Here is a 60948-nt window from a genome sequence, read left to right on the forward strand (position 1 = left end):
TCACAACTTTCTTCATCTTCCCTATGCGGCTCATAGTCCGTTTTTTATTCTGATCAGATTTACCTCATTTTTCACATGGTTTTTCTCTAGCCATGACAACACCCACACAGCTTTGGTCATAGTGAGCTGCAGTGTGGGCAGGAGTCTAGACAGAACCGTCATACCCCCACCGCTAAACAATAACAACCCCACAGAAATCTGTAGAGCAAAAATGATAACTAAGATCACGGACTCTTATTAAGAGTCAACGTTTGTACACTTCTTACAAGTGATGATTGCCACAACTCTGATTTCGATCTTTATATAACAGGGTGGTCTAGGAAGCTTAGAAAAGCACAGCATATGCAGCAGCTTTGATTTTTCTAAAATGATTCAAGGACCCATACAAAAAAAAAAAAAAAAGTAGAGTAGAATGGTGTCAAACCTGTCATTTGTGTGGTGCTGTGTCTGTACACACACACACAAATATCCTACTCACATGACCTCTCTCTAACTATAAACATCCACACACATACCAAAAAATGTACACAAATGAAAACATGCAGCTAGCTGCATACCACTCACCCATGAACCACAGGCACACAGCGACAAAAATGCGCACACACACACACACACACACACACACACACACACACACACACACACACACACACACACACACACACACACACACACACACACACACCTTCATGAGCCAAAATTACATGTTTTTACAAAGCCTTCCTCCTAAAAAGTGCAACTTGAAGTTGAAGTTGAACTTGCTAGGCTGTGTATAAATGCCTGTTTTGACTTACATTGTAAAAAATAAGAAATAAGTTAAGCTTTTCATTAAGAAAAGTAAGCTAGAGTCATTGGCATATTCTTCAAAATCCCTCAGGAAAATAATAACATAGGACACAACAGCCCAAATCACAAAATACTACAACTTCTCATTAAATCCTTAACAAATGAAATAACTAATCTGGAGAAACAACAACCTAATTAATGTAAAATTCGAACAAGATCCAGTTTGTCATTGTGCTCCGTACTGATGTCATCACAAATGGAGGATACCCGTTTTAAGTGTTACGGGCATTCAAAAATAAAACAGAGCTTTAACTATGCTTGGTTGCTGCACACACTTGATAGCAGTCGATCAGCAGAAGACAGCAGATGCCGCACCGCGCCCCACCTTTATAAATGAACACCGGTTAATAAAGAGATCGATAAATAATGAAGCAGGGTGATCACACTTTGGCAACCTCCACCGAGCTGCCAGCTCCGGCAAGGCTGCTGTCGTTTTGTTTCGAATGTCTCCGGCTTTGTTTGACTGAATTGTGAAGTTTGTTTTTCCTTACATATGGGGACACTTGAACCCGATTATTAATTCAGTATTTATATTTAATTCAGCACCTATTGGCTTAGAAGCTGGGGTCCCTGTATGATGTGAAACATCTTGTATTGCAGAGATGGATGGATGGATGGACGGACTTTGGAAGGAAGTTTAAAAAATAAAAAAAACTTACTGCGTATCTGTCTCTTGATTTCCTTCGTGGGATCCAACCAACACTGGAGGGAGTGAGCGAGAGGCGGTGAGACACGGAGCAGGAAGAACATTAAACTCAATCATGAAACGCATGTCTGCAGTTTCTCTATGTGTACATTATGGACTTATTTGGCATGCAGTACATCCTGTGTATGAGTGTGTATGTGTGAGAATGCATACCTTCTGTTCGTGGCTGTCGGTGTACAAGAGTCCAAAGTAGTCCTTCTCCATCAGGTTAAGGTGCTCACACACCTTAAAGAACAGGTACTGGCCCTTGGCACGTTTCTGCAGCGAAAGGGAGAGATTCAAAACACAAGTGTGTGGGTGTGTGTATGTAATGAATGTGTTGTAAGATTAGTTTCACATATATTTTGTATGTTTTATAATGATGCACCTTGATGATGTTTACATATATACTGTATGTTTTATAATGATGTACCTTGATGAGTTTTACATAGATACTATGTTTTATAATGATGCTCCTTACTAGAGTGGCTCTACAATCTCATTGTACGTAAATGCAATGACAATAAAGGCATTCATTCATTCATTCAATATAGTTTGTACATTACTGTTCATTTTGATGGGGAAACAATAAGAAATCTACAAAATGTTTCCATGGGCACCTGGATAGCTCAGTTGGTAGAGGGGGCGCCCATGTATGTATGTATGTATGTATGTATGTATGTATGTATGTATGTATGTATGTATGTATGTATGTATGTATGTATGTATGTATGTATGTATGTAGGGTTCGACTCCGACCTGCGGCCCTTTGCATGATTGCAAGAATATGAGTACACTAGTAAAAAAAAAAAAAAAAAAAAAAACTAATTTTGTATGGTCTTGCGAGACACTTGTAAAGTTCCTGTTGAATCCTCTATCAATGCATCTCTGTTTCTTCTGTTTTATTATATCTGTCCCATTACTGTCTTTCTCCGTCTCTCCGTCTGTCTCTGGGCAACACATTCCTTCATGGGCCTGCTGGAGGCCTCAGTCATAAAATCCTCCACACTCAACTATGACAATGACATTTAGCACACATCCTTGCATGCAATGTGCGAGCGAGCACGCAAACACACAACGGCGCCCTTTAGACAGACAGAAGGTCAGACGGAGAGCGGGTGGAAAAGGGAAAAATAATTAAATAATGCTCATTTCTTTTCCATTTGTCAGCACAGCTTCAGTCTAACACTGTGCACACACACACACACACACACACACACACACACACACACACACACACACACACACACACACACACACACACACACACACACACACACACACACACACACACACACACACACACACACACACACACACACACACACACACACACACACACACACACACACACACACACGGCAGGGAGCGTGGTGAAAGTGGAAGGAAAGAGGATGAAAGAGTGCATTTTTATTCTTGTCCTGGGGACAGCTGAAAACATCTGTGGTATTTTCCTCTACTTGGTCAAAGACATGCGCCACATTCACGCACTCGCAGTGTAGTTGCATTCTGAACTCCCGAAGAATGTGAGAATGTGACCTTTCGGGGTTTCAGTGTCTGGTTTTCTGCCTCTAAGCAAGGCACTACCTAAGAACAATTGTCACAAATCAACGGATGTCCGTCACACAGAGACATTATGATGTGAGAGGTTTAACTAATTTACTATATCAGGAGGACTGCTGATCTACTATTGACTTTATACAAAAATGAATTTTAAACACTTTTACAGCCTGTATCCCCAGCAACAGAAATTGACTGTAAAAGTAAAATCCCTACAGTCACCAAGAACCAAACTGCTCGAAATGTGAGCTTCATTCGAATGGATTCATTTGGATATCATGAAGAAGTCTAAGACCATAAACCGATCACATAAGAGCTAGATGGATAAGATGCTTGTCTGCATCTTGTTTTTCTGTGGAAACATGCACTTCTCTATGCATCAAACCTAAAGCAACGGTGTCTAATATTTGCAAACACTACTTGACTCATGTCTGAAACCTAATGAATTCTATGTAACGGTACTTAAACCGTGTGACACCAAAATCCTGCTGAAACCAATACTAATGGAATTCTTAGAAACAGCATTAAGACCATGTGACGCTAAGACTCTCCTATGAAACCCACCGAGAGGCAGAAAACCTCTGGACAAGATTTTCATTCAGGGCTTTACAATTTATAAAAGATGCATTAAGTTATTACACTGGAATAGATTTGATGCCATTGGTTAATAAATAGGACAGATGGATGATAGAAGAATAGAAGTGAAGAGTTGGAGTAGAAACTGGTGTGTGTGTGTGTGTGTGTGTGTGTGTGTGTGTGTGTGTGTGTGTGTGTGTGTGTGTGTGTGTGTGTGTGTGTGTGTGTGTGTGTGTGTGTGTGTGTTGGAGGCCTGCTGGGCAAAACAGAAAATTTAATCTCTGGAATGCATTGTGCATCTCTCCCTCTCGCGACCTAACTATGTGGGTGCGTGGAGAATGGTGTGTGTGTGTGTGTGTGTGTGTGTGTGTGTGTGTGTGTGTGTGTGTGTGTGTGTGTGTGTGTGTGTGTGTGTGTGACAACAGCAGTTAGTCGCAGTATCAGCGTTTTTCGGTTGCGAGACAAAGCAGCCAGTGTTCAAACAACCGGAGACAATCACAGGCACGCCGTTGGGCGTTGGCATATTGTAGATTAGGGAAAAGGGGTTTTCGCTGTGGTAAAGTTGCCAGTTGCCATCCCCAAATCAAATGGAGAAATTGAGACATTTGACATTGAAATGCTCCCTATTCTGTTGAGGGGCCCTTGAACCAGGCACTTAACTATTAACAGTTCCAGGGGACCTGGACGGTGGCTATTCTGGGCAGCTTCCCACTGAATGTGAGTGAGTGTGGGAATGTGAGGAGGAGTGTTGCTAAAAAAAAAAAAATTAAATAAATAAAAGTGAATGCTGCTTGGGAAACAAGTTGTTTTTAACCAGAAGATGTGGTAATAATGAGAAAAACACTCATGTAAAAAAAAAAAAAGGACCATTGGATAATAAGCGATAGCGGAGAGACATTTCTGGTCCAATTATTTATTCTTATCTCACACTGGATTTTTAGTAAAGTAAATACCAAATTAAGACACGTATGGGGAGCTACTAGAGAAATAGTTTGAATCACTATTGATAATAAATGGTTACAACAGAACCTGTGACACCGGCATGTGATGATTTGTGTAGAGGGGTAGAGGACACGTGCTTGTTAGGGAGTAACAGATGCAGAAAACTAATCTGGAGGGACCCCCATAATCTGCCAGGTTTGTGTGTGTGTGTGTGTGTGTGTGTGTGTGTGTGTGTGTGTGTGTGTGTGTGTGTGTGTGGTGTGTGTGTGTGTGTGTGTGTGTGTGTGTGTGTGTGTGTGTGTTCTGGTCACCAGACAAGCCCCTGTAGCGTGCTCTGCTGTGCTCTGCATTTATCCCCTAAACCACGCCCCAAACAATGTGAGCGGGTGCTTCTGCCATAACTGCACTTTGAGTCTAAAAGTTAAATACCCCCATGCTCATACTCCCACACACACCCCAAATCTGATCCTATTAGCAATTGCATCATTGACACACTGCCACTCAAGTGTGGCCTACTCGACTAGCAAGAGGACATAAGACGGACAATGTGTAAATCTCCATCAGTAGCTACTTGAAACTTTCAAAAAGACAACAACTTGTTGACTTTCCCATTGATTCCCATTACAATATGTACAGTATGTCAGTGTCTAATCGGTCACTGAAGTGGGCACATCAAATAGAGAAACGCAGAATAGTTATAGAGAATCTTTTTTTCATCTTGCATCATGAAATATATATCAGGAAAATATTAAAGCGGAGAACTACAAACATTCTACACGTTCTAACAGATTCCGCAGTTTTGTACACATAACACGGTGATTCAATCCGATGTGATCAGAACACAACTAACCTCTATCCCCTTGTTATTCTTATCGAAACAGATGTGAAGGATAAATGTGCTTCAACATGTGGCAGCAGCATCACAGCAACCGGTCGCAGAGTCTGGTCCAAGTCTTACCTCCACCTCGCAGTTGAAGTCGGTCCCGTCCAGGAGGGCCACGTGACACGCCATCAGCTTCATCTTGGTCTTCCTCACCAGACGAAGAGGAGACTGGAAAATTGAGGTGTGGCCTTCTTCTCCTCCTCCTCCTCCTTCTTCTTCCTCCTCCTCCTCCTCTCCTTCTTGCTCCTTCTTCTGCTCCTCTGCCCCCTCTCCCTCTGTTGTCACCGTGGTCTCGTCTGGAACTTTCTCAGCGCTCTCTTCCAGCTTCTCCTCCTTGGCAGGCTATCGGAGGTTGCGAAGGAAAACAGGAGAACAATACAATTACATCAAACCACAGTTAAACACAGGGCTCCCCACTGTGGCTGTCATGTAAAAAACGTCTTTGAAAAAAAAGTCATTTGTTTAGTAGCAAAGGAAATCACATCAAATCTGACTGTCCAAAGTAAGTAAGAGGGAAGAATGTGTTTGTTATTCCCCTTCTAGTCTGAATTTGCTCTTAAAAACTGCAGGCGTTTCTTTTGGCCTGATTACTGAAACGTTGAGGTCACTGGGTGGGCCTGGGTGGCCTAATGTGATCACTGGATGGAGCAGTTCATGTGTGTGTATGAGAGAGAGAGAGAGAGAGAGAGAGAGAGAGAGAGAGAGAGAGAGAGAGAGAGAGAGAGAGAGAGAGAGAGAGAGAGAGAGAGAGAGAGAGAGAGAGAGAGAGAGAGAGAGACTCTCTTGGTTGAGCAGCAGTTGTGCTACCGTGCCTTTGAGTATTGTGAAAGATGTTATCTGACTATCTAACAACCTCTCATCCCTGGGTTTGTTGTTCATGATAAACATGAGTAACTGAAGTCTGTGTGTCCAAAACAATATGTGGCTGACTGACAAAGGAGGAAATTTGTTTATGCAAAAATAGTTTTCACCAGCTTATGGTGTGTGGTAGTTTCTCTTCTTTACGAACTAACTCGTAGCACTTTTGATATAAATCCAACATTGCCAATAAATAAGGTCAATTATAATGCCACAATCAAACTCTTTTCGCTCTATTCACAATTGAATCTGAATGGTCAAGCCATTCCTTATACATTTATGTAGTGTACACATTACCTTTGATTTAATCAGAGTAAACTAAATATATGCGTGTCTTCTGAAAAGCAGTATGGTTATAGGTGGGCCAAACTACTGCAGTATACTTTCACCGGCTGCGATTCTCCTCTTCATACGCAAATGATTATGCTAAATTGGTTCGACATTTTGGGAAATTCACTTATTCGCCTTTCATGCTGAGAGTTAAATGAAAACGTCGACGGAGGTTCCCAAACCCTGGTCCGCGGACCAGTACTGAGAACGTATGTAACTGGGCCGCAAGGAAACCATATGATTTGGCATGAAAGCTGATTAATAATTAAAGTGAATTTGTACTCAATTACAGGCTATTTTTTGCTATTGTTCACTTAAAAACTGTTTTTCCTCATCCCTCCCTGCCATGCCCCAAACTAATATGCTGATGCCACCAGGCCCCTGTCACCACCTTTTAGAATGCAGACAGTCGGCACAGAATTCATTGTTACCATCTGTATATTTTAAAATTTTAGTAAGTAGCCACAATGAAATGAATGAATGAATAAAAGTTTCGGTTTCTATTTAGTTTTTTATGCTTGCACACTTTCTTCTGCCCCCCCCTTTCTTGTCTGCTTCTCTCCCCCTCCTGGTCATTTAATAACTCACATCGAGGCTCGTTTGTGTAATGAGAGAATAAATAAAGACCGATCACGCCTCAAACACAACACCATTTGCGAACCTACATGCGAGTCTAACTAATGCCAGACCCCCGGTCTACTTTATCTTCCAGCATGTGTACCGTGTGACGGGGTCTGGGGAGAATTTACGCCACGTCCTACCAATACCTCAGTGTCTGCGCTGGCGGTGGAATGAGATTCTGCTTCTTTTTCCTTCACGTGCTCAGACTTTACTGCCTCTCTCTCTTCCTCCTCTTCCTCTGCGTGACCGTTGACTTCTGGGGCCGGCCCGTCCTCTCCCTGGGTCACCTTGCTAACCGCTTCCTCTGTGGGTGGGACCTCCTTGGTCGGAGAGGTCTACAGAAAGAACAGGCAAAAATCTGTTAAAAACAGTTATGACTGGAACATAAAAATGATTGCTGCTTAATATAATGTGATAAATAACTTAAGTTAATGTAAGCAAGGTTTTCTAATCTGCCATGACAACAGAGTAAGTCTATAATAAGAATTTGACCTGGCTCTGAGACTTCTGCTTCTTAAGCCATGTTGGCAGGTATCGAGCTATTCCTTTTCCCTCTTTCCCCTCTTTCTCCTTCTCTTTCTCCTTCTCCTCTCCTTCAGCGTTGGGTACTTCCTGGGTTTCTTCCTTTGCCTTCTCTGATTGGTCCGGCTGAGCGGCTGACTCCTCGGCTTTCTCCTTCACCTCTGTCTCAGAGCCCGCTTCTGTTGTCATGGTGACAGGTCAACCTGCAAAGTGAGGACGAAGAGGGATGGAAGAGCGTTAGATTTAAAGCATCACATAGTGACAAAATTAGTGTATTTTTTTATGAATAGGAGCCGTATCTTATATTTCGGTTTATTTGTTCTTATTGCAGGCCTATTGCAAATCCTTATAAAAGGATTTGTGGAGAAACCTTTTTTTTTTTTTTTTTTTTTTTATATATTCTGTGATATTCCTATCTTAACAATGATAGCATTTTGTTTTGGCTGCTGGTATATCACCAAGAGCTGGAGAAAAAAATAAATAAATAAAAAAATCAGACTGCCCCACTGAATTTGGCACAAATATAAATCTTTCATGGCAACTTGAATTGGAGTCTGGAATATTTTTTATAAATGAGCCACATGGTCCCATGGCTTTTTGAGAGCGATCAATGTTTAACAAAGAAAATCTCTCTGGAAATATAAAGTGTATAGGTCCTTCAGTCATATATTAAATTAGGGTTGTTGGTTATCTGATTCTGGCCCTTTGGCTCATAGCTGTTAGCACATGAGCTCATGGCTGTTTGAAACATTAGCTCTTGGATTGGAGTCATCCAAGTCCATTTTACACAAGTACACAAAAACAGAGTTGAGGATGTCATTATGTCACACAACGAGTTTCATCTGGGTCAACAGCTGGTTACGAACGCACGCGTGCACGCACACACACACACACACACACAATGAGGGGAAATTACTCAATTCTTAATATCTGAGTCATTGGTTTTACCCTGCAGCTGTGGTCAACACACAGACACACACACAGACACACAGACACACACACACACACCCCTTTGGCAGCGCTGTCCACACACACCCTATCAAGGCACAGCCATAGTTATTCAGCATGACACTAATTTGTTGATAACACTAGATGACCATGACGTTGGTCTTGCGGGGACATTGAGGTCATAATGTGCAAACCAACCCACTGAGAATGTCTACCTACAGTCTGCTTTGCTTTGGTACAGTGTGTGTGTGTGTGTGTGTGTGTGTGTGTGTGTGTGTGTGTTCCTGAGTGTTTTTAAACAAGCAGCTTCAGGCTCAGGGTTAAGCATGATTCATACACCTTGAAGTCAGTGTCATCCACTGTCTTTTCAATCTTTCTCAGCCCGTTTTTCTCACACCATGTCTCTCTGGCTCCCCTCCATCTAATTCAATTATTCATTATGTCGCATGCATTTTACTTTCTAACCATCTCACCAGTTCTCTGACTTTCTCTTTTCTGCCCTGCCACCTTCAATAAGAGAGGACATACATACACATCCACAGTGCAGCAGCGGTGTGTAGGGAGGGGGCAGGGGTAAAAATAGTACAAGTCTCCTTACGCATGATCGGCTAAATGAGGCAGTGGGGGGGAACCACAGAGGCAATGTAACACTATGTGTGCTTGTGCAGATAAGGAGAAAAAAAATATATGTTTGCTTATATGTTATCAAGAGGGAATCCCAGTGACATAACACAACAAACTGTACTCGGCCCTAAGTCCTTTGGTTCCTATTAAACCATAACAACATAAATATTTAAGTCAGGTTTGCAAATAATTTTTTTTAGCCAGTGTGGCTGTAGGGATGTAGGGCAATATCTGTCCATCTCAACAACCATTGGATGGATTACCCTGACATTTGCAACAGTCCTTTCTGATGGCCAGAGGATGAATCCTAGCGAATTTGGTGATCCCTTACTTCCCATCTAGCGCCACCAGCAGGTCAACGTTTTCACTTAATGAAGTATCTATATCTAGTATCTATATGAAGACATTCATGGCTCAAAGAGGATGAATCTTTGTGACTCTGCGGAGTTTTATCCACGTTGAACCACCTTGGCACTGACCAAAGTGTAGCTGTAACGCAGGGTTTTAAATATGCAATACTTTGCGAAAGTGTGCAGGCTGCCATCGGTGCAGGGCATCTAAATACATTTTAGATCAACTTGAGCATATTTTTGACCCGGTGTATGAGACGATAGATATGGATCATCCCCAATTTGTTCCTTCGTTTGTCCAGCCCTTAAGTCAAGTCATCAAAACAGGTCTGCTAGTACCTACTTACTGCAGTTCCCACTCCTCTAAGACACTGTGTTTCTCAATGAACTAGCTAGCAGAGCATCTGTGTGTGTGTGTGTGTGTGTGTGTGTGTGTGTGTGTGTCTGTGAGTTGGCATCAGAGTGCAGCTTTTTGCAAGATGTTCGTCACAGCCTCTTAGGCCTGCTTTAAACCAGCCCCCCCCCTCTCTCTCTACACCAGGAACCTTGTTCTACCTCTCTCACAACTTACTAGCACACTCTCCTCTCTCTCTCTCTTCTACTCTCCAGCCAGGGGTTCCTCATTCTCTTTTTCTCTAAATCTCTGCACTCATCTCTTTCCTCTCCCAATCCCTTTCTTCCGGGCCCCCTTTCAAAGCCCTCCAATCGTCCGCTCGCATTATCTCCCCCTAAAGCCCTCCTCTGCCTCTCTTCTTCCCACAGTCCATATAAACAATACCAGTGCCATTAGTACCTTCTGTCTCTTCATACATACACATATGCACACACAGAATGGTTTGTGGCAGTAAAATCATCCGCATCGCATCTAATGTAAGTCAGTGTTAGGGGGCTGACAGTCATCACAGTACAGTATGCTAGTATGCGACAGCAGTTTTTTTTAAAGTTTTTTTTCTTTTATGAATGGGTTAAACATGCTTTCAGCACAACTGCGTCATGAACTTCTCTCCTGTATGAAAGGGGTTGAACTATTTCCAGACATTATGCGTGTTTCATCCTGAAAGTATCTCTTCATTTGCCTAGAGGCGAGTACTAACCCTAACTGTCGTGTTGTTTTCTCCGACTATTTCACAGTCAATTAGCAGCGTTCAAGTAACCCAGTTGTCCAAATAGGCAGGAGAAAAGCCTGCAGATTCATGCTAAAAACTAAAGACACGCAGCTACTCCTGCCAGTTGATTCAGACGAGGCATTTCTGTGTTTGGGTACCTGCTTTTTTTCTCTCTCTCCATCTGTTTCTCTCACCTAGCATATCTACAACTCTTTTCCTCATCTTATCACTATCTATAAGCTTACATATATGCCGGCAACTTGTTCTTGAAAGCAGCTTATCAGTATTTATTTTAGTTTTAGTTAGTATTACTTTAATCTTATTATTTGCTTAACTCAATCAGATTAGAATATGATGTTTTCTCGACACAAATTCCACCTGCTGCAAGTATCCGATGAACAGCTGTTGCATACGATCGTCACAGCAAAGATGAAAAAGTAACTCATACAGGGATTTACAATGACTGGGCTGTTTAATCTTTACCTCAGCAAACCGCTCCTTCAGGCTTTACTGCTGTACGACACAAGACACTAAATCCAGCCTTCGAACACTCGTTACTTTTTTTCAAATGAATGGTTGAACGAACGGTTGAATGAACCGATGGACACAACTAATGACCTTACCTATCGTTGCTTCTGTTGCTCTCTTTCTCCCCCTGTAACTTTCCTTTTTGCCTCTTCTCTTTACTTCTTCTCACCTCCCGTTTTCCTTCTATTTGTCCTCACTTTCTTTTACTGTTTTTCTTTTGCCTATGTCTGTCTTTCCTTCACTTCCCACCTCTTAGCAAATGTCTGCCCTACAAACCGTCATTGCCATTTTCTCTCTTCCATCCTCTCTCGTCTCTCTCTCTCGGAGCTCAGCGTCTGCTTCCCTCGGGACTATCGTTCAGAGAAACAGGGCAGAGAACGAGAGGGGGGGGGTGAAAGAGAGGAGCAGAGCACAGGCAAACGAAGTGCTGGAGGAAGAGAGATGGAGAGAGGTGAAAGAGGGATGGAGGAAGGAGAAAGGACAGAGAGAGAGACCACACCCAGTGTGCATGCCTCCTGAGGCAGATTACTAATGGATACTAGCATGGACTAGCCAAAATCCCTCAGGGAATCTCCTCAACATTACCATTACCTCACGTTCTTGGCCTGCCATATTTTGCAAATTACATCTTCTGAGGAAAGGAAACATCACTAAATAAAATAATCAACTAAACAGAGACCTTTCAGACAATAACACCAGGGAAGAAACACGATATTGCACAAATACAAACACTTAAGCCCTACCACTTACAACTTTATTGCTGTCTGGGTTTTAGGGGTTGTCGTCATAGTAACAACAACTTCCTGCCCTGGCCTGTGGCCCAGGGATAAAAGTTTATGGAAGGACAGACGCAAGACTAAGTGCAATAAAAAGGAGAGAAAAGACAGAGTTAGCTCACCGGCTTTAAACGGTTTTCGCATTTGTGTTCGGTTACGATCCGATAAAGCAGATATGACAACTCACAGTCTAATAAAAAGAAAACTCACTCTAATGTAACTAAGGGGCAGAATGGGGGCAGAGAGGGGAGGAACTGGTTTCCATGGCAACGCCATTCATGGCCTACAACAATAAATCCCCATGGAGACAAGAGATTACCACAGCAAAAATACAGATTAGTGGACCAGCGTGGAAGTGACAATGGAGATTATTACCGTGCCTAAACCCATTTCAAACCACATCAGATTTACAGCAGATATTACATGACGCTGGACCTACAGGAACTGCAGCAGCTACTTTCCCCTCCGTCCCTCTCATCCTTGCTGATGCACCACACCCACTTGAACAGGGTGCTTGGCTTACAGCAGGCCAGTAAATGGTACTTAGGATATCCGTCCGCTCTGTGTCATTAGTAGTAGTAGCGGTTGCTCCATGTTGTGTGTGTGTGTGTGTTTTTTGAGCCATTTCATTGTTCACTGTGAATTTTCAAGACGGCATCAAACCAAGCTCCTCAGCTTCTAATACTTGATAAGTTGCGACAACTATAATCAATGCAACCCTCCAACCCACTGGACAAAGTACCACAGGGAGGGTTTGATACACTATTCACAAAGCCAAAGGGCAGAGAACAACAGAAACGTCCCACTCGTTTAGATCCTGGCCCGATGTCATTTCCAACCATACAGCTATTCATTCAACACAAACCTCTAAATCGCTCGATAAAATGTGAGAAGTGGGCAGTGATTCAGACGTCTGGAAACAGGCTAACCAGCCTTGTGTGTGAAAGTAGGTGTTTTTATACCATAACATACACATCTTTTCAAGGGAGGTGTGTGTACACATGTGCATGTGTAGCTGTAGTTTCAACCTCACAACACACACACACACACACACAAACACACACACATATTAAACCTCAATCACAGTTTTTAACCAGCAGCACTTCAACTTTGTTGAAATAGATGCAAAATAACCCATGTATCCCTAAAGCTACATTGTCTGCTATCAGTGTGGATATTATTACCGGTAATTGTCGTTTGTGTCACTAATTGAGCTGAAAGGGTTGTTTTTGACAGCTGGTGAACACTAAGGGCAAAAAGGTTCCAATAAACATTGGAAATCGACTGGCCATCATTCAGCTGCGACTAATGAATTAAAACTCCAATCCAGCAGATCGCACTGGGACATCCCAAATGCTGAACAAGCTAACAGGCAGCCACAGTCCGACAGCTGACAGTTACTGGCTCCCAGTTTGGTTTTGAAATAAACACACACACACACACACACACACACACACACACACACACACACACACACACACACACACACACACACACACACACACACACACACACACACACACACACACACACACACACACACACACACACACACACACACACACACACACACACACACACACACACACACACACACACACACACACACACGAATCCTAATCTGTGCTGTTCTCTTGTACGATCTGTCCATCTGTCATGCAATGACACATGCATACACACGCACATATACCAAACACACATGTAGGCACATACTCACAGAATCACTGATAAACGCACCAGCTATGGGATTGTGTTGACAGACACACACACACGCACACAGTGTGAAAAATGTGACCATGCTTGTCCCTTTACACTGCACTCTGACCCTCAAACTGCAGATTACACAAAGGATAATCCCTGTGTGTATGTTTGTGTGTCTGTCTGCCAGTCCATCCATTCATCCCTTCATCTTCCTCTCAGTCTCTGTCCATCTCTCCCAGCTACACCTGATATCAACACTTGGCCGCCTTCAAAGAATACATGCACTGACACAAACTATGTCTCTTTGCTGCCTTCAGTTTGAGCTAAACTTAAATGAACGGTCAGCTCATAAGGTATGTTTAAATGACCAACACTATGTCATTACTTTTGTTACCGTATCATTATCATCCGTCATAACTGCTGTTGTCAGCTGTAAAACTATATGGCAGAATCAATTGAGTTTTACTCTTCAACAACACCAAGACGCTCTATTTAGCTCTATGCTACTATAACTAATAATCATCACTTTAAGGATAAGTATGGATGCTATGGCTTGCGATTTTGCTAATGCTTTTATTGCAAAGTAAAACAAAATTCCATCAATTCATTTTGCATTATTGGTAAAAACTATGAAATACATTTGTGGGAAATGTTGGATGAAAAAAGAAATGTATTAGCAACTACTACAGCTAGATTAAATAATACCAAGACATTTTTATGAACCCTATCTTCTAGCAATATAAGTCTCTTTCTCTCGCTCTCTGGGTGTGTGTGTGTGTGTGTGTGTGTGTGTGTGTGTGTGTGTGTGTGTGTGTGTGTGTGTGTGTGTGTGTGAATAATGGGTAAGCTCATAACGACTATTGTTAGCTGCTAAACTCCCCTATTCAACGATTAAAGCAGTCAGGCGCAAGTGCCCTATCTGTGTGTGTGTGTGTGGGTTTGTGTGTGTGTGTGTGTGTGTGTGTGTGTGTGTGTGTGTGTGTGTGTGTGTGTGTGTGTGAGTGAGAGAGAGCGAGCGAAAGTACGGGTGGGTCTCACACATGAGATCAGATACAGTTTGCTGTGTGTGTGCGTGCGTGTGTGCGTGTGTGTGAAAAAGACGGGAAAGAAGAGAAGAAGAAAGCAGGCATTATCTGGGAAAGAGGGAGCATGTGAAAGATAGAAAGACCGTGCGCAACTCATGATGAAAAAAAGTCGCTCGGCATGGTCTCTCCAGAGTAGCAGTGGGTGTGGTGTTACTATGGCAACATAAATCCCATAGAGGGTGGCAACAACAGGTGCCTTGGCAAAACAAATATTATAGCCATCGATGCTCACTATTACGGCTGCCTGGTGAAGCAAGTTGATACAAATGAAGTAAACATCCTACCCCTCAGGCACAGTTAGACGGAGAGCTTTCCAATCGGTTAGCACTCTGTCAAAACATGGTATTTTTAAGAGCAAACTTACACAATAAATCACCCTTATCCAGCCGAATATCACTAATAGGACACAACGAATAAGAAGGTGGCGCCACATCCCACAGTTAAGGGCACATATTTAATCTTTTAGTAACAAGATGAGAGGCATCGGGATCTGTTTGACTGGTGATCGATCGCATCTTTTCAGAGCGATTAATCAGAGAAGCCCGTCACAATGTCAGGAGAAAAGAAACCCCTCCAAATAGATAGAATCTTTATTAGGATGTGACCATGCATGTATAGCTGCATCAGTAAATATAATGCAACAAGTAGCAAGCTTGGTCAGGAGCACTTGTTCTGCAGTGGTCACACACACACACACACACACACACACACACACACACACACACACACACACACACACACACACACACACACACACACACACACACACACACACACACACACACACACACACACACACACACACACACACACACACACACACACACACACAAAGATTAGCCATTCCCCTTGTGAATGCCATAAAATGTCCTCATTATTGAACATCATCCTGTTTTTCTCAATTACTGTGAGGACATGTCGTCTCTACAGTCCAGACACTCGTACGTCATTATGTGAAATATGTTGCAGTGACCGGCTCTCCTCATGACAGAGTCAGCCTAGTATCAGTTAATCCCAGACCGGTGACCCCTAACCAGGAAACAGGAAGTGTGGCAAAGGGGGCAACTTTAAACCCTGCTTCTCCTGTTTCGCTTGGTTAATCTCCATCTTTGTCTTCAACTATTATATTATATATAATATATCTGCTGCCCCCCCCCATTCACAAACACACACAGTTCACTGGGTTATTTACACTCTTTCCAAGATGTTTTACAAACTCCAGAGCTGCTCAAAGGCTACTAATGAGAACAAGTTAGATGGTCTGCACTCCATCTCAACCCTGTTGCCCCATACACTCCTCTCACTTCCGTTTCCTCCCCTCATCCCTTCCTCTTTATCGCTCTGCACTGGTATCCCACCTCCTCTGTGCTCCCTACTTCTTCTCATCCCGACTTTTGTGACAGCCCAAATGTATGACGCAATGAATGAATATTCAGTCCCTCCAAAAAAACGCGATTATGCGATTGCATAATTCAATGCATAATCAGCCAAAGTCCACATATTTATGCGGGGGCCGCATTTTTTTCAAATTCTTCAAGCACTTTCGCCGCATAAATTGCCGATTTCTGCCCAAAATATGCGGATTTCATAATCGTTGCAAAAAAGTCATACATATCTTAGCAGAAAGTTGAAAAATGTTGCGTTTACTTCACACAAGAGCAGCCATTTTCCCCTGTTGCCATGGGAACGTTATGAAGTGACGCAATTACACAACGTGAACATCATCGAAAAGCAGGGTGTTGGAGAAAAAAAAAAAAAATCACTTTTTGTTCTCTTTTTCATCAAAAAGATTGCAGTTTTTGCAAGTTCCCGCAATTTCATCGCATACAATTGCATAAATATCTTGCATATTCCATCGCATTTTTTAAGAAAATGTGCCGCATAGTCAAGGATTTTTGCCCGCAACAATCACAAAAAAAAAAAAAAAAACTTTTCTGGAAAGACTGAATAGTCAACACATGATGAATGACATTAAAGTTTAACTATGCAGTTTCCATTTGTTTGTCAAACAGCTACCCCTACAGTCGCTGTGGAGTACTTTTATTTAACGTTACTGTCGTAAATACCACTCACACAGCGCCGTCTCTACACTCATGGCCTGATCCCCCGTCGGACTGGTCTTATTATCAACGATTGATGAATCAACAACTTCGTAAAAACGGACATACAACAAGCAAGCGCAACAAGACAACACAGAACGCAAGCAAGTTTACTTGACATGTTGATGTGGGGAGTACAGACTTCAAGTTGGCCTTATTAAAGTCTCCTGCGATTATGTGAACACCGTCGGGGTGGGCCCGCTGCGGTTTGTTTATGGTGTCCAGCAGGAGAGAGAGCGCCGTGTTTACATTGGCGTTGGATGGAATATACCCCGCCGGTATGATCACTACTGATTGCTCTCTTGGTAGAAAAAAAAAGGCCGGCATCTTACAGACATGTACTTGAGATTAGGGGAACAGTGTTTATCTATAATTGTCCCGTTATTACACCAGTTCTCATGCACGTACATACAGAGCCCCCCCTCCTCTGCTCTTACCGGAGTCCTCAGTCCTGTCCCAGTGGAGCAGAGTGCAGCCTGCTAGCTGCATGCTAGCATCGGGTATCCCCGCGTGAAGCCAGGTTTCAGTGATAATCAAAACACAGCAGTCAAGAAACATAGTGGTTTCCAGCGAGTTGGAATTCCAAGTCGTCCGTTTTATGCACCAGGGATCCAACATGGCATCATGACTTTGCGTAAACATACACGCCACTTTCCTAAAGCCAAATGGCGTGTTATCTGTACGCATTTTGAGCTATCCACGTGTAGGTCTACGTTGTATAGAGCAGATGTATACATACACTCCACGTGGCGTCGCCACATGGCGTCTTAGAGCGTGCCGTACTATCGCGAGAACAACGTCACACGCGTAAAAAAAAAAAAAAAAAATAAAAAAGGTTGGGTTTAGGAAAAAAACATTGGAAAGGCTTTAGTAACACAAAAAAAATGACAAAAAACACAACGGTGACCAATGTCACACGCTTAGGAAAACAATAAACGGTTGGGTTTAGGAAAGAAACATTGGGGAAGGCTTAAAAAATTAAAAAAAAGAACATGGTTGAAAAACGCCACACGCGGGATGCGATCCCGGCTCTCCTGGGGGAATCCCATCCGCCACCCCAACCAACCTCCCTCCGCGGACTTACGTCTTTCATACTACTCCCTACGGCGAAAATTCACACGTAACGTAGGTCAATGGTAGCCTCGTGAGACCGTCCTGATCTCGCGAGCTCCAGTTTTCCACTCGCAGATCAGTCTGGCATCTTGAGGCATAGAAAATTTGGAGCAATTAGCTAAACGACCGGGCCAATCAGTGTTGGTTTTGAGGTGGGTTAGGTGGTGACAGACCGATGGTTTATCCAATCAGCTAACCAGTATTTTCAGACAGTGGTAGCCCTAATTCTGTTAGCCGCTCGCTGATGCTTTTTCTCTCTTGGATCCTTCTTTTGGAATATGGTCCGGGAACCTGAAATGGTGTCTTTTATTCCTAAATTCTCGTTACACAAATGGCAAATATCCTTTACCGACATGTTGCTTGCTTGCTGAGCTAACGAGCTATGCTTTGCCTGCAGCAGCAGGGGCGGGCTTGTGGTTGTATTTTCATACGCTTCGTGGATCTGATTGGTTGATTTGGCCCGTCTATCACCAACATAGGTGATAGACAGATGGTTCATCCAATCAGCTAACCAGTATTCCGCCCCTTCCTAAAAGTTCTCCAACGGAAAGTTCCCAGATGGATATGCCGAGCAAACGCGAAGCAATCCATCTGGCGGAGTCAGGTTAGGTCAATGGTGGCCGAACAGCGTTGATAAACACGCTAAAAAGCGATTATGCGTCTTGATAACATGCAAAAACGGCGAATTACGAATTGCCGGGAAAGAATATACGCCACTTTATGAGATTAGTCTGTCAACTTGTGTCAAATACTATAAAAAGGGATGTTGACATCAGATTATCAGTATAGCACAACATGATCTGTTTTTCTGCTGATATAAACCTCAATGCCAACATTTCCTCCTGTTGCTCACAAAGATGTGGCCTTTAAAAGATGAAGGCTGTGCCCCGTCCTGCCATGCTCTGTTCAGCCCCTCCACGGGAGAATGTGACCCTATGCTGATTAATCTGTTTTTAACTGTGTTTGGACCCCTGCCAAAGCCACGGGTCCACGCTCTCTCTCTGTTTTTTATTCTATCACTTCTTTCAGAGCTGGTCACTTGCTGGTGAAGGCAGTCTGCCCTCTCTTTATGCGCCACTCTCTGATGTAAAATGTTACCCTTCAACACAAGGATTTTCTATTCTCCTCTAATAGGCCCTCTTGTTAAACTAGAAAAATAGACTAATCTCCACAAACATATCAAACTCCATTCTATTTGATTAGATTAAGCTTGTTAGTTCAACGCAGTTAACGTTCATTCTCAATTTTAAAGGCTACAATAAAGTTTTTTTTTTACCATCTACACTCTAGTTTTCACGTTTCATTTTTTTTGGGGCATTTAGCTGACCCTCTTACCCAGAGAAACTACACTCCCTCCCTCTCCCTTTTTGTCCCCTCCATCACACACACGTCCTCTACATCTCTATCCCCCCTTCACTCTCCCCACCCTCACCCTCTCTCACCCGCCATCCTTCCCTCACTGTCTCTGTGGCTGTAATAAGCTGAACATTGCAGTACAGTTTCCATTCATCCGTGCTGCTCTGATCTTCTCTGCATGAATGCCAGCCCTGTGGTGCCCGCTGGCCAAGCGGCTCTGAAAGCTAGAGGCTAACGGCCGCCGGTCACGGCTGACTGCCACACTGTAAAATATGTCCACCTTTAGTAATTGTTGTGAGGAGATGAATGCTTTGCATTGTGATTTGGACCTTGATAGACCAGAAGATGAAGAGAAGACGTGCTAATAATCCACACTGTAACCAAATCTTATTGAGAAGGAAACCTGGGTGACAGCTTCAAGGAGAATTAAGTTTCTCTGTATATGCTTCTTTTCTAAAAACACAGTCCACACTCAATCCGATGCGACAGTAGGGTAGGGCTGGGCAATATATCGATATTATATCGATATTGTGATATGAGACTATGAGACACTAGGTACTTTTCTGAACTTACCAGACTGTTGTAGCTGTTCGATTAGTGGCCTTTTCCCCACTTAGACATTATGTCCACATTACTGATGATTGTTTATCTAAAATCTAAGTGTGAAGATATTTTGATAAAGCACCAATTGTCAACCCTAGAATATCACCACAATATCGGGGTATTTGGTCAAGAATATCGTGATATCTGATTTTCTCCCTATCGCCCAGCCCTACAGTAGGGCTATCTGTGTGTCAGAGTTGATGTGACGGGTCTTGCTCCTGTTGAACCGACAGGGCGCACACACACACACACACACACACACACACACACACACACACACACACACACACACACACACACACACACACACACACACACACACACACACACACACACACACACACACACACACACACACACACACACACACACACACACACACACACACACACACACACACACACACACACACACACACACACACACACACGTTCCCATAGCCTTTCCGAATGGTTAAGCAATATCTCTCACTCTCTCTGTCGCTCTCACTCAGTCTCTCGTTCTCTTGTGTCCAACTCCTCTCACTTCCTCTCTGCTGTGTCTGTATTCCCACCTTTCTCCTTTTGTCAATCCATCTCTAGTTTCCTGTTTTTGTCTCTCTGCGTCTGTCCAACTTGCCCTTGCACCCCTCAGAGAGTGAAAGACGTAAAAAAAAGTACAAACAGAGTACCGTACGTGCATTATTAAGTTTTCCTTAAACCAATGCGGCAGTGTGACAACACATCGAAGTTATAAAATATGAAAATTAAAGAAAGGTGAATCAGTTATGCTGTCCCCTTAAGACAGTGACAAGCTAGACGTTTCTTTCACAGCGCAAGCGAGATACCTACAGGAGACTGTTCCTAATTATTAATAGCCTACACCGGTTTCCAAGATTTTATCAATTCTTCTGATTCAGTTTCTAGAGCTCTGACACCCAAGTTGTGCGACATTGGAAAGAACAAAGCCGCTGTAAATACATACAAAAAAGAATTCCATAAAACACACAGATGTCAAAATGACCCGAAAACAAATGGTTTTGCCCAACAACTGCGGTATTGAGAGGGAGAAAAAAAAAAGGAAAAGAGAAATCATGCACACATTCTGGCTAACCCAGAGTTCGTTCCAGCTTCCTTTAATGAGCAGATTCTCCCACCAGAACAACCAATTAAGGCTTCTCATTAGTGGGTTGGACAGAGCCGCCACTGTTCTACACATCCTGAGAGTCTGAGAATGAACATGGCGCTGATGATCATAGATAAACTGTACACACGGTGACAGACGTGATCACTGCTGGATTTCCCTAATAACTTAACCAAACCAAGAGTCCTTCCTGCTTAGGACTATGTTGAGTATTGAATATTTGTTTAATATCGGTTGTCATGATGGCCGTTTTGTGTATCCGCACCTTGACCACCCAAATTTCCCTATCTGGGATCAAGTTTACCTTGACCTTGAGTAGAAAATGTTCCTATGCATATTATTTGTTCTATGAGGCTGTATACGTTTCATGAAAGCTTTAACCTATATTGAGGTGGGTTTTCTTGTTCTTGATTCCAAGCGCACCTAACATGTGTCGCTGTGCTAAACAACCTGAACACCTGTAACACAATATCACACAATAGCACTGCAGAAACTAATACCTTTGTGAAGCATGCAATGTTCAACTGCTGTTAAGACTTTGCAGAGAGAGGTGTATTAAATTAACACTGGTCATTTACGGGTCCTTGGTTTGTTTGTGCTGTTGTTGTACTGGATTATTTGTCTCCATTCTCAAACTGATCAGTGGGAACACATTCGTAATGCCAAAAGACCTAAGAAGATTTGGATACAAACCTTAGAAAAGTCTGTGTGTGTGCAAAGAAATTAATATTTAGCTGGCTGCCTGTGTGGCTAGATGGATGGATGATGACTGTTATGTAACCTGCTCAATTCCACAGGGTTTCCACTGGGCTCTTAGAGAGGTTTAGGTGGTACCGGGTATGTGCAGAAAGATTATACTCCTGTCTCCATACTCAAACAAAAATAGAGATGGGTTAACATGGAGAGAGATTTTATATAAATAAAAAAAAAAAATAAAAAAAAAATCACCTGTTGTATAGTTTATGCCCATCACATTAGAATAAATAGTTAGAAAAGTCAAACAGGGTCTACGGTCTTGAGCAGGCATCCTTGTTAATTTTGGAAGTCATAGGAGGAGAAATGTGACTTGGTGGCTGCTTTGTGCTCATTTTTCATGGAAAACATCCCAATGCAATTGTTACAATGACATACAATAAAGCATGAATAAGACCTAGAAGTCCCACATCCATCACCACTGCCGATGACATTGTCCCTGCCCTGATGTCCTCCATTTCTGTCTAACCTACCTTCCTTTCCCTCTGAGGAGAAAAGACAAGAAGGTGGCAGGCACTAGAGCCGAGTTGTGCTGATTAAAATAATGAGTAGTTGGACGCGCACGCACGCGCGCGCGCACGCACACACACACACACACACACACACACACACACACACACACACACACACACACACACACACACACACACACCTAAGGGTGATTGTTAGAAGCATAGCCCTAATATTAGTCTCTGTGTTGTTCTCAGGCATGGTAATGCTGCAGCACACATCAAACTCTGAATTACAAAAGCAGTTATCAGATAGTTTGTTTTAACAGAGACAAATAGTTTGAGGAGTATCAAATTGCATTACATCTGACTGTGGCACCATGATTTAGTTCCTCAAAATTGAATTATGTCAATGTAAAAGATATGTTTGCCAATTGCCACTGACTTCTTACACGTCATCACAATCTAAAGCTCAGTCCAGTGTGTCTGCCAGTTTGTCGGCCAGCCTGCCTATTTGCCGGTGACCTACTAGAAAACATGTCATCTGTCAAACAAAGTATGACTTCTAATACTCTGCCTGGGAAATAAATATACACACACACATGTTAAGTACACACAGTTCTGTCTGCAGACAAATAGTGGTAAGAGCATGACGAGAAAGTAAGACAGAAACTGTGGTGGTGCAAAGGCAGACCTATCAAAATTGAAACCAATCTTAACTTGAGAGTTTGAAATCCATTTAAAAGCAATTAAAAATCAATACTTCAGTGCATACATGTTCCATACATGCTATGTTTAACATCATCTTCTAGTTACATGGTCAAATGATTACTTTTCTCAGTTTCATATCTTTATAAATTAAATACTATCTTTTCTGGATGATAGTCAAACTAAAAGGCTTTACCACATCAGTTTCGGCTCTGATAAGTTGGTATGGGAGGTCCTCAACCTTTTTATTATCTTTAAAATAATCAATAAGGTACACAACAGACTAATTGTTAATGGACTAATACCATTCCACAAATACTGTTAATTCTTAATTCGGGTGGATGCTCTCTGAATATATCTGTTGCCACCGTCCCAACCTGGGACGAAACCCCTTTGGAATTCTGTAGCCACATGGGACTGCCTTTCCCAGACATCTGTCCGAACCACTTTCCAGAATTAAACCATATCAAACGAATCCCTTCATAACAGTAAAAACGTGTTCCAGTGTTGCTAACGTCACTGCTAAAGGAGGAAGCACTGCACAAGGAAACGGACACACGACAACGACGGGCAAGACGGCTTTAAATTAAATGCTGTCGTTGTTCGCGACAGCTTGATGCCTTCAAACAACCACCTACTAACGTTACTTGTTAACTCAGTCAGCGTTAAGAAACCGCTTCATGAATCGTCCCACAAAAACTGACGGATGGTTGAATGGTCTTCAAAACGTTAACGAGTGCGTTAGCATGATTAGAAGAGGAAACCGCCAACGTTAACTCGCCGTTAACGTGACATAGCAGTCACCTAGCTACACCAGGAAATACAACCACCAGCAGCAACGTACCGGGGGGTCTATTCATTTAGAAAATGGCTTTTAAGTAAACAAGTAATTTACACTGGTTTTTTTGATTTTTTTACCTAAGCTAACGTTAAGTGTCTCCACGAAACCTCTGATGCTAACCGCATAAAAGCCATCCGAGAGAGATGAAGCGGGACATGAAAGTAGTTTAGATGATGTGAAGAAGATAGTCGCCATAAAAAGCATTATATCGAAGGTATGACTGCGACTCCAGATAACGGATTTCAGTGGGAAGTGTGCGTTTTGCTTGACCATTTAAAAAAAACTGCTTCTAGTTACTGTGGTTGTTAGTGCAGGTTGTGCACCTACCGTTACACCTAGCTACATACAGCAACAAAATCGACATTAAAAACGCTAAATACCCAAAATTCATTGAAGCAGTCGCAAATGTATAGCTAGCTAAAATCACGTGATTTAAAAGGTTGTGAAATCAAACGTTACCTGTTGTGATTTTCAACGATGCGTGTGTGAAACTTTTCCAAATGTGGCCTCTCACTGTGTTCTCCTCCAAAAAAGTAACGTACGTCCCACTATCTCAGCCTCCAAAATCTCCACTACACACCGAAAATCTGGCAAGGGCTCAAAGCAGACGTATCCATCATCTTCAAGACCCGCCCCATACAGTGAAAAAACATCTTTTAGCGGTATCTCATTGGCTCAGATAGGTCACTGTATTAGAACCTGAGATGTGATTGGTCACCCGCACTGTCCATTCGCGTAGGGAGGGACGTTCGATGCAGATATGGCAGTGCTAGCGTGGCAGCTCCCTCTAGAGGACGAATAGTCTCACTGCAATATGGTGATGCTATTGTGATTACTGTTCTTATTTTATTTTTCCCCAAATTTTGAGACCACGGTTGTAGTTACAATTGGAAAGGTGGATACATTTTTTTTTTCAAATCAATCAATACATTTCTGGCCAGAAATAATGGAAAATTAATGGCTCTTTGCCCTTTTGTTCAAGACATATTTCCTCTCGAACTTTTTTCAACTTTACTTGTATTATTCATTATTTATTTACTTTGCTAACTATTTTTTTCTCAGCCAGTTCAGAAATTAAAAAACGATTGTTTTTTAGCACATTTGCGAATAATGTACAACCCCGCATTTGAGAAACAATGCATTTCAGTAATATGAATATTAATGATTGGTTGTCAGCAGTGACTCCTTGATGAAGCTACGTTTGGTAATTTGGTGTTCTGTAAATCACAGTATAGGAGGGTTTTAATTTCTTTTCTTTTTTTTTAAGATTATTTTTTGGGGGCTTTTCCCACATTTAATGGACATGACAGGTGATAAAGGGGAGAGAGAGAGGGAAGACATGCAGGAAATCATCACAGGTTGAAGTCGAACCCTGGACCTCTGCATCGAGGAATAAACCTCTAAATATATGTGCGCCTGCTCTACCCACTGAGCCAACCCGGCCACGAGGGTTTTAATTTCTGAGCACCAAGGAAATAAAAATATATGTACAAGGTATGAAATTGTTAGAAAATAGCAACTGATGCTTAACATCCGTGTTAAAAAGTCACACTTAAAATCTTTGATGATGATGGACACAATAATTGATTATTTGATTGTGTTGATCTACTTCTTCAACACTCAGTTACTCTTTCTTTTCTCAGCATATTCTTAATTTATTTGCAATGTGTATTATGGTTCGGATTAAGATGCTCACATGCAGTTTTCTAATTAATTAACGTGGAACACATTATAATTGAGTCATTGTGAGAGGCAGTTCATAGTATGTGGGTGTGAGGTGCTAGGCAGTTGCCACACATGTCATTATGTAAAACAAACACATTTCTGAGTATCTTTCTGTTTAAGCTTTCTTCAGGCAAGACACACCTATGACTGTTTACTCATCACACAAACACACACACACACACCCAGATTAGAGAAGCTCAAGTAATTGGCTTATAGCGTAAGGCAGCGTGGAGATTTGACATCTACAAAAGAGGAGGAGTTAACAACCACATAAGAACAACATCAATGTATACTTGAGAAATACAAACATCTATAAGAGAAAGTTGAGTGAGTGGAATAGGCTACTAATAATACTAATTAAAATATGTTATCACAAAAACTGTCAATAGAAAAAACTATTTGATTTTAAGCAGAAATAATAATTTTTTTGCAGGTAGGGTGTGTTTTAGTGAACTCACCATTAGTAGAGTAGCATGGATCCAGCACAGCAGCACAGCAGGCCAGTAGAGTGTGCACACACAAACACAGAGGAATGGAGAACAGAAAATCAGACATTTCTTTAAACACATCTACACATCTACATTTAAGGCACATCTACATGTTTATTTTCTGAGCTGCATCTGCTACAGTTGCATTCCTCAGATTTAGTTGCATTTCATGCAATAACATTACACAGATACAAAAGGCGGTGCTGGCTGTTTTGTTACAGTTACACAATCCCTACATTATGAAGAAAAAAAAGTGACACAGCTGATTCCTGTCCACCCGTGACTCTGAGCATCCAGACCAGTCATGAGGAAAAAAGACAACACGCGGCAGATCTCCTCTCTGGTGTGACTGCTATCAGTCTAATTCTATTGACATAACATCCACATGTTAGGAGAGTGACAGGAAACACACCCACACTGGAACATTTAGTCACACAAATAATACAGGGCTGAGTGAATTAAGGTCTCCTCCCTCTGTTCTGTCCCTGAAGTCATTCACCGTTTGGCCTCGCCTGTCCGTAAATTGAATTGCAATTTACTGAGGACGACGCACACAGAACAGCTTGACCTTTATCAGTCTCAGTTTGGATCATAATAAAATCAACACAGGGCACCTAGAGGGTAATATCACACTGAAAAATGTGAAACCGTTTTCTAAAGCAAAACCTGAGAGAATATAGAAGACTTAAATCCCAATATATGAGTATGACTATATGTGAGTTTCTGATGGTTTTCTGGGTTCTCCTGCTTTTTTATTTTACCATCCATTCACAAGATATGACATTTAGAGCACTGATAAGGTTACAATAAAGACACTAGTGACAGAAATATAGAGCTACTCCTGCATGTTGTACCAAAGCTCTAATGGAATAAAAGAAAAGTCAAGAAAATCAGAAAGGTGTACCTGCTTGTCAAAGGTCCCATATTGCAGAAATAGTTCCCACACTGAGATTAAGTCTTGACTCTACACCTAATCAGCCTGACCTTATCTTTTACCTAAGGTCTCTCTCTCTCTCTCTCTCTCTCTCTCTCTCTCTCTCTCTCTCTCTCTCTCTCTCTCTCTCTCTCTCGCTCTATCCTCACACACAACAGTTACCTCTTTGCCTTATGCTGAACGCTTAGCCTCACAGTGTGGAACTGATCGACTTGCAGTGTCCTGGCTGTAAATCAACAGATTGTGCTAGTGTCGATAAGCATTACAGACTTGGCTATCAGAAACACAGTGTCCTAGCCAGGGAGCTACAGTAGGCTAGCTGTGCGGTTTCTCATGCAGGCATGCCAGAAGCCAGTGCAGATTCTCTGGAGGATTAGTGGCGAGCCCTTCTGAGCGGGAATTACCCTGACACAGCCATCTGGACAGCAAAACATTGCCCACTGGACCAACTATAGTCCTGCCAAGTCTGTGTGCTGATGGAGCAGGCACATTTTGCTCAGTCATTCTTCTACCCTGACCTGAGAACAGCAAAATCATTCAACTCTGTACCCTGGTTTAATAAACTATCCATTCAGTGGGTACATAGTAATTAAATGCATGCTTAATTTTTTTGCTATATTTTATGTTGATTGTAGCGAAAAAGTGAGTTATTTCATTTAAAGTTCAATATGTTTACATGTAGCACTCTTTCAGAGATTATAGTTAAATTATCCCTGATTGGAATATAAATAGTACTTGATTATCAGTCTGAGCTTTATGATGTGAGATAGCCTATATATATATTTTATTTTACTATTACTATTGTGAAGGTATGGCAAAGTAATTTCCAAAAGCTTCTTTTTACTCTGGGCAAATAATACCCATCCAAACCACAACATAACCACATGCATATTGTTATCTATTATATTCCTTCAGACACTGCAATGCTGGAAGAAACATATCCTGTTAATCATGTTTAACAGAAGTAAACCAAAACTCTTGCCACATACCTTATCATAATGCAAAATCCACCATATGTGGTCAACAGTGAAGGAGATACTCTTTGCTAATTTTTCTGACATTTTACTGTCAGTAAAAATCAAAACTGCAAACTAAGTGGTATTTTGTATAATCTTATGGATACAGCCAATGTCTGCGCTATTTTCTGAACTCAATTATACAAATTTCATACTGCACTGTTGCCTGCAGTATGCTTGGATACAAAGACAAATGCACAAACACCCACCCTGAAGACCTGCACTCACTGTTAACCCCTGCACTACAAAACATAAACTAGTACAACACACACATCACACTGTATGTTACCTGACAACCAATTGATAATCAGCTAGAACAAGCTGCTTGACTGGACTGAGCAGGACTCCACTTATCTCGCTTGCCCTGTCTTCATGTGTGTGTCACACAAATACTGAGACACTGAACAAATACTCTCTCTCTCTCTCTCTCTCTCTCTCTCTCTCTCTCTCTCTCTCTAACCACTAGCTCCCTTCCTCCCTCTCTCTCTTCCTCTTGCATGTCTTTGTGTTTGTTGTAACTCTAAACTGCTGATCAAGTGTCAGCTAAGGAAGAAAGAGAAGGAATGTAGTAAAGTGAAACAACCTGATGGACAGAAGATGGAAAGAATACAGTACATTGAGAGAAAAGTAGGCAATAAATATATATAGAGAGAGAGCTTTTTGCAGGGTGCACCCATGGGTGGCACCTCTACCTTATTAGGCAGGAGGACAGGGTATTCAAATTTTAGTTTACACAAAAAACTTGTTCTTACTTACCGCATATGTCATTTTGCCTGTGCTACAATAGTATAAATTGAATCGAAGGTTTCAGCTGTGTGTGTGTGTGTGTGTGTGTGTGTGTGTGTGTGTTGTGTGATGAGTAAACAGTCATAGGTGTGTCTTGCCTTAAGAAATCTTAAACACAAAGATACTCCGAAGTTTGTTGGTTTTGCATAATCACATGTGTGAGTATGGCAACTGCCTAGCACCTCACACCCATATACTATGAACTGCCTCTCACAAAGTTCCACGTTATTTAGAAAACTGCATGTGATCTTAATCCGAACCATAATACACATTGCAAATAAATTAAGCACTAACTCAAAAGGAAAGGAGTAACTTTGTGAGCCGTACTTGCTGTACAGATTGTGTCCTGGTATTGCATGCACTATAACAGACAGGCAGTGGTGAAAGAAGTGCTCAGAACTTCTACTTTAGTGAAAGTAGCAGTGCCACAGTGTCGAAATACTCTGTATTACAAGTAAAGTCATGCATTCAAAATTGTACTTGGAGAAAAGCACAAAAGTATTAGCAGCACACTTTTCTTAAAGTGCCAAAAATGATAAATACTCGTTATGATTATCGATCCATTAATGTGCATATAATATTTGATGCCTACTCATACTACTATATATTTTATATGGTATTTGTAATTGTGTAATGTTGATCTTTAACTGGAAAACTTAATGAGTTACCACACTTTCTTTCTGTTTCCTCACATAACTTTTTAACTCAATTTTCCAAAGGCACTGTGCAGTGGTAACGAAGAGTAGTGGTGCAGCCTCACTGACAGCCTATAATACTGAGAGACCACTAGGGGACAGCAGCTCCTCTTTACATTACTAGGGTCTCATCTTCAGAATAAATGACAAAAAGGAGGGGTGGGGGTGGGGGTGGGGGGGAACAGCTTCAGTTTCACTGTATTTGGACCAAGTGTGATGAGTGTAAAGAATATAGTGAAGCAGATTATCTTTAAAAAAAATAAAAATAAAGATTTGAATTCATTTCTCTGTGAGAAGAGCCTTGTTTTCCTCAAGTGGTAGACCACTGGATGTGGCCTTGTTTTTTTCATTCGTTCACACTCTACACAAAGTCACACAGTCTTACTGCAGCCTTCCCAGAAAAATGTGAGGAATTTTGTATTTCATACTAAGAGAGCTGAGAGGAAACATGTCTCGGCCCAGCTAAATACTGTAGCTCATTATGCTTGTAGGAAACATGGACAAATGTCACAGGAATGTCCATGTTACTGACTTAAAATGGGATGGAATTCAATCTTAAGAACATTAATGTTAAATTAAAATTATTACTTTATAAGGGGTTGACACTTCTTTGGCTGACGTACATAACTAAACTTCCATTTCATACACATCACATTGTGAGAAGAAAAAAAATATTATTCCCATTGCCTCAACATGTATATATATTTGTTCAGTCAAATATGAAAGTTGTGCAGTGCTGTTTATTTCAGCTGGATGGTATTTCCAGTTGTATTTTGTATTTTTTAGTTTTATTCTAAATCATCTTAGATGTTGAGGAGGAGCTCTATAGATTCTTCCAGCAAACGGTTGTCCAGACTCTGCCCCCGCATGTCTCAGACAAACTTGATGAGTGTTTCCTATGACACTGGAAAGAATCTCATCCTCCAGTATCCATGGCAACTTCCACAACTAGGATTGAATCTTGATTCTGGGGTTTTAATATTTACTGTAGTTCCCCGAGGAGATTGCAGTGTGATACTTAGGCCTACTTGTCATCCTTTAAAAAAAAAAGGCCACCACTATACCAATCACTATTCCTCATATCTACAGTAAACACTATTGAAGAGGTGTGTCTACCCTTAAAGTGTTCCTTAAATGAGAGGACTGCATCCACACCTGTGGTCAACATTTCTCCACCCGTGATAAAAACAGCCTGGGCAAAGCCATAACTCACCCTCCTGAGTTATCCAATGCTGTACCAGGACCTCTTTGAGACCAAAGTCCCTTTATGTGGCCTTCCCAAATGATTTCCGGCCGTACTCTGAGTACAGATATTCATTTGTGGTCAAAAACACGCAGGTACCTAAGTTGTAACGACTTTCGCCTGCTTTAGTATCTTTTAAGGGAAACGTATTGTTATTTAGAGACTTTATGATACAACAACTGAATTGTACTTGTGCTATTAAAAGTGTTCTCTTTTTTTGCTTAAATCTTATGGTTTGAAAGTGAGCATTTGATGACTAAACACATTCATTTATTTAATATGCACAATGTAATAATGACATCAATTGGGATATTAAAGGTATTAAAACAGGATTTTGTCGCATTGCCCCTCAGCAGACAGGGCCTCATGACAACCCATAATTCACCCACACAGGTGTTGTCACTTATGGTGTCTGATTGGACCTTTCTCAAGACTGTGGGTTGTACAGACTGTCCTTGATTGACAGCTTCATGACGCTTTTCTCACCTCTAAAGGCGGGTCAATTTACGATGTTATCCTCATTATTGGTTAATTGACTTTTCTGACTAGAGGTCTAATTATGAAGAGTAATCAAAAACCCCTGTGTGGGTGTGCAGAGCCTTTCCATTCAATCACTTTACCATAAACTACATATCCCATGTGAACCTGAGCCTTTATTATACTAGTGTAGTTGTAAAGTCTAGTAGCTGTTAATGCATGCTGTATAGTGTATAAAGAGTGATAATGTGTAGATCAGGTTGATAACATTAAAAGGGTGTTACATGTTAATGCATCTGTATTAATACTCCAATAACATAATAGGCTATATACTAATACAACACTTTGAAGGCGGCCTTTCTGCATAATGAGTAGGCCTACTTTTTGATACTTAGTCTACATTACATACAAAAGTAAATTTAGCTGATAACCTACTTCTACTTGTAATTAAGTTTTTTTTGTTTGTTTTTTTACAGTGGGGAAGCATGATTGGTAGAAGTAGCCTGGATCTGTTACTCAAGTAAGCAAAGTAGCAATAGGCCTACTACAGTGTAAAAATACTTACAAGTCCTTACAAGGCTACATTATTTTATTGGTAATATTACATTAGTATTAGCATCAAAATATGCTACCAAAAGTAGACGTAGTCTAGGTCCTACTCATTATGCAGAATCCTGTCATATCACTGGATCAGTATATAGCCTAGTAAGCCTTCCCTAATTGGTGAAGTTGATGCATTAATGTGTAATGCAAGACATATGCAAGTCTGGAGAATCTCTTTCACTGTTAATGGGCAGTTAAAGTAGTATTTTCACTTCCTCGCGCGCTTGTAGCTACATACATTACGTTTATCTGAGGGCTTCCCTGTACTGCACGTGCGTGTACAGACTTGCAAGTTCAAACTTTTCAGTTTTCTATCGTTTCAGAGAGAGAGAGAGAGAGAGAGCGAGAGAGAGCGAGAGAGAGAGGCTGTCTAGTCGCTTCCGGCTTCAAACTCGCAGACAAACAGCGCTTTACTACGAACACAGAGGTGTCGAGCAGCACGCGTGACAACAGAAACCTCCCAAGAAAACTATGTATCCTGAGCGCAAACTGTGACAGGACTTCGCTGGTCGGTACGAGATGCTTTAAAGTTGTCCTGAAATAACCACAGAGACAAAGACGTTTTGAAATATACTTCTTTTGCTGTGGAGGAGGATGTTTTAAAAAAAAAAAAAAAAAAAAAGGCGAAGAAGGGAGAAAGGACCGGCGGCAGCGTCGAACAAGTTCGTTTATGGAAGAAACCAAAAACGCAACACAAGAGAAGCAGATGAGAAGTTGTTTTGGTGCACAAGGAGCCGTGTCTTTGTATGTGTTGTGTTCCAAGTGTCAGACACACAGACAGAGAAGAGTCATCCTCGGCTTGTTGGTATCTAGCTGTAACATTACTTAGACCAATAAAAGTGTCCCGGAGAAGCCTTGGAGAGGACGGTGCAGCGCTGAGGTAAGATAACACAGAGCCTGCTGTCAGGTCAGGACCTCCATCTGCGGAGATTATTGTTGTTAGAGAGGGTTTATTACACTTGAATACACCCACCTCTAGTGTAGATGCAGAGGTAACAGTGAAAGTTAAAGGGATTGTAGGCCTACTTATCCGTTCAGTGGTGGGGAAATGTGGAAACCAAACGATGTCAGTATAATTTCATCCTGTATCTCCCATTTTTAATTAAACGGGTGTCCTACTTCAAAAGTAGGCTATGTCTTCTTCTGGAGTCTTATGGATTTACCTCTTAATATATGTTTTGTGATGACAGATGAACTCACTGATATATATATATTTCAACCATAATATGGCTAAGATAAGGTTGGACATGATTTTATGCCATCTGAATCAAGAATTTAATCATCTTATCAAAGCTGGATCATTTCAAATATCTTACCAAATCCATGTATGTTTAGCTTTCAACAACTGTATGTTACAAAAGGGTTAGGGTTGATAATAGTGAATGATGGTCATCACATTTTTCCAAATGTCAGTTTATTTGATCCAAAACCCAAAGATATTCAGTTAACATTCCTATCAGAGAAAAACAGCAAATGCTCATATTGGAGAAGATGGAACTGTCAATTTGGTGCTTAGAAAATTACGTCAACGATTAATCAGTTATCAAACTAATTGATTAATCGACCAAATGGTTTATGCTCTAGTTATCCCTACTTTTGTTTAGGTCCCCCTCAATGTCCTCCTGATGTCTTTTCTCCTTCTGGGAACCATTGAACTTTAAGTGGGGTTCTCTGCTTTGAGTATTCCATCTGCTAAGAGAAGGTCTATTGTGGCATAATTAAAGATCGTAATATTGATTGTGGTATAGTAAATGATCTAGATACCCCACAGGGGAAATGTGGGTTAAATAACAGATATCAGTGTGTGTTTTTGGCCAATCTTTGAGTTAAATACCCAACATTAATGCAAAAATCATATAAAAAAAAATCTAAATTAGTCCTGCTCATTGATGTGTAACATTGCCCACGCCGATCTAATACACCCAGAGAAATAAAATAAACTTAAATAGTATATACAGTATGGCAAAATATCTGTGTATATCATGTCATTGTATTATACTGCCATATTGCCCTATCCTGCCTGCCATCTGCTTTTCAATTTCAACAATCAGCATCTTTAAAACTTTTTCTCAGCTGAGTTGCTTTTAGCATTCTGTACGTGGGTTTGTTGCCCACTTGTGTAGGCAAGTGGACAGTTTGAATACTCATGCAGTCCCACTCAATCTGACATTAGGCCGCGCTGAAACACAGACAGCACTCGGAGGTAGTTTACATGTGCGGTTATATCAGACTCATGGCAACCAGTATTTGTTGTTTAAATTTTAGAGTGCTAATGGCTGTATTTTTTTTATGATCATTATGGAATATCAGCACAGTACAAAGCCATGGTCAGAGCCGTGGTTTGCTTCACTATCCTTCTTCACGGCTGTTGTTAATTGGTACTAATATGATATCTTAAAATGTTTGGAATGTTAACGTAGTGATGGGTACTCTAGCATTCTGCTGAATGTTTTCTCCCAAGATATATACTGCATTTGTTTTTAAGCTAGCTAGGGTGCAGTGGATGTCCTCTACGGTGAAGGCATTTGGTCTTACGAAGCAACTTTAAATGATGGATTGACCAAGAGCTGAATCAACACAGACTTTAAAATTTTTTTTTTGTATCTTTCTATACTTTAATAACGAATGAAACCTTGTTGAGCCCAGTGGGGGAATCTGACCTTTTGGCAGGCACAGAATTTAGAGAAGTTGAGCCAGAGCTGTCCTTTAGTGCAAAGAAGAATAAAAAGTCTTTGGGATTCAGCTAACCATGCACAACATGCAGTGTGAAAATGGTTCTTGATGCCCAGTGCTGCTTCATTACAGCAACTGAGCCGTTTCACTGAAAGTAAATCCGCTACTTCTACATGAAAGATTCAGAATAGACAGCTACACCAAAATAGCCTATAAACACCTCTCCTTCCCTCCTCGCTCTTCTTTCTCTCTGTCTCTCTGTCTTTGTCCCTGTCTTACACAGTCTCCTTTCCTCACTCTTTCTCTATCTCTTAATCTACTCTAGGCCTTAATCGTGTTGTTTTCACTGAAACTTAGGGGAAGCTAGTGCCCAATAAGCAGATAGAAGTGATTATACAGTGTGAAAAAAAGGCTGCACTGGTGGCTGGTAAACTACTTTAGAGACCAGCCTTTAAGATTGTTTCCTGCCTCTAACTGCGTCACTCCCCAACAAGGAATTCCCATGTTTACCCTGTAGTTCATGAACTGATGTCTTAACCTATCTGGAATCAAAACACATCCCAAGGCATTTTTTGGCAGCTCAGCACATGATAAGAATGCTGGTATACTTGAATGAGCCCCAGAACTGGACTGAAAAGCATTTGTTTACTAGATGTTGGAGCTTTGTTTGTTCCGCAAGACAGAAGTGTTTACATGGTGTGGCAAAAAATATACAATGTGTTTCTCTTCAACACACGTATCCCATTTCACTGCCAGTGTACTGAAGTATGAAAGAAAAAATGATCCGATATGTGTTTTTAATTCTCATTCTTAATTCCTGTATATTGGCATTTGAAATTTCATAATAAAAAAATTATTTGCATGTAGTCCAAACATGTTGTTTCTTGTTCATGCTTATCTGACGTTATACAAAGCCGACTGTAAGTCAGCCAACTCTGGATCATCACTCTGTCTGAAGCAAATACAAGGTCATGGCGTCATGGACAATCTTTGACTGTCTAAGTTGAAACACAATCCGCAAATGTGCCATTGGGAAATTGCAAGTGTTGCCTAGTTTGACCACTGTGCATCAAATACCAGTTTCACAGTGACGCTTCTTTGCGTAGCTCATTTCAGTTGTCACTACCTGTTTTAAGCAGGACATGATACTACAACCGGCTGCTCTCTTCAGAGTGTAAACTTAACCACATAAAGCACTGAAATGATGATTGTGTAAACTGTGTTGCGCTGTATTGTGTGAGTGGAGCCCAAGTGTGTCCATCTAATTTACTCTGCAAATAGAAGATTGTAGAGTAGTTTACCTTCCGACCGATCGTGATTCAGGAGCTAAAAAGACGGCTTTTGGTTCCTCAAGGCCTGTTTCTTACAAAGAGTACTAGACCCCTGCACTGTTGCACAGCTAAAAAAAAAGAAAGCACAGTACTTGATTTATTCTTAAAATCAAACTTAACTTTTTTTTTTTTTTTTGTAAATGATCCTAAGATTCTGTCTCATTACAAGCACGGAACAACCTCATTTTCAATTGAAAAGGTAACAAACACAACACAGCATTAGTCTCCTGTGACATGATAATTACTTACAATTTCTTTAAACAATCTTGATAAATCTGAATACAAGACCAAAACCATGCTATAGTGAACACGCTGTCTTTTGCCGTGCTACTTCAGTGACCCTGGGTGTCTCTACATGTCTTTATCAGCGTTGGGGAGATTCCGCAGCTGAACTTTTGCCCTTTCTGTATGTTTTTCTTACTCTCTAGCTTTCTTTTACCATCTGTGTTTAATTTTGCTGCCACTTTTTTATCTGTATTTGCCTCTCTCTCTACCTTCTGCCCTTTCTCATTTTCCCTTTCGGCATGTTTCTCTATATCTCCATCTTTTTGCCCTTTTCAATGTGCCTCCCTCATTTTCTCCCTGAAAGAATGTTACCTTAAAGAAGCAAATTTCAAACAGACAGTGTGTTGCCGCAGGGAGCCCATTATTGTCACAGTTTGGTCAAGCTGAACTTTGGCCATCGTGTTGCTGCTCCTTTTAGAACAAAGACGAGTTGGGTACAGCTATGAAACGAGCACGGAAAGGTTTATACAGTTAAATATATGGAACTCTAAGAGGGTTTTTAAAAGACATTCTGGTGTTGATTTACTAGTTGCATAATTTTGAGAGGAGGATTGTACTAACATTGTAATAAAACAGCTGTTTGATTCACATAAGCATTATAAAAATCTCAGTTTCTATCAAACATTAACAGGAGAAGAGGCAAATTATTTCCAGTGATGTCCCTTACTAATTTTCTTCCAATATTATCTGATCCCCTTTCACTTTCCCCTTTCACTTTTTCTCTTTTATTTAGTTTTAATCCCAGCAGGAACAATGATATCATTTATTCAGAGTTAACAACAGGACTACATGAATAATCTTCTTTGTCCATGACGCAGTTAGGGATGGCTTTCCAGGAATGGAAAATTTCATTTCCAGAGTCTGTCCTTTTTGAAAAAGGGCTCTTTAGATTTTTCTTCTTAAAGAATGCTTCTGATTTTGATACTTATCCTTTGATATTTATTTTTATAATTAGAAAGACTGACTGACTTTTTTATTTTTTTTGTGGCGGGTGCAGATTTTCTCGTAGTGTGGAGCTGCAGCTGCTGACTGAATGCAGAGGAAACACTGAAAGCTGTTCTCCAGGCCTCCCTGCAGCTTCAGGGGAGATTGTCAGATGTGTACCCAGCACTCAAAGCCCCTGGTCTGGCCACGGGGATGGCAGCCTCTGCCCTGAACCTGAATGGCCTTGGAGTCATGAACAGGTCAGTGCTTTTTTTCTTTTCTCTTTTACAGTGTATGCTACATTTTTGGCTTTTATTGTTTAAGACTACGTTGCTTTTTTGGAGAGTTGTAGCGGAAATACACACTTAAAACATGATGGTTTGTTGCAGTTGATAACCTGTTTGACTGGACTGGTAAGATTACTTTTTATTTAAAATACATTGTGAAACAACTGATAAAGCCATTCTGCAAGATTTTAATGATTTACAGGAAAATATTGTATGCATAAAATATCCCTCTAATCAGCAAGCGATTTCTCTATTTCTTTTTTTTATCTTTAATCTAAGCTTTTGGAGCTTCACACTATGAATGTATGATGTTAGGATCAGTTGTCAGATTAAAGGTTAATGTAATTACTTTTCTGTCCTCATGCTTAGACATGTTGTTACATTATGTGATACTAACATTATTTAAGTTTTCAATATATAACCTACTACAGTATGACATTTCTGGGTGTATTTTTTCTGTGAAGAAGCACCAAAAGGCAACATTTACTGTATAATACACTATTTATAGTCTACTGTAGCTACACACAAACCAACCAACCCTCTTCTTTCCTTTCCTCTCCACAGCAGTAATCAGTTTCACACCCAACCAGGCTCCTCTAGTACCACCTCTCGAACTAGAACCAGTCCGGTCGGTCGCCCTGTGCTGCCAGTTCCAGATCGGAGCACCTACTGTCAGTTACTGGGCGGGGGAACGCCGGGTGGAAGTATCTACAGCCCAACCAGCCCTAAGGTATCTCAACTGCCACATCCAACCTGAGAGAGCTAAATCTGAAAACACTAGTTATTAGTTTTTTCCTTATTGTTTTCCATGTCAACACTATAGTTTTTTTTTTTCTGGTTAAATTACTGCACTTTACTGACATATTACTCCAGCAGCTATAACACAAAATCTTCAGAGAAAATTCTCCTGATGGTCCCAATCATTCCAATCTGCCTTTTCCTTTCACGTCCCGCAAGCTTGGAATGAGCTGCAAGGCATACTGAACCTGTTCTTACAGAACAATGTTATTGCTTTCAGCAGGTGCCATCATGATTCCCATGAAAAAGTAACTGCTTTTGATTGTGTTGGTAGTTTTTGCAAGATGTTGCCGAATAACTGCAGACCATTTTCTCTCAACTGGAATATTAACATCAATTGATATTAATGAGTCGTTTTTGGAGCCCCCTTAATCCCGTGTTGTGCGTCTGCTCCTAGACGAGCCCTCGAACTCTGGGTCCAGCCTTTGTCTTCCCTCCTTCATCCTCACTTTCCCCCAGCCCCACCCCTCGTGCTCGCTCCCCCTCCCCGCGAAGCCCGGAGCTCCTAGGAGTCAATGTGGGCCAGCGGGTCCGACGACTGAGCTCGCCCGGCGCTGAGGAGAGAGGGGAAGGAGAAGGGCAGGAGGAGAGGGTAGGAGAGACGGGAGGAGGAGAGAGGCGAGAGGAAAGGAGACGCCAGGCACAGCTGCTGCAGATACACAGAGAGCTGCAGAACGTTGAGGTGATTTCACATGTGCTTCTCTGCTTTGTTTATTTAACTGTGGCTCTGTCTTAACCACTACATCTATCCCTCTCTGTCTTTATCTTGGAATGCAATACTTAAGCAATATAGAGCAATGTATTCAAGCTCTGAAGAATTTACTCCTTCATTTAAATTGGCTGGGCAAGTCAGAACAATGGCAATAAGAACTACTTTCACCCTTCTTCGGTGATTCCGAAATGCTACAGTCAAGCCGTCTATACACTATAGGCGGCAAAACCGCTTTACGCCGGCCGTACCATTGATTTCCTATGGGGAGGGCGGTGCTGCCCAACTATGCACCGCGCTGCCCCTGGTGTCGCACACCGCTCGGATTTGTCGCTTTGCGCTGCGCTCAAAGTTCAAATTATTTCAACTTTGACCTAGTTTCCGCTGACCTTTTCGAAAGCAACGGGAAATAGCTTCCTTGCCACCCTTGATGACAAATACTGCTCTCTGCCCCTTGCTCTGCGCCCTACCTAGCGGTGCCCAGAGAGCAAATAGCTTATCGTGTGTAGACGGCATTACTCAATCTTTGAAAGCTTAGCACAAGAAAAAGTGGTAAACCACACAAGTGTTTGGACTGATGCTCATACAGTATTCATCTTTTTCTTTTGTGTTTTTACGATGGAAGATGGAAAATTGGACTTCCAATCTGTCAGAATGAGAATGGGCTTGTATTTTGATATTTTCATCTTAAAGAATGTTTTTCAGTTTCATACTGTTTCATGCTTACTCTAATTCATTTGAGCTTTTTCTACCATCATCAACCATCATGCCTAAACTCAAAAAATAATAAACTCAAGTAATTGAGTTTGATGCCATGTGACTTTTGTATTGCTTTGGAATGTTTGTAAAATATAAATTAGTGCATTGGTTAAGATAACGATAGACAAGTTTAGTATCAGTACAGACTACTTTGTAATAAAATTGTGATATGATCAATATACAGTATAGTGCATTACAACACTGCGTTATCTATTTAGTTTCATATTTGTACACTTGTTCTTCTTTGTATTTAGTTGAAATCACTGCACATTTGCAGACTGCATACAGCCTCACATCGAATGTGTAGATACCAACAGTTCAGTCTGTTTAATGCCAAATATTGGAAATCTCCAAAGTTGTTTTTAATTTTCTTAATATTGGTAGTATTACCAATATTAGTATTAGGTGATGACTTTCTGTCTCACACCAGTGCACCTATGAAATGAACCAAATATGAAAAAAAATGCATCAAAGTAAATGTGTATACAGTTAGACCAAGGAAACCATACTGTAGCTGCATTTAGACTGTTATTTTCTCTGTGTATTCTAGGTCAGGGGAAAAGTGGGCATTTTCGAGGCCCACATTTCCGGAATTCGTGCCCAAGTGCTAAATACTGAGCTCCAGCGCAGCCCTCGATCTCCAAGACGATCGACTAGCCAAACCCCTTCCCATCCCAGCCAACAAAACACAGCCCTTGAATGCCCAATGACCCACCCGCAAGAGAGTAAAGTTACCTCTGTTGTCCAAAATGGAAGAGAAAGGGAGGAAGACACAATGGAAGGAGAAAGGAGAGAAGGAGGAAGTAAAGATGATGAGAAGGACAACAGTGCTACTAAAACCAACACTGAGAACAAGACACTGATTGGTCAAAATGGCCGCCATTCAGAAACAACAATGCAAACTTCCTTAGTAGACGGAGCGTTTGTCTTTCCAGGTTCCCTTGAGACATTAAACCCAAATGCAACAACAGACAGAGAGAAAAAAGAAGGAGAAAGACAGAGAGAAAAGGAGGGAGAAAAAGACAGAGGGGAGGTAGAGAACACACAAATGTCGGGAGACGAAAGAGAACAGACAGAGAGAGAAGTGAGAGATGAGAAAGAGGACCGGTCGTGTGTTGAGATGCTGCTTCAGACAGAGACTAACAGGTTGGAGGTTAACCCAGAAACAAATGCTTTTCCTCAGGTGCAAAGCAGTGAGAGAACCCCTTGTTTGCTGGACACCGATCACACCTCCAACCACTCTCCCTCCATCCCTGCAGTCATAATAACTGACCACGGTTTGGAAAGCCAGCCTCAAACTTATTCTGAAGGCCCTGGCTCAGACCAGGGACTAGGTTGCACCTCAAGCCCCAGTTCTAGCCCTGCGTTTGGGACAAACTCCTCCACCCGCTCCCTCAGGAAGCTGTCGTCCTCCTCTGCCTCCTCGGCCGGTTTCTCCTCGTCTTGGGAAGAGTCGGAAGAGGATATTTCTAGTGATACAGAGAAAGGAGAGCAGCTTCTCAACCCTGCAGTCCTCACTTCTCAACAGAGAGCAGTAAGTAGAGCCAAGTGAGAGTGTGCCTGCTAGTGTGTGTGTGTGTGTGTGTGTGTGTGTGTGTGTGTGTGTGTGTGTGTGTGTGTGTGTGTGTGTGTGTGTGTGCGCGTGTGTGTGCATGTATCTACAACCCACTTGCAATTCAGTAGACTTTTTGTAGTTTTAAATGGCAATGACCTTTGGAAACTGCATTAGCCTAGATTCCCAAATATCATTCACACAGGAAAAGTCAGAGAAATAGATAATCTGGGAAAGTCAGGGGATAACTGAGGTTTTTGTCACTTCACAGGAATATACCAACACATTCTTAGCCATGCAACGACGCGGCTCTAGGAATGGAAATGTCGGTGCAGACTAAAATGTACAGTATCTTTATCTCAACAACTATGTGATGGATTGCCATGACATTTTGGATTGCCATGACATTTTGGATTGCCATGACATTTTGTATAGACATGCTTGGTCCCCAGAGCATGAAGCCTAATGACTTTGGTAATCCCGTGACCTTTCCTCTAGCGCCACCAGCAGGGGAAACATTTTACCTATCCTTTGAAATATCATACAACAATATAACATCTATTACATAGATTAGATTGTAATAGATTAGCGCAAAATTTGGTACAGTACTAATTGCTGTAGCTAATGTTAGTATGCTAACACGCTAAACTAAGATGGTAGACATGGTACTAGGGCTGGGCGATATTAATAATATATATCACGATATTTTTGACCAAATACCTCGATATCGATACCACAACAATATTGTAGTGTTGACTATTGGTGGTGCTCTCACAGAATATTTACACAATGAGATTTTTGATAAATAATCATCAGTAATGTGGATATAATGACATGATATAATAAGTGGGTAAAGGAAAATAATAGAGCAGTTACAACAGTCTGGTAAGTTCAGAAAATGACATCACTTTACTGTAATGCAGCCTTTAAAACCAGGAAAAGACAACACTTATGCCATATTACGATATTATGATATCCAAAATCGAAGACGATATCTAGTCTCATATCACGATATCAATATAATATTGATATATTGCCCAGCTCTACATGGTACTTGATAAACATCAGCATGTTAGCATTGTCATTGTTAGTATGTTAGCATGCTGATGTTAGCATTAAGCTCAAAGCCCCTATACATGCTCACAAAGCTGTTATATGGCTGTGGACTCTGGTTTGATATTCATTGCATCCATTTATTGCATTCGATCATAGTTTCCAGATGCTACATTGTATAGTTTAATTTTGACAGCAAGTTCAGCTGTATTGGAAAACAGACAGGAACACATTTTTTAGGTCACAGATGTATTCATTTGTTAAAAAAAGTAAAAACATTCCTGTATATTTCTTGGTAGGAACATTGATATTTCTGATCATTTTAAATAGGAGTTTGACAAAGGTCATAAATCAAAACTCAAAACCTAACTAGTGCAGAACTGGTGATTTTGCAACTAATCTTGCCAGATCTGGGAAAGTGTGTGTCTCGACGTGGATCTCTGTCGCGATTGTGTCTGAAAATGTGTGTATGTGTATGTGTATGTGTGTGTTGTTTGAATGTGCCCATGCATGTTGCTGGGTGCTCCTGTGTTAAATTGGCCACTGTTCTTTGCCTGAGTATTGGTTGACATTCAAAGTAACAAAGCTAGCTCTGTGCCCCGACCTGTGTGTGTGTGTGTGTGTGTGTGTGTGTGTGTGTGTTATTAGTGTGTAGGTAATGTGAGGGTGTGTGTAAGAGAGAGAGCAAGGGTGATAGAAAAAGGGAAAGCAAGAGAATTTGCCAGTCACACACACTTAGGTTTTGCCTGCATTTGGGCGCTGTTCAATGAAGAGGAGGCTGAGGCCTTTTAGGGTATGTGTGTGTGTGTGTGTGTGTGTGTGTGTGTGTGTGTGTGTGTGTGTGTGTGTGTGTGTGTGTGTGTGTGTGTGTGTGTGTGTGTGTGTGTGTGTGTGTGTGTGTGTGTGTGTGTGTGTGTGTGTGTGTGTGCGTGTAGGTGGGTGGGTGGATGTGTTTTTATTTGTAGCCAGGATGAGTTCATGGGGCCATTTCACTTCTGATTTGAAACACAAAACCTTTTTTAGGACTTAACAAAAATATTTATTTGGTCTCATATTGAATTATTATCTGTTGAACTATCACAAATCATATATGAGCTTTAAAACTAAGCAATGTGCATTCACCCTGCAATCAATACGGCATCACATATTTCCATAAATATTTTGGAGATTAAATATTTTAATAATTTTGTCATGATTTACGAGACTCCAGGTTATGTATGATGAATGCAGTTTTCTCGCATGGTTAATCAATTGACCACTCCCTAAACCGATGTCCCAGCTCTCCCAGGTGAAATGGATTCCAAAGTATTTGTTTAAATGAATTTGGCTGATGGATTTGAATAGTGTTTGTATTGCTCTTTGCATATTTCCGGACGTTGTTTTTTTTTTGCTTAATCCAGGCAAAGAGACAGAAGCTCCTGCTTGAGGTTGCAGCTGACTGAATGATGGGGTTTATAGTTGCTAGTAAAAGTCTGGATTTACCCCATCGTAGCACAAAGATGTCAAACATGCGGGTGCTTTGTGTTCTTATCTGTAGCCTGTCACAGACCCTGATCTGTAGTTTTAAGGAAACCTGGTGTATTTATGCAAGAGGCAAACATGCAGAAACACATAAAGAATGCTTGCTTGTGTGGGAGGTGTGTAGGAAAGAGGAGAGGGACAGAGAGAAGAGGAGTGATATTGAAAGAGGAAGAGAGGAGAAACAGAGTGAGCTTAAGACTGGCAGAATGAGAAAGACAACAACAAAGAGCATGACAGCATATATTTAAATTATTATATTATTAGCCAGGTTGTTTTGACATTAAGGGAAACATCTCTTTTTCTCATGGCTATGTATTGCAGGAGTGACTTGACTTTATTTGGCATATAACATTAAACACAACACTTTAAGGACATTATTCATACTCTGGGAAATACACAGACATATAAGATAAGTGTAGCTCTGGTAATATTATATACACACCAAAGTTGCAGAGAAAGATAGATGCATGCTTCATCAAAAATATAAGAATAAGACCAGTGATTTCTGCAGAATCCATTTATCACAGTTATAGGTTTACTGTATTGAAGAGCTCTGCATTTTCTTTATCCTGACAACTGACTTCATCCTCCCCAGTAGTTTTAATCCATTAATGCTCCTTTGTGTTACTCACCCAAGTAAGCATGACATTTTTATTTTCTGTATAAACACATCTGCTTCGCTATGGTCATCAGCTTTTGGACTCATTTTTTGAAGCGTGTACACGCTTAGAGGCTGGAATCTGAACAGAGCCATATATAGACACTACTTGGCTGATCTTTTGACGGTTGGGCATCTTTCCAAGGTTAGAAAGTACATATGTACTGCCAGTGTTTAATTGGCAGCAAAAAGGGCACCTGCAATAGATTGGCATCTTTGTTTTTTTTCCCTTCTACAACATTTCTGTTGAGTTCTTGGGAATGAAAAGAGAAAAATCTACCAGCAGCAGAGTTACGTCTTTGGTGAGGTGACACTCTGCTGTTTGCTCGTATGTGTAATTTTACCTTTAAGCATCAGCTCTGCACCCATCAGAGTAGTTTTAAACTAACTCAATCGATTACAGGATCTAAGACAATAAAAAGTGTTTGACTACAAAATGTAGCAATGTAGCAAAAGCAATGAAACTGATGATTATGTGTATAAACAAGTAGGCCTGACTAACATGCGAGTGTACTTTCTAATAAAAATGTAATCACCTTATTTCATTCATTTTAACAATTAGTCAATTGATCAATAATCTTCTACAGAAGGTTAATCTCAAACCAACTTTGGTATTTGATTAATACTTTTAACTTAATTATCAAGCACAACATGCTTAACAGGTTCCTGCCTCTCTAGTTCGCAGTTTTCTGCTATTATACTTTCATGTCACAATAGAATTAATGTCTTTGGGGATGGACTGTTGCACTGACAAAAACAAAAGTGTGCTTTCAAGCCTTCGCCTTGGACTCTGGGTAGTTATTAGATAATTTTTATTGCTTTTATGGCATTTTATAATCTAAAAGATGAAAGAGAAATTGTTCGTTACAGCCCTAAATAACTGAACAACACTTTCTTTTTTTACATTCTACAGCTTCAATTAGTTTTTAATATAAACTTGCTGTCAAAACTTAGTGGGAGCTGCGCTTAAACTTGTGCTAGGTACAGAAAACCTCAGCATCATGTTTCAGCTTTTCAGAAAGATTGATGAAAGAAACTAAAGCTAGTGAAGTAGAAGCTACAGTAGAACGGAAGTGGACTTATGAAGGTCTCATTATAAATGATAGAGAAGGTGTGCTGTTACTCATGCTGTCTGTACTGTAATCAAAGCTTGGGACGCAACTTTACAATTTTGTACACATTTCGATACTGTGGTTCTCAAAAATATGCATCCATTAAATAAACAGATGTGTCTTTTGGAATGCAGACTGCACCCATAATGTGAAAAACACACTCACATGCCAACACCGACACACCCTCTGCACACACCACATAGTCTTCAGAACAACAAAATACTGTATACACGCAGAAAGTGTTTTCTCTAACTACCCTACTGTAGCTAATGTCACACCAACTCACATCCCTTTTTCAGGATCCCTTGAAAAGTGGTCACACACTGACGCAAACATTAATCTTCACCTCCACTTGTTTATTCAACCGTGAATGTGAGCTCATTTCCAATACCAAAAAAAGAGTTTTTGCGGTGGACTGGACAAAAACTCATTTTTATGTCCTGTAACTGTAACTCAAGTAACTCACGCACACACACACACACACACACACACACACACACACACACACACACACACACACACACACACACACACACACACACTGTTTGCACTGCAGTGGAAAATCTTCACTACCACGGCGGCCGGTTGCCTAGCAACCCTGTGACGTCAAACCGAGTTTCCCTCTCACAGCTGTGTGTGTGTGTGTGTGTGTGTGTGTGTGTGTGTGTGTGTGTGTGTGTGTGAGAGACAGTGAGTCTAAGTTTATGAGTGCATGTCCAACTCTGTGCGTGTGTGTGTGTGTGCGTGCGCGTGTGTGCGTGTGTGTGTTACAGAGTGCCTTTTTGGTTTACTGTGAGAGGGGAAACACCGGTCAATTCAATTCATTTGATGTTTCTGTGTGAAGTAGCTGGTAAGAGTATGTGCATGTTCAAGTCACCACCCGGCTATGGAGGAGGCGGGTCGGCCCGCAGTTACTGAAGCTGACATTTTTTGGTGAAAGAGTATCAAGTATAGGATCCAGTGCAGAAGTGAAGTGTGGTTTCACATGGTTTCAGAGCTGTCAGAGACACACTGGGGAAACCCTCCTGGGATACATGAATGCAAGAGTTTGTGCAGAAAAAGGGATGTATAGTACGTCTCAGACTAGACTGGAGATCCGTGGGTTTCTAAATGTAATGGGTATATTATCAATAGAATTTATCAAGACTCCTTGGTTTATTTCTGTGCTGTTTTCATAAGCCAGATTTGATAATTGCATATTAACATGACCGTGATTTGATATGTTATTCTGTTTGTTAGTGAGCAGGTGAAGAAATCATTAAAAATGCAATTGTGTTTTCTGAGTTGAGGCTAAATTCAGATGTGCTCTTTAATGTTCCATAGTGACCTCAATTTGGAAGCAAGTCTTATCAGACTACAATATGTTCCAATATAACTGAACAGCAACATCACAAAGACCTATCCCCCATTTTATTTTAGATGTCCCTTTTTCTTGTCCTCATATTGCTGTCGATTTTGCAAAGCCATTTTTCCACTAGCACAGCCTTGGTTGCTAAGTGATTTGTCATGCACTCTCCAAGCGTCTAATGCACGTTGTTTAGCCTGCATCACACTCCCTGCAGTTTAATTTGATCTGTGTGTGTTTTGAGTGCGCTGTGTATATGTGTGCCTCTCAGTCTAAACTTTGCAGACTCAGACAGTTGCAATATTGGTATCTGCAAGGGGACCTTGTGGTGAGCGATATCAGGCTTGTTGTTTCCTCAGTGCTTCTCTGTTGAAAACATCAGCATGCATCAGTGTTTCCCCTGCTTCTTCACAGTAAACATTTGTAACCCAGAGTTACCCTTTGCCCAAAGGTTTTTTTTTTCACCATTCTCACCACTTTCCGCCTCTTTTCATTCCTCCCTGCATGCAAATGAGTGATCTGGTTGCCCTATGTAACCCTACTTCTCCTGGTAAAAAGAAAACCTCTAAATTTCCTTACATCTATGCAAATTGTTTGTGGCAACACCCTTTTCAATACTATATGTGATATTTGCACAATTTACTAAATAACTTGTCTTGTGCAAATGTATGTTGTGTTAAAACATCTGCAGACCATGATGCACATTTCTAGAAGATAATCAAGGGGCCAATAGAAACTCTTCTCCTCATTGCTTCTTTTTTCCTCCCTGCTCTTTCTGTTGTTAACAGAGGGCAAGGCCTTTTTTTTAATTTCTTTTTTTGTTTGTAGTCAGCGGCGGATGTGGAAAATACTGTCGCTGAGGCAAGCGGCAACCCCCCCACTTCCTGTCTGCAAGAAGTTCCTTCTCTTACCATTTCCTCTCCTTCTCTCTCTCTCTCTCTCTCTCTCTCTCTCTCTCTCTCTCTCAATGGAAACTTTACTGTTTTTCCTTCTCTCCTCATGTCATCCAGCTGGTCTGGGGATAAAGATAGGAGAGACAGAGAGACACCGGGAGAGCAATGAGCCAACAGACAGGCTGACTTTGAGGCACGTTTTAGGCAGAGAGAGAGAGAGAGAGAGAGAGAGAGACAGTGGACATTTTGCAAATCCAAAAACCGTACTGAATTGTAAGTTTTGGGTTCATATCCAGCTTTGCTCATTGAAAAAAACCTTTTTAATCGGTTTAAAATGCCATTATAACCAATAAAATGAAAATGTTTGTTACCTTCCAAAGAACCAAAAGTGCCTAAATGGTAAGACTGTCTGGCCATTAAACACTCAATACACTACATGAAGCTATGTTGAAGATGGAGAGTTTTGAGTTTTGATTTCCTGGGGGAGACATCCATTTCTTCCTGTGTGTCCGATGATTGACAGTCAGCACACACTGATATGGAAAAAAAGGCGTAAACACAGGCACTGAGAATACCAAATTAGATGGATCATCTAGGAAAGGGAATCTTCAAGTCTGTCAAAGTTAGTTTTTAATACTGTGTGGAAATGAACAGCAACACATGTCTTCTGTAAAGGTAGGAGTATCTCAATGAAGGCTATACTGTGTATTGATTATTTGTATAAACCACCTGAAATGATGTAAAGGAGAACAAGTGTAGAAGATTATTTTTATTAAAAGAAAAAAACTGCAGTATTATGATTACTTTAATCAGGATAAAAAGCTCAAATGACAACAAAGAGGGAGCTACCCTTACCCAACAATTTGCCCCTGATTGGACTGGACAGATTGACTTTAACTAGATAATAACACTTGATTCTGATTGGATATTTAATATGTAGTGCTCTAATTTGTGAGCTGGATTCAGCTGTAAAGGCAGGGTTACAATTCTGGATCGTTGATTTTCACACATGGTTTCCTGCTTTTTTTTTTATTTGTACTCGTTCATTTTTTAAATTGCATAATTTTTTCTTAAATCTTTTTTGTATCCTAACCTCACTGTTGAACAAATTGGTGCAAAACACTCATTTACATTCTTAAAATGTTTCCACAACTGCAAACGTTTTCTACACAAATCATCTCTGTTAACACATTTAAACTCGACTTTCCATGAGCGTTTGTTATCTACATTCCACGCCTTTAGACACATTCATGCAAATGTTATTTTCACAGACTTACAAAAGGTGATAGTCATCTGCCAGCTGTGAAATTATTGTTGAATAAGCTAAGAATCTAAAGCTAGTTTCTTTTTTTCTTTTTTTTACATTTTCTTTTAAACTCAGATGTTACAGGCTGAAGGTACAGTATATTGTAGTTCAACATAGAGTGCATGGGAGCTGCTTCCTTTGGTCTATTTTTGCTTGTGTTGTAACTTCTGTTACCATCTTTGTGTTTCTCACACGCACACGGAGAGTCACATTCGAGACAAACACATACAGGTTTTACACATACACATGACATACACACAACATGTATGCCACACACATATACGTAGAAAAATATGTATGAGGCTTAGTTTGCTTTTTGCCACAGAGCCTTTACATTTTCCCAGTACTTAGTGTGCATTCACACACACACACACACACACACACACACACACACACACACACACACACACACACACACACACACACACACACACACACACACACACACACACACACACACACACACACGTGTGAATCTCCATCTGTGTCTTTCAAATGCTGTGACCTGTGTGGAGATTTGCATGTCCAGATTATGTTTGTCCTCTGTTTTGCCACTCAAATGATGCACAATTGTTTATCCCTGTACACACACACACACACACACACACACACACACACACACACACACACACACACACACACACACACACGTGTAAATCTTGTGGGGCATAGAAAGAGGAGCACGTTCTAGCCTGATGTGCTTAGTTTTCAAAGGCGAGAGTTTGGGTGTGTTGCAGGAGAGCTGAACAGATTTGAAGTCTTGTCAGTTTGTCTGACAGAAAGCCCATCGGCCGTGATGTGGTCTGCATGGCTGCTTTCAGTGTGGAGTGTTGTCGTGTCAGTCGGAGCCATCTTTATAATTACTATCATCCACCTCCGCACCAGCCACCTGCAGGTATACAGCCAGTGTTCCATTTATTTCAGGTTTGCATTTATTGTCAAAGAGTGCTTCTTATACTTGGATTTAATTCTTGTTTGGGGATGTTTGACAGCTCTATTGTTGAAGTTAGATTTTATTGAGCAATAATAATCCTGGTAATAGTTGTAGTCATTTGTTTTTTTGCAAACTTCTCCTTTTCTCTCGTCCTCCTGATTGCATCTTAATGCCTCTAGCTCCTAAATCTACACACTGTGACAACGTCTGTTATTACTCAAACTTGAGCTAGTCCAGACTTTCCCTTTTCTGTCTCTCTCTTGCCCTCTGCACCTCTCTCACACAAACACACACACCCGCTGTAAGTGGGCAACATGGGAGATGGATGACAGTCTGAGTTGACAGAGAAAGTCCAGACCCTGGCTACTTACCAAGCTGTAGCCTAATACTCTTGCGCTCTTGCTAACTGGCTTAAGATGGTGGAAAAAATGAGGAGGGGAATATCATTCAGTTTGACTTATCTATGCCTTTCTGATGGTCTAAAAACATAATCAGTATTGTATTTTTTTTTTTATAACTAGAAGGCAGAAACAGTGATTGACATTTGTCTGCTGATGAAAATGTGGAATGACAGTGGATCAGAGGGCAAATAAAAATCACAAGAGTCGATTTCAACCTTTATTTATTCAGAGAAAACTGTCAGTGCATGTGTTTCTAGTCATACCTACACATAGACACATGGAGATTTCCAGTACAAGCTACTGGATGTTACCTTTCGCCTCCAGGACACCGTCCCCTTATTTGAAACTATATTTAATATCTCATTTTTGTTCTGAAATTACAAAGACAGCATTCTGTTCCATATCAGCTGAAGCACAGCATGGTACAGAAGCATTTCAAAAGATTTGTGTCCATGAAATCAATTCGATAGACTTCTACAAATATTGAGCTTTGTGATCAAACTTTACGTTCTTGCACTTTCAAAAGGCAAATGCCAATGATCTTGTATATTGTAATACTGTAATATGTGTATTGTAACATCACAGGGTCATGATCTCTCTGAGACACATTTCAGCTGACCTATACTGCAGTTAGTTTCCACCATGTGATCTGCACACGTGTGTGTGTGTGTGTGTGTGTGTGTGTGTGTGTGTGTGTGTGTGTGTGTGTGTACATGCGTGTGTGTTTAACTTTTTGTAGGGGGCGAGATTTTCAGTGGTGCAGAGAAAAACCCTTCATGTGACTCTTCACTACCTTAGACAGAAAGAGAGGGAGAGGGATAAGAAAGTGTTTTTGTGTGTGTGTGTGTGTGTGTGTATGTGTGTGCGCGTGTGCGTGTGTGCGTGCGTGCATCTAACCATAGATAGTCATGCTATCAGCTGATGAATTTTCATCAGGTCCAGATTATGTGACATGGGTTATATTTCTCCTTCTATGGTCTGCTTCTCTCTTATCTTATCCATCCACTCCTCTCATCTCTATTCTTCTTTCCTCTGGTTATTTGTAGACATAATATTATTTTTCCCGGTATTTGGAGACCAGAGGAAATGTTGTGTGTGTGAGATCCCATCATTAACAGATATTATGCACCTGTGTAGGATAGGGAAGTTTAGCATATTATATTACACTAGGTGCAATCACTGACAAGATGTGATCATTTAAGGGTGGATTTTACATCTATTATAATATTTTAATTTAATTTTGTAGGGGAAACAAAACATTCAGAATTTTCACAGTTTTTTGTGCTGCTGCATCCACTTTTACCTCTGTCACAATGTTGCACAGCCAAGCATTGTTGTGTGCCCACAGAACACGACATTTGGAGTTTTTCCATCTGATGTAATGCTGCAGGCTTTGGTTTGAATATGTTATTCAATAAGAGTGTGATATACTGTAGCTTCAATGAAGTGTTGCAACATGCAGGAAAATAATAGATTTGAACAGGATGATTTAAGAGAATAGAGAATGGTCTTTTGCTCATCTCAATATTTCACACAATTCTTTTTTTTTTTAACTTGTCATGTACTTCTCCAGTAAACATAAAAGGGAACAGACAGTTCTTTCAGAGAATTTAACAGTTCACAAAGACCGAGAACTGGACTGGAGAGCTGGAGAAAGTGAGAACTAGACTTGAGTCAGTCTGTAGTCACTGAGATGAAAACGGTTGATGAAAATAACTTGCTGTGTGTGTTTGTGTGTTGAAGACAGCATATGTCTTAGTTTGTCAATGTGTTTGTGTGTGTGTGTGTGTGTGTGTGTGTGTGTGTGTGTGTGTGTGTGTGTGTGTGTGTGTGTGTGTGTGTGGCAGGAGTCCCGCAGTTCAATTTATCCTTGCCAGGGACAAGGAAAGCCCTTGGAAAAACTTTGTTTGTGTGTTTTGTGTGTGAGTGTGTGTGTGTTTGTGTGTGTGTGTGTGTGTTTGGTTGTGTGTTACCAGGGGAAACCCCAGCTTGATCCTTCATAGTTTAGTTAAAAGAGTAAGAAAGAGAGAGAGAAAAAAAAGAGTCTGGGAGAACCAGGCACAGAGAAACTGAAGATGGCTTCCCCCGGGTCAGGGATGCCCCACAGTGTGTGTGCATGTGCGTGTGTGTGCGTGTGCGTGTGTGTGTGTGTGTCTTGTTTTGCTCATGGCCATTAAACGAAACAGTAAAAAAGCGCTGGATCAGCCAAACGTTTCAGAGCAGAGCTTAAACTACTAGTTTCATCTGTTTCCGGGGTTATTTTACTGCACATTGCCATCTGAGCCATTGAGCATTTGGTCATCATCATACAGTACGCCATGTCGTCAAAAGGCTCCAAATAGTTTGCATAACCAGAAAACATTGACTCAAATCAATTTTACAAACTGTTTGGTTAAAACATGTTCATGGTTAACCCGAGCCCACTGATCATTAATACAAGTCAGGCAGGCCGCATTATGGTAACACAAAAGCAGATTCTGGCACACCATATGGTTGTTAAATTCCTGGTTCAAAAGTACATTGTTGGTGAAACATCATTCTGTTGTGTGTGTTTGTAGCACAAGTCTTGGAAGAAGATTAAGAACATGGTCCACTGGTCACCGTTTGTCATGTCCTTCAAGAAGAAATATCCCTGGATACAACTGGCTGGGCATGCAGGTGTGTGTAGATACAATTAACATGGTTCATAAGAATAACACGCTCAGGCTCATAACACACATGTTGACGGTCAGCTGGCCAAAGTTGTTATGCTGTTTTTTTTTAAAGAAGATGTGCATCGAAACATTAGTATATCTTGGTTGGTGCTAGTTCTCTTAGGTCAGGGCCAAACACTGTATCTTAACACTTTCTGCAGCTGCTTCACAGTAAAAGTGTGTCTTTACAGGAAGCTTCAAGGCGGGAGCAAACGGCCGTATATTAAAAGTAAGACGCTTCCACCAATCACACCTTCTTTGTCATTGCACAGAGGTACCACATATTGTTAATACTGATATAGTGTAGCCATGGGTATATAACTACAATAACGTGTTGTCGATATCTTTTAGAAACACTGTGAATGTGAGCAGCGCTGTTTGTCCCTCCTGATGAGGGACGTACTGCGCCCGTACGTCCCTGGTTACCATGGTGACGTAGAGAAGGACGGACAGAAATACAACCAGATGGAGGATCTGCTGGCTGAGTTTGACTTCCCGTGTGTGATGGACTGTAAGATGGGAGTGAGGTGAGAAGACACATGGCACGACATGGTATACATTTTTACATAGCAGGGTGGTGTTTATTTGCAAAGTGCCAGAGGTGGGAGTAAGTCACACATTTGCAAGTCACACGTCTTCACCTTTAAGTCTCAAGTCACTGTGGTGAGAATCCAGCCCCTGCTATAAGTCAAGCAAGTCACAAGTCAAGTCATACAAAAAATTGCCGTTAACCGAAGCTGAACGTCACATTCCTACATTTGTTTGTGTTGCTTGAAGTGAAGTTGGAGTTGTGGTTCTCGTGTTCGTCATTTTGGAGTTGCAATCCTTGCACACCGCTGTTCTTTTCTTACAACGAGCATCGACTACAAACTCCTTAAATCCGAATTTCACTATTTTGGGCATGATCCCTTCAATGACGGCGGCCTCCTACATTTGTCTCTGATGGTCTGCCGCGCTCTGGAAGGTTGCCTAGCAACTTGGCGTATCGGAAGTTCCGAAAACAAAACGTAACTTCTCAATACCTTGAAAAAAAGAATACAGACTTGGCTATTACATTAATAAAAAGTCAAGTCCTTTGAAGTCATCTGTCTCAAGTCAAAGTCAAGTCGAGTCATTTATCAATGTCAGTCTAGCAAGTCTCGAGTCATCAAATTGGCGACTCGAGTCAGACTCAAGTCAAGTTGTGCGACTCAAGTCCCCCACCCTTTGAAAGTGCCACTTAACCCTAGAAAACAATGATGAATTACCTTTAATGTACTTTACTGTGATTCCCCACAGACACACAACAAACTACAAACTTTTCTGTTTCTTTAATCTGCAAGGAGATTATCAATTAAAGGTGTCTAATTTTAAACGTGGGTCTTATAGTTTTATAGTCATTTTTATTGATAATGATGCTATTATACTGGCAAAAATAATTGTTGAGATGTGGAAAATAGGGCGACAATGTTACAACAAAATGAAATACTGTAGGCTAACAAACCCAAGCATTCCCCCCTTTATTTAGAGTTGAAGGACAAAGTGTGAGCACCTGAAACATCTGTAATAATCCCTCATTGCACACAAAAACTGCGACAAGTCCAAAGTTGAGCCGTGTCTGTAAACTGTGATGGATGTTTGTGTTATGATTTTTGTTGCCTCTTCCAAATAAGTTTGGTTTCTTTATAACCTGTATGATCGTCTCACTGCTCACATTTCTTGCCTTGCCAGACTTCTTTTTTATCAATGTCGCTGTGTTCCCAAATCTCAGCACTTATAATAGATCTCAGCTGTGTATTACTGTTTGGAAAGAGACATCTTCTTCACACCTTTGCTTTCACACTCTCTGCTCATCTATACCTCATCCTCCTCCCTGTGCTAATGTCTGTCACCCATCCTTTCTTCTTTTCTGTCTTCTTCACCATCCACCACCTGTTTTTTTTCCTCACGTTTCAGGACCTACCTTGAGGAAGAGCTGACCAAGGCTCGTAAGAAGCCCTCCCCGAGACCCGACATGTATCAGAAAATGGTTGAGGTTGATCCCGAGGCGGCTACGCCAGAGGAAAACCTCCAGAAAGCTGTGACCAAACCCAGATACATGCAGTGGAGAGAGACCATAAGCTCAACAGCCACCCTGGGATTCAGGATAGAGGGAGTCAAGGTAAGACTCACAAAGAGAAAAGTGTGTGTGACCTTCCCTCCCTCCTTTCTTCCAGTATTCTGTGTGTGTCCTTCAAGGGCATGATCTTGCTTCCTGTTTTGAACAGAAACTTCCTCTGAAGTATATGTTTGTTCATGAAAGCCTTTGTCGCACATGAGGCCTGTCCGTGGCAGCTCTATATTCCTTGGCATCTGGCACTGACGTTGTACACACACACACACACACACACACACACACACACACACACACACACACACACACACACACACACACAAAACACACTGCTGTCTTTATTTGAGGGTTGTGGCTATATAAGGACATTCACAGCCTCCCGGTGGTCTGTTGCCATGACACTGAGGGTTATCCCCAGAAACAGACATATGTGTGTGCGTGTGTGAAAAAAATATAAAGTGTGGATGTGCAGTTCATGAAGTTTGTGGAGTTCAACCTCTGATTTTGTAATTGTGTGTCTGTGTATCTGTGCGTATTATATAGACTGTGTAAGCTCTTAAGTACGTGAACAGTGTATGGTATTAATTAGGTGTGTTGAGAGAGAGAGAGACCTAGCTGTACTCAGACCTGGACCATAAAGGGAAAAATAGTTTTGTCTCCAAATAGTATCTTGTTGCCTGGTAGCCATCAGAATAAGAAACACTCATTTATTCCCTGACTTCTGGTACTGCTTCTGGTGCTATCTACTGTACTATTGTTACTACTGTACATGTGCTACTGATACAAATGCTATAAATCCAGTACTAATACTACTATTGTCCCACTACTATCTCTACTAGTGCTTCCACTTTGCTATCCCCAAACATTTATATCCTTTGCTATATTGTTACGTATGTTGTAATAGTTAGCTTGATTAGTTCTTTTTAGTGAGACCGGATATTTTGACTCCACAACATTTCATAAGAAAATAACTAAAAGCTTGTTACCAGGACCCCAGAGACATAACTGTGCATTGATTCAACGTCGACTTCAGATCTGCAGGTCACACAATGCCCTCAGGCCCATATACAACAGCTGTAAAGGCTGAAACGATAACACAATCAGCCGACTAATTTGATTATTGATTAATTGTTAAAGTCATTTTTTTAAAACTAAATATCTTAAGGGTTTAGACTGACAGACAAAACAAACAACTCTGGGAAACCAGGATGGCCATTTGTCACTATGTTTTGAAGATGTAGCTGTGTCTCTGGGTCAGTGAAACCAAGTCAAAGACCCCTTCCTGCTTTCATTCCTGGCTAAATCTCTAAAAATATATTTCGCTCCCTCCTTCCTTTCCTTCCCTTATTGTTTCCTCTCCTCTTCTCTCCTCTGTAGAAGGAGGACGGGACAGTGAACAGAGATTTTAAGAAAACAAAGACGAGAGAGCAAGTCACTGAGGCCTTCCATGACTTTGTCAAAGGAAATAAGGACATTCTGGTGAGTGTGCTTGTAGTTTGCTACAAATCAGTGCTTTTAATTTCCAAAAAATGCATGTCAGTTTTTATTTTAAGTATGCCCATCCCAGTTTTTCAGCCTACCGTCTGAAAATACAGAGCAGACCTGAAGCAGGACGGATGACCCACTTACTGACTGTGTGTCTGTGTGTGTGTGTGTGTGTGTGTGTGTGTGTGTTGCTACCTGAACAGTGATTTTCACAAACACACACACACACACACACACACACACACACACACACACACACACACACACACACACACACCTTAAGTTTCCTTGGCCAGAAGAGAAGGGAAGTCCTTGGGAACTCCCTGGGCCTCTTCACACACACACACATGCGCACTATAGTACGTCACAGCATTGTGTACATGTGTATGCTTGTAAGGGTGTTTTTTTACTTAAATACATGCATTACATTTTGAAATGAATCCAACACCCATGTTTTAATTAAAAGCATAAAAAGCATGTTTTAATCTTGACTTTGCAGCAGACTGGGCTGAGAACAGATCATCCATGACGCCATCAGCAGCCCAGTTCTAGTACAGACAGCAGAATTGGCTGCACCAGAAGTGGGCAGAACTGGGTGAACAAAAAATAAAAGCTTGTGATTTTTTTCTTCCAGAACTGTTATCTAAGCAGGCTGAAAGAAGTAAGAGACACTCTGGAAATTTCCCCATTCTTCAAAACCCACGAGGTAAAGACATACTGCTGTTCATTTGGTGCAACTCCAAGACATACTTAATTAACTTAAAACTGTCATTTGTTTTAAAAGAAGGCCAAAATAAAACATTAATTACAAGGAAATTATGTGTTTGCATGTATATATCATGTATATTAAATGCTAAGACCCATTTTTAGGCTTCCTAATGCCTGTGTAAAGTTTAGAGCTGCAAAGATGAATTGATTAATCGATTAGTTGTCAACAATTCAATTAATCGGCAACTATTTTGATAATCGATTAGTCTGTTTAAGTCATTTTTTTATGAAAAAAACTTCTCTGATTCCAGCTTCTTAAATGTGAATATTTTCTAGTTCCTTCACTCCTCTATGACAGTAAACTGAATATCTTTGAGTGGTGGACACAACAAGACATTTGAGGATGTCATCTTGGGCTATGGAAAATAATGATCAAGACATTTGACACGACATTTTATAGACCAAACACTAATCACTTAATCGAGAAAATAATTGACAGATTAAATATCTATAAAAAAGAAATGTTAGTTGCAGCCATAGTAAAGTCAAGCTTTTAGAAAAAGACTTTTTGACCCGATAGAGTGTTCATGTCAGTGTGCATTACTGTACAATGCAAATGCTTTATGTTGCAGGACTGGGCTTGGTTCAGGATGTGTGAATTTCCACGTTGTGTGTAGACTGTTACTTTACTAAACAGCATGTAGCTTATCTTTTGAATAGAAGATTTTGATCCAGTCATGGTTAACATGTATTTGTATTAGTGACACTAACTTAGTGACACTAACTCACTTGAGCGAAAACACCAGTGCACATAACAGGTCTTGTCATGGAAATTGGACAGCAACGGCCTTGACCACACATTCAGTTTAACATTTACACACACACACACACACACACACACACACACACACACACACACACACACACACACACACACACACACACACATACAAACATACATACCAGTAAACATGAGAAGTTGGTGTGACAAAGCAGGAAGTGAGATCATGTTTTTGAGGGACACAAACACGTAATGTTTATTAAAAAAAGAAAGAAACTGTTTGAGTAATTATTTCCTATTTTCTTATTCATCCCATTGTCTTGCTGGATCTCTGTAGGTGATTGGCAGCTCCTTGTTATTTGTTCACGACAGTAAGGGACGGGCCAAAGTCTGGATGATCGACTTTGGGAAAACTACGCCTCTTCCTGAAGGGGAAGAACTAACCCACCGAGCATCATGGCAAGAGGGCAACAGAGAGGATGGTTACCTTTCTGGACTTGATAGTTTGGTGGACATCATTTTATCCATGGTGAACTCTGAGACTTGAAGTCTGAGGGTTTTTTAAAAAGAAATCCAATTGAACATTTGGACACACAACAACCACTTCCATTCATTTTTCCTCTCTCCCGGGAACACTTTGGACTTCCTCAGGATTCCTTCACAGGCATTTGTTCTCATGCACCAAACCACATCATCACAAAACAATGCATGGCCAAATCCATTCATGGATGCAGCCTTTCTATTCATATACAGTGGATTTCAATATCATGCTCTTTCCCATCCATAGCCCTTTTGATACCCTCAAGGGCAGGCCATAATAGGCCTTTTTCAGAGCAAACTTTTTAACTTTAAATATTAAAGATAGCTCAGTTCCATTATGTCTCCCAGTAAGCCAACCCTGCAAGACAACCTTTTTACTAAAGAAATTACCCTTAAAGCAAAACAATGTAGATTGCCTATTCCAAATGTGAAGGCTAAGACTGATGATATGATTTTATTTGTTTTGTTATTGTAAACAAATCCCCAAAAAAGACCAAAACAATCATGTGTTACAGTTTGTTTTTCTATATCTGCCCAGCTCTCAGCCCCAAGACCATTTGTTCCAGTTGAAGATGTGAACCTTTAAAAAAATCAGGATTACACATACATGGTTTCATTTTTTTTTTTTTAAGACTAAATAATTTTATAAAACAGCTGGACACTGTAGTTTTTAGCAAACATTATGTGTGGATTTTGAACATTTCTGACTTTGGCGCTACCTGGTGGTAATATCAAAAAAATACACTAATTGTCTAATTTTCTATAGGATGCTATCCTAATTTGAAAGATGCTATAATCACACACACATTTAACAGGTAATGGCTTTTAAAACTCCCTTATTTGACATTAAATGTCTTGATTTGGGTACACCCCCGCTCTCATGACTTTCAAACAGTTATACTCCTTTGTGTATCTGTTAGATGTATCCCCATTCAATCAGAGTTAGGTTGCATTTCTTCCTCAGCTTATCCGAACTTAGTTTTATTGAATTTTTTTGTCTGTTTGATAAGTTTGACCACAACTTCAGCACATTGCCGTTTCTTTTTAAAAAAAACAAAACAATCTGCACTTGATTACATTTCCGCTGTTAGAGATTGTACAGTTAAGTGTGTTTTCCAGTGAAAAACAAAACTAGTCTTTTAGCTGTTTTTAACCTCTGTTTAACCAGTCACACTTTAGATACTGTAGGTTGGTCAGTGAGGTTTTCAGTGGCAGCCATGTTTGCTCCACAATAATCTGGCAATAACTGGCAATTATGTGGAGCTAAATTATACATCTCACAGTAGTTTCAGTATGTTATGGAGGGCATTGTTTCATATGTAACATATTTACAGTGGTAGTACTTCCCTGGCCAAACAATTCTCAACCTATTCACACTTTTGTTGGGATTGTTCACATTGTACAATGAGATTTATTATGTTTGATGTAGTTTTTGTAACATTATTTTAGTGTACTCAAATCCTGTGGAACACTTACAGCCATGAACAATCTTATTTAAGCTATACAGTGCCTTGACATTACAAAGCCAAGTCAGACAACTGAAAATATGTTCTTATTGTAAATGTTATGATGGACTTTTCTCCTAGTCTTAACTGTCAGTTTCTGTGTGTAGTCTTGGGTGCATGTTTATTATCCTCTTAAAGTTCGGGCTTAATTTTTATTTCATTCCGTTTTTATTTATAACATTATATTATGTGTTTTTTTTTAGTTAATGGGATACTGTGACATTTTTGTGACAACTTTGGGCTGTTATGTGGTTTTGTCTTCAAGCATGTGTTACAAGATGAGTGGAAGTCAAACTGTGGGGCATGTCACTGACATTGTGGACATTATTCAAAACATTGGATATGGCTAAAGAAAAGATTGATAATGTTCAGATAATGAGTCCCATTTACTTGAATGGAGAATGCAAACATTCACTTTGAAAATGGTTGGGCAGGAGGGTTCCACTCTACCACATATTTGAAAAATACTAGATGCAGAAAGGACTGATAATAATTCCACCCATCTCATAATGTAACAGGTTCTTGATGAACAATAAAATCTAAATAGTCCCATTAGTAATTTGTTCCACTCTACCACATATTTAAAATACCATGGTTTTCATTTGATGTTTGCAGTGACACTAGATGCAGAAAGGACTGATAATAATTCCA

At 40.8% G+C, this 60948-nt stretch overlaps 2 protein-coding genes across 10 annotated transcripts in view; one reads left to right on the forward strand and one right to left on the reverse strand.

The window, feature by feature from the left end:
• The window catches only part of epb41l2 (erythrocyte membrane protein band 4.1 like 2), a 52004-nt gene extending 27398 nt beyond the window's left edge, over positions 1 to 24606 (reverse strand). For all 8 annotated transcript variants that reach the window (XM_028604406.1, XM_028604405.1, XM_028604404.1 and 5 more), the window contains exons 1-6: positions 24445 to 24606; positions 7794 to 8026; positions 7448 to 7636; positions 5568 to 5834; positions 1706 to 1810; positions 1506 to 1548 (exon numbers count right to left, since the gene is read on the reverse strand). In XM_028604406.1, coding sequence (XP_028460207.1) covers positions 1506 to 1548; positions 1706 to 1810; positions 5568 to 5834; positions 7448 to 7636; positions 7794 to 8012 — 823 coding nt within the window. In that variant the 5' untranslated portion in view covers positions 8013 to 8026; positions 24445 to 24606. The remainder of the gene's footprint in view (positions 1 to 1505; positions 1549 to 1705; positions 1811 to 5567; positions 5835 to 7447; positions 7637 to 7793; positions 8027 to 24444) is intronic.
• A 7736-nt stretch (positions 24607 to 32342) lies between these two features.
• LOC114573555 (inositol-trisphosphate 3-kinase B) lies at positions 32343 to 60730 on the forward strand. 2 transcript variants are annotated; one of them, XM_028605816.1, is made up of 12 exons: positions 32343 to 32832; positions 37239 to 37425; positions 38017 to 38182; positions 38648 to 38932; positions 40269 to 41252; positions 53052 to 53151; positions 53378 to 53415; positions 53538 to 53713; positions 55122 to 55326; positions 56656 to 56757; positions 57398 to 57469; positions 58590 to 60730. In XM_028605816.1, exons 2-12 carry the CDS (start codon positions 37379 to 37381, stop codon positions 58797 to 58799), a joined length of 2385 nt encoding a protein of 794 aa, XP_028461617.1. In that variant the 5' UTR covers positions 32343 to 32832; positions 37239 to 37378; the 3' UTR covers positions 58800 to 60730. The 2 variants fall into 2 exon arrangements, with proteins under 2 accessions (XP_028461617.1, XP_028461618.1); XM_028605817.1 differs by having other exon boundaries at positions 38020 to 38182.
• Positions 60731 to 60948: the final 218 nt, after the last annotated feature.

The sequence above is a fragment of the Perca flavescens genome, chromosome 18 (genome assembly GCF_004354835.1).
Source record: "Perca flavescens isolate YP-PL-M2 chromosome 18, PFLA_1.0, whole genome shotgun sequence".
Taxonomy (NCBI): Eukaryota; Metazoa; Chordata; class Actinopteri; order Perciformes; family Percidae; genus Perca; species Perca flavescens.

Coding starts and splice junctions, on each gene's coding strand:
- LOC114573555 (XM_028605816.1), top strand. CDS start 37,379: ATGGCAGCCTCTGCCCTGAACCTGAATGGCCTTGGAGTCATGAACAG. Junction 53,152..53,377: donor ACAACTGGCTGGGCATGCAG/GTGTGTGTAGAT, acceptor GTGTCTTTACAG/GAAGCTTCAAGGCGGGAGCA. Junction 53,416..53,537: donor CAAACGGCCGTATATTAAAA/GTAAGACGCTTC, acceptor GATATCTTTTAG/AAACACTGTGAATGTGAGCA.